This window comes from Mesocricetus auratus, unplaced genomic scaffold (assembly GCF_017639785.1).
Source record: "Mesocricetus auratus isolate SY011 unplaced genomic scaffold, BCM_Maur_2.0 Super-Scaffold_100006, whole genome shotgun sequence".
NCBI lineage: Eukaryota > Metazoa > Chordata > Mammalia > Rodentia > Cricetidae > Mesocricetus > Mesocricetus auratus.
In genome coordinates, this window is record NW_024429190.1 from 64565068 (window position 1) to 64637156 (window position 72089).

The 72089-nt window shown below is 37.9% G+C and overlaps 1 protein-coding gene across 1 annotated transcript; it reads right to left on the reverse strand.

The window, feature by feature from the left end:
- Positions 1–9698: 9698 nt before the first annotated feature.
- On the reverse strand, positions 9699–37840 carry LOC101843125 (UDP-glucuronosyltransferase 2B17-like). The gene is made up of 6 exons (XM_040747305.1): positions 37114–37840; positions 35511–35659; positions 34046–34177; positions 13880–13967; positions 13199–13418; positions 9699–10747 (listed from the first exon to the last, which is right to left on the reverse strand). The coding sequence occupies exons 1-6, from the start codon at positions 37838–37840 to the stop codon at positions 10468–10470; spliced, it is 1596 nt and encodes a 531-aa protein (XP_040603239.1). The 3' UTR covers positions 9699–10467.
- Between the last annotated feature and the right edge of the window lie 34249 nt (positions 37841–72089).

Genomic DNA, 72089 nt, shown 5'->3' on the forward strand with positions numbered 1-72089 from the left:
CAGAAAACAGATGTCAAACATACAGGCTGTTCTACAACAGGATGCTAGTGTCAAACATAGAGAGGAACCAAAAGCCCCACCCTAACCATGACTAACAGACAAACCAGTCTGGGTAGGTCAATGGCCTGTGATCTCTTAGAAGCTAGAGGCATTAGAAAATCTAGTTCAGAAACAGCTAAATGATGGACATATTGAAGATTCTACCAGTCTGTGGAATTCTCTTGCATTTGTTATCAAAAAGAATTCTGCTAAACAGAAGACGATTAATGATTTGTGAGCCATCAATAAAGTAATTCAGCCGATGGGCTCTCTACAGCCTGGAATGGTATTACCTTCTCTGATACCTAAGAATGGGCAATTATAGTAATTGATCTAAAATATTGCTTCTTCACTATACCTTCACAAGAAAAAGATAGGGAAAAATTTACCTTCACATTGCCTGACTATAACAATTATCAACCAGTTAGGGGTTTGCAAAGGCAGGTTTTGCCGCAGTGAATGTTAAATAGTCCTACTTTATGGCAGTATTTTATTTAAAAAATCACTGGAAAAATTCTCAAACAATTTCCCAAGTCCCTAATTTATCAATATATTCATGACATACTTCTGGCTGATTGAAAGGAAGGAGAATTGGAAAAGATGTTTGAGGCACTGAAGGAAATTTTACCTCACTGGGAATTACAGATGCCCCCCACAACATATTTCCTAGTATTCACACATCATTGAAACTCATAGGTGATATTGTGTGATGTTTAGTAAAGGAATGAATGGTCAATAACTATGCAGGAGGCATATGTGGGATGTCTAGGCTCACAAAGGAAGTAGTAGGAGATAATCCTGATGCAGAGGAAATGCCAGGAGACACAGAGAGGAAACAGGAGATACGAGATGGAAGAAAGGTAACAACAAGTGATATAACATAGATTAATATAAATATATTAAGTTCTAAGAGTTACTAGAGACAAGCCTAAGGTAAAGGCCAAGCTTTCATAATAAACTAGTGTCCGTATTGTTATTTCAGGCTGGCAGTTAACAGAAAAGCTTACTGCATGGGAATGAAGCTCAAATTTATCACTTAGCAAGTATTATCCTTCACAAGAGAAGAAAATATTACTATCTTAATAACCCCTATTATGCTCTGCATAGCAAATGATGCTAGGTTCTTTCCCTCAATGTTTATGCTCTTGGGCAAATATTTCTCTCATCCTTCATTAGAGAAGCCCCTCTTTGCAATGAACAATTATAATTGCAGAGAAGAATGAGTGCTCAGTGTGCTGAGAATGAGTGGTAGCTGAATGCTCAGTTCCAGACAGGGCATTTACACAACCACATATGTTGGTGAAGAAATATCACAGAAGAGGAAATACAAGTATTGTGACCCTATACATAGGGAGGAAGGTTATGAAATTGCTTCACAGCCTGTGTAGTCATTATTTCCCAGTAGCTGCAAATGCCTGAATTAAGCCCATGCAAGATTTGGTATGTGAACAAAATTTTTTTGAATTAATTTTTATTTGAATTTTAAAAAGTCTTATTTTGATATGTAAAAATGTTTAAAGAGACAAAGTTAAAGCAACAGTCTTCCTGCCTCAATTATCCTAATCTAGGAAGTGCCTGGAAGCTTGACTACTAAGTTACTTTAGATCCTTCCAAATAGTCAATACTTTTATTTTAATTGAATGCTTATGTTCTTCTCACTAACTTGAAACTGTAACATATCACTTCCAAGCAAAGAGATTACTCCTTTTCTTGGTGCCATAGCTTGTGACTTTGAAGATCTGCCACTTCTAGCAGTTCCAGCAATGTTTAAAAGACCAAAGTACAGAAAGTCTCCTGATACTTGAAGCAATCATTTTACTAGCTTGTATAAAATCAAAACCAAGATACAAAGTGCCACCAAATCATGTCATATAAAAAACATCAAAACTTCAAAGGGAGACAAGTGGGAGTAAAACAAGGAATGATCAGGTCCAAGCAAGATTTACACTTAGCAAGTCAAATAACAAATTCTGTATTACCATGTCTTGCAATCTGGCTTGTGATGTAGTCATATGGGCTCTGAAGAGACCGGGTAGCCTCTCCACCTCTATCCAGGCACCTGCAACATAGGAATTCTCTATAATAGCACTGGTATATATTTATTTTTAATTTTAAAAATTAAAATATTATCCCCTTTCTTTTCTTCCCTCCAACTGTTTCTACTTTCCTTCCTTGCTTTCTTTCAACACATTCTGTTAATTCCATATATATATATATATACATATATATGTGTGTGTGTGTGTGTGTGTGTGTGTGAATTCCATTTTACTTGGAATTGGATAACCAATGTAGGGACTGTTCCTTAGGAAAGATTATTCCTCCTACTCTGAGTATTTCTTAGTTGTCTGTGGTTCTTTCTCTAGGGTTAGGGCCTTATGCAATTTCTCCTTTTAGTGTTAGCATGTCTGTTGGTCTACTCTTTGTTCAGATCATGTTTAGGCAGCCTTGTTGATGAGACTTCATGCATGCTTGAGCTTCCTTGACATTTCTAGAAGACACACTATACAGAAAACTTCCTGTTTCTCTGACAGGTATTATGCAGTAGTTATGCCAGTAGGAGTTTGTCACCAGACGATCATGTGTCATCAATATTTTGACTGGTGTAGTTTTCTGCATGGACTCTGTTGCAAATAGAGAGGTGTTAAAAAGAGGTCAGCACTACTCTTATCTGTGGGTAAAAGAATAAATATGTAGAATGCAGCTAGGAATTATGCTGATTTAGTAAAGGTCATTGTAAGGTCTCCTCAAATATCAATGATGTCATCAGCTCCAGATAATTAGCTAGGTTTCCAGTATCAGGCATGATTTCCCTCTTGATGAGTGCATCTTAAACTCAATTAGAGAGCTTTTGGTTACCACCAGTATAGGGGTGCTATTATTGCACTCAGGACCATTGTGCCATGTTAGCTATTGTTATAGTTCATAGACATCTTCCCTCTCCCTTGCCTAATATATACTGCTACCAGGATGGTTAGTCTTCAGGGAGGAGACTGTGAGGTCAGACTTAGTTCAGCTCCTGTGCATCCTTTGTCTGAAGTACATGGTGTCTTCCGCAATAGGAACTTATCTTCTACCTCTGGGGAGCAACGAAAATCAATAACAATAAACTTTCGTGTTTTGGGAGTCTCATGGACAACCCACATCAGCAACTCAAAGGGTGACTTTTCATACATTTATCAGATTTTTTTCCAGTATATGACTATTGTAGGAGACTTTTCAACCCTAGTAGGAAAATTTCATTTAAACAAGAAAGTTTATTTATATTTATATACATTGACTTATATGAATTATGTATAACTTTAGGTAAAGAGATCCTAACAGTTTTTACACTCTTCTCTGTCTATCCTTCAGATAAGACACAAAGAATGATTTTAATCTTTCTGAATTTGATAATGTTTGTTTTGTGTCTCAGTTTGTCGCCTTTTTGGGAGAAACTTGCAAGAGTTTCTTATGTTTTTAAGATAAGGAGTCTGTGGAGAATATGGGGGAGAAGTTTAGGGTTCCGTTGCTATTTTGTCATAATGTTGTTATGGCAATAATATTAATTAAGAAGCTGTAGGCTGTTACATTGATTCATACTTTTTTGTCGCTAGAAAATTATGTTAGTGGGAGTAGTATTAATGAGGGTATAATGATTTATATCATTGTAATAAATTGAGTTTTTGTACGTAATCTGTTCTGTATATGGAGGATACTTTAACTAGTAGGGCAAGTCTCACTGCTGCTTCACATGATGCAAACACTAAGATAACAATAGGAATAGGGTATATAATTATTGAGTGAGATTGTAATGAAGTGATGGTGAGTATAATAAATAAGGCTAATATTATGCCTTCTAGGCATAGAAGCGTAGACATTAGGTGTGAATGAAATATGAGTGTTCCTGTTAATGAAAATATGAATGCTATTATGATATTAAATACAGTAGTTGTCATGTTGGTGATTATAATGTATGTCATAATCTAATGAGTCAAAATCATTAATTTTAGTGAAACTAATCACCAATTATTCCGTTCATTCTAGGCCTTTCTGTTTTCACTCGTAAGCTAAGCCTAGTGCTAGGATAGATAGAAATAATAATGAGATAGTTAAGGTTATTTTGAAGCTTATAGATTGTATAGCTCCAGACGGAGAAGAAGAACAATTTCTAGGTCGAATAGGAGGAATGTATTTGCCACAGGGAAGAATTTTATGGAGAAAGATAGGTGGCTGAGCTTATGGGGTCAAAGCCGCATTCATAGGGGTTTGCTTTTTCTGTATAGATATTAAGTTAAAGGAGTCAAAAGGCGACTAAAATTAAAATTAATGAAAGTGTAATGTTAATTGAAACTGCTAGGATTAGGTTAATTACTTTCTTCCAGATTATAATTGGATCTAGCTTATTGGAAGTCAGCCATACTAAGTATACTAAGAAAGTATGATCCTCATCAATAAATGGAGACATAGAGGAATAGTCATACTACATCTACGAAGTGTCAATATCAGGCTTTGACTAAGGAGTTGGATTTGACAATTGCATGTTGAATATGGGTGATGTGGGTCTGGTGTGGAGCCTGGAGAATGAGAGCATGGCAAGCAGGGTTGTCTAGACAAGTCCAGGGTACTAGATGTGGAACCCAGGTCAGATGTGTAGTGCATCAAGGATGGATCTGGTAGACTTCTACAACTAGATTCTGGCACAAGATGTGCATGACCTGGCGGAGTAGAGACACTGGATATGGTAGATAATGAACCTTTATGTAATTTGTACTATACTCTGTACATATAGGTTTTATCAGTGGATGTCCCATGGTCCTGGTATCTTCAATGGCCGAGTATCTTCATTATAACTTAGGCTTCCCCCTTAACAGTATCATGTAAGAAGTCTATTAGGACATTCTATCAAAGGCTCACATCCTGTCTGAGGCCAGTAAGTCCAGCAGACGCCTTCATGATCATCCTGATATTGTATCTTTTATACAATATCAAGTTGTGGTCTGTAAAACCACAACTATGTGATTAATGCTGCCAAATTTTGAGTCAAGATAAGTATGTGCCCCAGTCACCTTGGAAAATGGTTGTATCTGGAGATACAAATGTATTTCACCAGCCACTGAATCCCATGGCTAAGCACTGAGCTGAACTGAGAGAGGGAGGACTGATAACTTAAGGGATTAAGACTGTGCTTGTTTAAACCCCAGAAACAGCTGACTTGAACAAGGGGTAGGTCTTGAATCCCAGACTGATGCCTTGGAATCCAGCATGGGACTGATCAAGACCCCCTGAATGTTCGTGTCAGTGAAGAGGCCTAGGTAATCTATTAAGCCTTGGGTAGTAAGTAGATCAGTATTTATCCCGGATACACAAATGGACTTTGGACTCCCATCCAACAATGAGAGATACACTCTCACTCTGAACTCTTGGGTGAGGGTCTAGGCCCTGCCCTGGATGAAATGAAAGACTATGGACACCCACATGGAGTGCCTCACCCTCCCTGGGGAAATGAGGGGATATTGGGGGGGTTGGTGGGAGGGCATGGGAATGGGGGGAGAGAAACAGAGAGGGACCTGGAATTGACATGTGAAGCAACCTTGTTTCTAATTTAAATTTTAAAATTATATATATATATATATAAACAAACAAACAAAAAACACAAATGTATTTCAGTAAATACATTTTTGGGCTTTTGTTTCTGAGAGGGTATACTTTGTGCAGTAGTTTTGTTTTGGGCCCTTTCTTTTCTACTTACTTTGAACATTCATGAGATAGAGCTTTCAATGGGTGAATTAAGACCAAAAGTACTTTTCAAGTTCGAATACTACAAGGCAGATGGTTTCTCTCTAATGGTGCTAACCTCTGCAGCAACGACAGCTACTTTTTCAGTATCCTTCTTGTTGACAAATTAAAACTTTTTTGTGGGGACACCAGACCTTGAGCAGAAACCCACTTCCCCTTCGGCCTGGGAGCAGGCATCTATGTAATGTTTACTGAAAACAATTCAGTGCTTTAAAGCTTGATAGGGCTCAGATAAGGGCTGGCTCACTGAAATACCATGCCTTCCACACCTCCTATGGCTAGATGCCTCTTCCTGCCCCCTGTGGTGTCTCCCCGATTCTGGGGCCAGAGATTAAACCACCAGCCAGGAGGGTGAGAAGTGGAAAGAATGGTATGTAAATGGATGGCAAAAGTCCTTAAAAAGGGAAGCCCTTTTTCTTGGGGAGATTTCTCCAGAGATTTGGCCAGAGACTTCTCCTGAGATTTCGCCTGAGAGCTCTCTCCTAAGCTGACTTGGGAAATATAAAGTTTTCTTAAAGCAACCGACCGGTCTCTGTGTCATCTATCCCGACCACCTCGCTACATTCTTGGATGCAGGCCGCACAGCAGGTGCGACACTTTTTCATACTCCTTTCCTTGACAGTTTTCCCATTTTTCATAACTATCTGCTGTATTTCAGTGCAGACCTGAACTAAAGCAGTGAGTGACAGCCATAAGACATCCTGAGTGTAAGTTGTTTTAAAGTTTCTCTTGGCAGAGATCCACTGCTAAGCACTGAGCTGAACTCCTGGAATCTAGAGGGAAGAGTGATGAGCAAAGGGGTCAAGTGCATGCTGGGGAAATCCACAGAAACTTCTGCAAACAAACATAGGAATGAACCAGGCGCCCTAAATGTAGGTGTCTGTTCCGGGCCTGAGGAGTCTATGAGACCACTGGCAATGGAAGCCGTACTTATCTCTAGGGCTGGAAATTTGGGAGCCCATTCCCTATGGAGGGATACTCTCTCAGCCTAGAGACATGGAGGACAACCTAGGATCTGCCTCAAATGATATGATATACATTTATGATTCTCCATGGGAGGGCTCATCCTCCTTGTATAATAGATTGGGGGATGAGATGGTGGGTTGGTGGTGGGAATGGGAGGACAGGAGGGAGAGAACTGGGATTGCTATGTAAAATAATATTGTTTTCAATTTAAAAAACAGAGGAAAAAATTCTCCTGAGAAATAAATCAGCACCCTACTTTTTAACTTGTCTTCAATCAACTTCTCAGGGCATGGGCAGAATTCAGCCAGATTCTTTGCCAAAATACAACTTAAAAGGCACATAATCCAATTATCCAGTGATTCCTCCTTCCTTTATAAATTCTTAATGAGTCAAACCTCAGTTGTTGACATTTTCCATCCATTCTGTTCTTCCTCATTTGTTCTGCAATACCCCAATAGCTCATTAAGCTCTAATTATAGCATTCTGATCTAACCCATCCATATTCATTCAGATGTATCACAGCAGTAGCTTTACTTCTTTTTACCATTTTTTGTTATTATATACTTTTCTTGGTGCTGTGACATTCTCATTCACAGTTCACTGAGAATTTCATTTGATTCCTACAAATTAAATGACATTGTCTCTTCTGAATGAGTTGTGTATGATTTTTGTGAATGCATGCTTATAGACCTGTGCCCTATTAAACAAAATCTATATACAAAGAAAATGAAATTTTGAAGATATAATTTTCCCAGTTTTAGTCATTATTTAATCTTTTGTTTACATTTTTCATTTTTTATACAGTCAAAGTACAATTACAAATATACCCAAAGAAATATCCTTTCTTGGCTGTTTTTATACCATATTTAAATCTATTAACAAAACAATACAACTTCTTCTTATTAAGGAAGATGATGGGTATTAATACTAGGTAGCCAACAGGAGGTTGGATTATTGTGTTGTTAATGATATTGGAAAACTCATGGAAAAATTGGCCATATCTTTTAATCAATACTTTGCTATTGCCATGTTCCTGTAATGCATAATATGTCATGTTAACTATATGACATAACTATAAGCATAGAATGACTGTAGAGGCCAACAGTATGAGACATGACCATAGCTATTATCCACTACAGCTAATTCAAATCTCTGTATATAATTCACCAATCCAATTCCCAAGTAATGAGAATATGGCCACCAGATATGGAAGGCCTACATATTAGATATTTTCTTATCTTGGAGTCACTTCTATCTTTTGATCTTTGGTGAATATGCCCCAAATTTTGGTTTAGCTGATTTTATGTAAATTGTGTAAAATAAAACCATCTCCAGTGTCAATTATTTTTATGGTACACCAGTCAAAATTGATCAGATGTTGGACTCAAAAGATGCCCCATAGAAGTATAGGACAAGACCAGCAATTTTAGATATTTTATTTGTTGTAAATAAAGAAAGACATATAAAGAGAACACTATATATATTTTAAATAGGCACTCTTTCAAAATTAAATTCCTTATGTTAATAATGTATAAATGCTCACTGAAGTATGTAGATTGTCTCTGAACTCAAAGGGGGAAGCAGCCTTGACCATTTATTTAGACTAGTGATAGAGATGAAACCATATAAACCCACAGAAATCACAAAACTTACATATACATAACTTCATGTTAAAAAATAAACCAGTTCTGGCATAGGTCAAGACGGTGGAAACTGAATCATAGTAGGCAAATAAGCGAGTGAGTATATCTAATTCCAGAATGGGAACACAATTGGTACTTCCATATAGCTAGTTTAAATTTAGGTGTCAGGGAATACAGATTGTCAAGACCTTGTTAGAGGTCACTAAGTACAGGGAGGTTCTTCATGAGAATTGAATAGTCAACAGTGCACCTATAAGCACCAAAGGAAAGGAATCCATTGAGTTTATACTTTGTGATTTACAGGTGTCTGCAGCAAGAGAGAGAACAGAGAACTAGGAGGGAGGGAAAGCAGGAGGGAAGGGAGAATGGGGAGACGGAGAGAGGGGGGAAGAATTGGAATAGTGAGAGAGAGGGAGGGGTGAGGGTGTAGGAGAAGGAGAAGGAGAGGGAGAGAGAAGGGTATCTGAAATAATGGAAACTGGTGTTAAATTTTCAGCTCGTTTGAGTCAATTACCAGGCAGAGAATTTGCATATACATAAGAGCATAGACTAGAAGCAATGGATTCTTCATATTCTAAGGCCAACTTCTTATAATCATGCAGTCAGACATTAATTCTACTTGACTTCTAAGAACGGTGAGCTCTAATCAGAAACACAAAGCAATAAATAGCAGAGTTATGCTGCAAGTTTTAAATCTTTTTTTGTTTTTTAAAATTTTTATTTTGATTTTAAATAGCTTGTTTTACAAGTCAATCCCCATTCCCTCTCCGTCCCCTCCTCCCTCACTCCCCCATCCCCCTCAGCCTCCCACCCTATTGCCAATTCCTTCCACATAGGGGAGATCTAGAGTCTGTCATTTCACTAAGGGTAGGGTCCAGGCACTCCCCTAAGAGTCCAGGCTGAGAGAGCATCCCTCTTGGGCTATGGACACACGATGTCTGTTTGTATTCCAGGGATAAACACTGATCCACTGCTGAGGGCCCCATAGGTTGCCCAGGCCTTCTCACTGACACTCACATTCAGGGGTCCGGATCAGACCCATGCTTGCCTCCCAGCTGTCGGTCTGGGGTCCAAGCTGTTCAGATCAGCTGTTTCTGCTGGTTTTGTCAGCCCATTCTTTGCCAATTTGCTCATCACTCCTCTCTCTCTCTGTCACTAGGTTCCTTGGGTTCAGTTCAGTGCTTAATTGTGGGTGTTTGTCTCTGCTTCCATCAGTTACTGGATGAAGGCTCCCAGATGGTTATAGACATCAAGTTCATTCTCAGTTCCCTGTATTGTTTTGGAGGCTGTCGGTCCAACCCGGCCTCGAACTCATAGAGATCTGCTTGCCTCTGCCTCCCGAGTGCTGGGGTTAAACGTGTGCGCCACCACCGCCCGGCCAGGTATTAAATCTTATCGCACCTCTAGGGTGGTATTCTAAAGGTTAGTATCTATTAACATGATTCAACAAAATTCATCAGTTAGCTCTAGACACATTGGTCTAATAGCTTGTTTACTTTCAAAATCTGTTAAAATGCAATGTCCAATGTTAAATCAAAATACTTTTATCAATTATAACATACTTAACTTGATTAAATGGCCACAGATTGTGGTTTTATGACACACTATCTTATGGTCTCCCAAAATATGATCTGTACTTTGGTACTGTAATAGAATTTATGACTGGCTTTGCCTGCCCTGACCCAGATCCAGGACCCCCCTTTGTTTGAGTTTTAAGGTAAGGATTTATTTCATACCATAGCTCTCTGTACACTTTTGAGGAAATATAGGTCAGCAGTTAAAGGAAGGAATCAGGAAACAGGACTGAGACAGTTACAGGGAAGAAACTCTGTTAACTAGATTGTTCCTTACAGCTAGTTTATCCTTTTTCTTTTTATTATGTCTTTCATTTTTGAGACTGTAATATAATTTTATTATTCCTCCTTGCCTTTCCTCCATCCAAAGAATATATTCTTTGATCAATTAATCAATGAATGTTTAGAAGATGGTTTGTAAATTAGAATAATGCTGAAATTTAGTTTATGTAGTACATTCTCAAAGAGCTCTACTCGTTCTTCATCTTCTTTCCCATCTTTAGCAACTTTTGATAAATGAATAAGCTGGATTTTACAGCAAGGAAAGTTATGACTGCTACACAGGCCAGTAGGAATCCAATCACATCCAGAGAGTAGTACTGGTACCAAGTGAGGTTGTATGCAAGAGGCCTCAGATGCTTGGCCCCTTTGTGACGCATGACAAACTCAATCCAGAAGATGGCTCTGTCCAGAGGCTTCATGGGCTGGTCATTGTGAATGGTTGATAACCACATAGCATTCTCTTTATAGCTGAAAAAGTAAAATGGACATCAGCTTATATAATGAATGAAAATGTACATGTGTAATATTTTGGTATGGATAGTGAAGAAAATTACACAAACATAGAAGGAAATTGAATTATATTTAACGTTTATGTCTAGCAAGATTTCAGAGGTATATCTGAGCTCCTTGAACATGCAAGACTAAGCATCTAAAAAGAAAATGGGAAGATAAAATATTCCTGAAGTAGAGTATGGGGACAGTTAAACCTTAAATACAAAATTTCAAAATGAGATATTGAGTATATGAAATTACAGTTACCCATGAGCAATTATTGTTAAAAATTGTTTTCAAAGCATATACTAGTGTCACAATGTAAAGTAGAAGGCAAATCCCTCTCAAGTATCCATGGTGGTGCATATCTGTGTAAAGGTGATGAAGATTGCAATGAGATTTCTATGGAGTGCTATCTACGAGTAGTGGTTATAATTACAAATGTGTCCTTTTTCTTATTAATTAGCTATAATATCTGTTTCCCATTGCTTTTATGTATTTCCACATATGTTTGTACCTACTCAGTGAAATACATAGGAAGTGTAGCTTTCTTCTCTATTTCTGCACTGGAAATTTTATTATCTATTCTTATTGAAAATTAGATTCACAATAAAATTTTGCTATTATTTTTAAATATATATGTGTGCATAAACACGTGTGTGTCGTGTGTGTGTGTGTATGTGTGTGTGTGTGTGTATTATGAGATCTGCTGGAGTTAAGAGTTACAGATGTTGGTAACCACCTGGAGTATGTGTTGGGAACAGAACATTTGTCCTCTGCTAGAGTAAACTTTATGTTACCCACTCAGTCATATTTCAAGCTTAATTCTTGCTACGACTGTTGATATTCATTTTTGTTATCATTTTAACTGTAGAAGTAAGAGCTATAAAAATTACACACTGAAGTATTGTAGGTGTATTTGATTCTAATTGTGAAATAATTATCAATGAATGTAACATAGAAGTAACATAGAGACACGAGTTATCAACCCTAATGTCAGTTCGATGCAGCAGAAATAGAAATAGTTGTAATGGTAACTTACTTTATTACTATTTACAAAGCAAAATGATAGAAATTAATATTTCTTCTCATTAAATAATCCTCATTTCTTAGTATGAATATTACATTTAATTAAAATTTAGCATGCAACTAATCTGATAGGGAAATAGGAGAAAAGGCTCCTTAGGGAAGGGAGAGGAGAGTTAATGCCAAAGGATGGAAAATAATAAAGTAACAATAAGGATGTCAGAAAAAGCCACAAAAAATGTATTGTTAGTAACTTAGCCAAATTACCCATAACACATGAAATTCCACATATTAATATACATATATGATTAATGATCTTTTCTCATTTGAATGGATGGTGTGCCATCTAAGAGATAAAGATCACTTAAAATAAAACCCAGACATGAGAAACACTCTATTAAGATGTTGGCCATATCTGTCAAAGAGAATCCCAAAATGTATAGCCTATTGATGCTGCTTATTTTCTAGAGATGGAAGGTAACTTTCTATTGCTGAAAGAGCATGCATTTCAGAAGCAGAGCCCAGGGACCTTTGCGCTGGAACTGATTTGAAAGCCCCTTAACTGAAAACTAGCTTTCATGGTACATCAGAGAAGAGAAGATTGAAAGACTTTAAAAGCCAGAGATGGCCAAGATATCTGTGGTGAAGTAACATCTTTGATAAGCATTAGTTATAAAGTGTCAGCAATATGGATATCTAATCAAGATATTAATAATGGTGCTGCCAATAGTCATTCTCAACAACATAGGTCCTTAAACAAGATCTGAAAAAGGATGACCCCAATAGGCATGCTAACATAGGAAGAGGTCAATCTCACACTGGTCCCAACTCTACACAAAATTATTATAGGCACTAAAGTAATGCTCAGAATGGAGGAGAAATAGTCTTTTCCAGGAAAGAACTTCCACTTGGATTTTTTTAAAACAAAGAAAAATAATGATGGGCATATTAATTTGCTTCACTCTACTATGTTTTCCCTATTTGAATTTATCCTAAAACAGATTGCATATTTAAACATTTAGTCGTACACTTACTTTTATGTTAATACCTATACTATTTCAGTGCAGAAAGTTACAACTTCCATAAAAGTTACATATCTCGCCAGGCATTGGTGGCTCATGCCTTTAATCCCAGCACTCAGGAGGCAGAGGCAGGTGGATCTCTATGAGTTCAAGGCCGGGCTGTACCGACAGCCTCCAAAACAATACAGAGAAACCCTGTCTCAAAAAAACCAAAAAAAAAAAGAAAGAAAAAGTTACGTACCTCTTTTATAACGTTCCTGTTTCTCTTTTCTAATGCTTTCCTATAGCTTCTAGGTGTAATACATTTGTTACCACAATAAATAAATAAATAAATAAATAAATAAACAATGAATACACATTTCTAAGAGTTTATACTCACGAAGGATTATCTATAACTGCCTCCAGTGCATTGAGCAAGTCTAATCTTGTCATTGTTCTGAAATTTAATGCAACAGCTGCTCCTTTGGCCACCATGTGGGCAATGTTATCATGTTGTTCTCCAAACAAAGGAATCCCAATCATAGGGATTCCAAAATGAATTGCTTCATAGATGCCATTAGCTCCACCATGAGTTACAAAGGCTTTGGTTTTTGGATGACCTAGAATAAGATGAATTCAGATTAATATTAATTGGCAGACCCTTTTTTATCTATGAGGAATTTAAAGAATGTTTTTCTATATCAAGATTATTTTGTTAATAATTAGATTTATTAATTTAGTTTACATCATGGCTGCAGTTTGCCATACATTCTTATCACAAGAAAAGCTACATGAAGTTTCTTGTATGCTTAACCTCATTATTAATGTTTTCCTATCTCAGAACAAGAAGAAGCTGAATGTACAGACAGATATCTTGCAAATTTACTTGTGACTTGAGACTTAAACTATCAAATACTGATTTCCAGTTGAACACATGGAGTACATGGTAGGTATGAGAAAATTAGTGTTAAAAAAGATCAAGTGTATGTCAGAAATTGTTATCTTAAATACACAATACATTTACTAGTGCAACATAAAGACTTGGAGTCAACTGGGATAGGTTTGCTTTACAGAATCTTACCAAGAAGGTCATTCTGAGGGAGCCATTTGTAGATTCTGGTATTGGGTCCCAAGGTATCTGGTGTTTTGCCTTCAAATCTCCAAAGAACCTGTTAAAGGTTAGATACTATTGATTCATGGATCACAATTTAGCATTATAAAGTTTGAAAAGGTTATATTTAGGAATTTAAATGTGTATGCATATCTGTATGTAACAACACTAATGAAAAAATACATGCTATGTATATGAAAAGCAGCATTGATTTGAGGGTACTTGGGGGGAGGAATGAAAGAAAAGAGTGGTACATTACTAATAATTTATATTTTATATATCTTGATAACTCTATTAGTCTAGTTTTAATAGTATACTTAAATGCCTTATAGTTATTATTCACTCATTCCATAGTATTTTCAAAGAACTTCAAGTTTTTCTTTATTTATTCATAACAAATATTCCTGATGAACAATTCTCTGTGGTCTGGAGTTCTTTGAAACAATGCCATAATGTTGGTATTGTTGGGAATACGGAGTCATTCATGTGACCCATTCCAGGAGTAACATTGCATTGTGTAGTTTTGGAGCATGGTCCAGGAAGGGAGTCACATGAGGAGAATTCTGAGTGTTCGAAAGAATATTCTATGAAAACAGGACAAGAGTATTGTGACCTAAATTTCTTCAAAAAAGAAGATTTTTCTTGGAATGTATTTTCATATTCCTTCCAAGTGTAGCTGATAGGGGTATGTCTACTCCAGGTTAAATACTACTGTTTGCTACTGTTGTCCAGATAATGTTTACATTTTCCTTTGTGAGCCTCTGTAGTGGTTGGAAACAAAATGGTCTCATAAGCAAGTGGCACTATTAGGTCGTGTGGCCATGTTGGAGGAAGTGTGCTTCTATGGGGGTGGTCTTTGAGGTCTCCTATGTTCAAGCTTCCCTCTGCGTGCCTTTTAGAAGACTTCCTGTTTCCTGCAACTCTCAGCTTCCACATCACATTTGCCTGCATGGTGCTGCTTTCGTCTTCATGATGGTATTGGACTTAAAAACCAAATGTGTAAGTGAGCCACCACAATTAAATGTCTTTTTTATAGAAGTTGCCATGATCAAGGTCTCTCTCTCACAGAGCAATTAAAACCTAACTCAGAAAGATTCAATGTAAGAAACACGTTTTTTGTTTGTTTGTCACAAATGGCTTGTCCTTGTGATTGTATAAGGCTTCAATTCATGTGTTTTTTACTCGTATGCCCCTTTCTAAACCTCTGGAACTTTGACAAGGGGCTTCTGCACAGAGAGCTGAAGTTGGCTACACAATATGAGAGTGGAAAGCCTCAAAGAAGGAGATGATTGAGAATAATGGGGCAGAAACCAGGGAAGACTTTGACTTATGTCAAGGCTTTTGCATCCTTTTTCTTTTTATAAAAAAGGGGGACAAGTATTAAAATAACAACTGTTAGACTGTATACAAATGGCTTGTGATCATAATCCCTAGTTTACAGAAGAAAACACTTTAGATGAATTATGGGACAGAGTCTGAATGAATATTGAAAAGGCATATAAATAAGGGGAGGATATCCGCATCCAAATTTGGGTCACTTGGGCATTGATTTAGAATATTATAAAATATTTAAGGAAGATTATAAAATTATTAATCATGAGGAAGACATGACTAATTCCTTGCAGGAATATAAACTAGATGATTACATCTTCAAATGCATAAAATAGGCAAAAGAAGAGAACGAGAGAACTTTTCCAGTGCAGATAAAATCAAAAGTAAAATCAGCACTGTGGGCAATTATGCTTGTGATAGGTTCCCCACGTCCCTCATTGAAAATTTCTTTAAATATGCTTCCTTTATTGCCTAAAGAGAATACTGAAGAATGGTGGGACAAATCTGATAATCAATCTAAACTTGTGGTCTTTCTAATTATTGATGAAGATTTAGGAGAGCCTATGAAAAAGCTGATTGTACAACTTAGACAAACTAAGACATGGCAGGGAAAAGGAATTCATTGACCAATTCCTCCCTGAAATGAGCATACTATTTCCATTGAAATTTAAATAAAATCAAAATATTTATCAGGGACTAGAATGGATATAATGAAAGATTTTAATAAGATTTGTGGTTCTGCTGATCCCTGTAGTTATTAATATCTTTTTCCTAGAACAATAATGTGCCATAATTTCCATATGATTGTCATATAATTGTTAAAATGGTTCTTAGTTCTTTCCAGTTCCTTAAGTGGCAGCTGTGTCTTGTTGATAAAGTTCATAAAAAGTTCTACAGCTAGGACTGAGGGATAATATTAGAAATGTCACATACAAAATGCTGACAAGGACTGGTAGATGGTTATCACAGATTATCAGCTGCACAATATGCTTGCCACAGCTCTCCCACACATTAGGGATGTAGTTGTATATCACTGCTTGAATGCAAATTGATACAGAAATATGGAGTATGATTTTGGGTCTAATTATATAAAAATATACAAAATTCCCCTGAACCTTATGCTAATTTCGCAGGGAGACTCAAAGATGCTATTGAATAATAAGTAAACGGGGAACAAATTCATGAGTTCTTAAACCAGTTAGAGTTTGATAATGCCAGTCAAGTTTTCTGTGGATTAATCAAGTCTCAAAACAAGATATAAAATGTTGTGGACTTTCCAAAGTTTTGTAGAAATGTGGAGATCTATAAATATAAAGCAAAAGTAGCTGCTACAGAAATCTAAGCTGTACAAAAAAAGATGTTAGCAAAGTGGCCACTTGAAGAAACAATATAAATTGTCCTTGAAATGAGTGAATGCTAAGAATCAATGAGCTCCTGGCTTATGATCTATATGTAAGAAAAGAAAACATTGAGTTAAGAAATTCTGGTCTACAAGATGATGAAACCCACAAAGACAGCTGACTGGATAAGAGGGAGCTCTTGAATCCCAGACTGATTCCTGAGAGGCCAATAGTAAACTGATCCAGACTCCTTGAATGTAGTCTCAGTGAGGAGGCCACAGGAATTACTGGGGCCTTGGGTAGTAGATCAGTGTTTACCATGGTTTATGGATGATCTTTGGGAGCCCATTCCAAATAGAGGGATGCTCTCTCATCCTGGACACATGGCTAAAGGCCTAGGTCCTGCCCTGGATGAAATGACAGACTTTAGAGATGCCCCCAAGGAGGGACTCACCCTCCCTGGGGAATGATGTGGGGATTGGTTGTGGGAGCTGGGAGGCTGGTAGAGGGACAAGGGAGGAGGGGTGAGAGAGGGAGCTGGGATTGACATGTAAAGCATTCATGTTTCTAATTTAAATAAAAACATTACAAAAAAGAAATTCCGGTCTAAATATGATAAGGATTGCAATACATTGCCTAACACCAAAAACAGTGCCAGTCAACAAATGATGGGATCCATAAAGGCACCACAAAATTAGAGTGTTTACAAATAAAACAATAGCATTTATGCCAGCTTTAGATTGTAATCAATCTGTGTTGAGGGATTCTTTCCTGGGTCCCATAGCTTCTTTAGCCCCCAAAATAACACATAGAGACTCTATCAGTTACAATGCCATTGGCCAATGTCCAGGGCTTCTCATTGACTAGTTTTGTCTTAACTATTAACCCATGACTAGTAATATATATTTCTATAAGGACTTATATTTTTTGAGGACGGCATCCTGACACGTCCTCTCTTCCCCGGATCACATGGTGACTGTCTTGCCTCCATTTCCCAGAATCTTCCTTCTCCCCTAGTCCCACCGATCTTGCTTCCCCATTGACCAACAGTGTTTTATTCATTAGCCAGTAAGAGAGAGATTTACACAGAAGGAATTCCCCCCATCAAATCTATTCTTTTGTTACAAGCTGTTACTCAAGGAAGTACTGCTATTAATAATACTTGCTCTAAAGTATTGCCATTTCCTGTCTTCAAGATCCTTTCAAGTTAGATAAATGATATTGGGGACCCATACTGCCTCAAACAGGTAGACTTCCATTGGCTTGCTGTAGTTTATACAGAAAAGGAATCATACAGGAGTCATTGATGATTAATATATGGGAGCAATTTCAGTCCCAATCACAGTGCCAACTAATTGAACATTTAAAGTGAGAGAAAAAGATTGTAGTTATTATTATTGTCTATGTAGTCCCTTCATAAAAATATGGTTAATAAGGGAGTCTTCAGTAGTACAAATAAGACTCTCACCTTAAGACCCTTACTAAAAGAAAATAATAAACCATTAGTGGATTTAAAAATAAGAAGAAAAGGTGAAAGATTTATACGATCTGAAGAGAAACCAGAAGCAACTCCACTCTTAGGCATATATCCAAAAGATACCCATTCATACAACAAAGAAATCTGTTCTACTATGTTCATAGCAGCATTATTTGTAATAGCCAGAACTTGGAAGCAACCTAGATGTCCCTCAACTGAAGAGTGGATAGAGAAAATTTGGTACATTTACGCAATGGAGTACTATTCAGCAGAAAAAAAAAACAATGGAATCCTGAGATTCACAGGCAAATAGATGACACTAGAAGAAACCATCCTGAGTGAGGTAACCCAGTCACAAAAAGAGAAACATGGCATGTACTCTCTCATATATGGATTTTAGACATAGATCTGGGGAGTGCCAGCCTACAATCCCATGGCCAGAGAATCTGGGAAACAGACCCTTCATTCAGTGGCTGATGGAAGAAGAGGCAGACTCCCATAGCTAAGCACTGAGCTGAACTCAAAAAAGCCAGTAACAGAGAGGGAGGACTGATGACCAAAGAGATTAAGACTGGGCTGGTTTAACCCCCAGAAACAGCTGACCTGACAAAGGTTAACTCTTGAATCCCAGGCATCAGCCTGGGAATCCAGCATGGGACTGATCAAGACCCCCTGAATGTGAGTGTCAGTGAGGAGTCCTAGGTAATCTATTGAGCCTTGGGCAGCAGATCAGTACCCATCCCGAGTATACACACAGACTTTGGACTCCCATCCAACAATGTGAGGTGCACTCTCACCCTGAACTCTTGGGGAAGGGTCTAGGCCCTGCCCTATATGAAATGACAGACTATGGACACCCCCATGGAGGGCCTCACCCTCCCTGGGGAAATGAGAAAATAATGGGGGGTTGGGGGAAGGGCACGGGAGGAGGGGAGGGACAGGGAGAGGGACCTGGAACTGACTTGTGAAGCAACCTTGTTTCTTATCTAAATTTAAACTGAAAAATAAAAAAATTTAAAAAACTAAATACAAAAATAAGAAGAAAAGTATTTGTAGGATCAATCGGTTATGGAACTGATATTTCTATTATAACAATGGAAGAATGGCCACCTGAATGGTCTGTTATCGGGGGTAAATTCAACCCTGGCAGGGTTTGGAAATATGAGCTCTATCAAGATGAAACAGAATGCTACAGAATTTCAATGTGTTAGCCAAGAAGACATAATGGAAGTCCTCCAGCCTTATGTTACTCATGTTACTATAAATATTTGGGAAAGAGACTTTCAAGTACAACCTCATGCAGAAATCTATATTCTTACCTCTAATACTACCCATTCTTCACAATTACAGTTGCTAATGGTAAGATGGGATTATCAAAATGAAAATGATTAGAAAAAGAATTACAAACAATTATGAAACCTATATCCCCATGTTGACAAGAACATGAGCATGGTTTGGGATTTTCAGAGGAGCCAAAAATTCCCTAACAATTCAGAAACCCTGCTTGGATATCTCAATAGTCTATTTCAAAAGAAAGGTATGGACTCTTCACAAGGTTGTTTGAAAACAGTGGGGGAATGGGCACATAGAGCCCTCTTTTTCTCCCGGGAATCCTCCTGGTTTCATCATTAAAAATGAATCTGGCAAATGGAGATGGTACTTGATTTATGAAACGTTATTGCCACCAAGTGGCCAATAGGAGCTTTACAACCTTGTTAAATATTGGCCTTTAATAGTTTTGCATTTATAAAACATTGCTTTTATTCCATACATATTTTTCCAGATAACAAGCTAATTTTTAGTTTTTCTGTTCCTTCATCCAATCATAAAGAATTGCAGCTCTGATATCAGTAGCCTGTTTATCCTCAAGGCATGGCAAAACCCCTATTATGTATCTGTAAAATCCAGGAAGAGCATGTGAGGACTTATATGTGTTAAGTTTCAAACCTAGGACAAATGACTAAGGTGCCTATTCAACTCTTCAAAGCCAGGTTTTCCTTGTGTCCATCAGTTCCTACCGGTTACTGGGCTCTCCTGACTCACAAACTCTGCACCCTCTCTTGCACTCTCCAGCCCAGGGCACTGGGCTGCCCTTCCTGATATAATACAAGCATTTTTGCTACCCATTCTTTTTTGTTATTTCACCTCCTGGCTGCTTCACCTGGTTCTCCTGTCTCCTGTCTCCCTTCTCCTCTGCTGTTCTCACAAGATGTAGCTCAGTCTGTCATGACCTCTATGGACTCTCCCAGATGTCCTTGTCTCTGCCTTTGGCTATCTTCTCTCATATATGTATAATAAACTTTCTCCTTCACCATGCATAAGAGCAACTATGTATTTACCTTTCCTTTTATTTCCTGTTTGCATTCAATATTATTCATTATATAGATGATATCCTATTAGTCACCCCCAAAGAGAAAGAGTTACAATCCATGTATGACACAATTCAGGATGTGTTACATAAACATGGGCTTATTATTACACACGACAAAGTACAATGGCCAGACCCTGTGTAATATCTGGGGCAACTAGTTACTAGAACAAGTACTAATTGCAAAACTGCCTCACCATGCAAATGTCCATTAGACAATTTTAAAACACTCAATGACTTCCAAAAATTATTAGAGACTATTAATTACCTGCACACAACTTTGGAAAAACCTAATTATTCCCTTACTAATCTATTTAAATCTCTGATAAGAGAGACAGTATTGGATAGCCCTTAATTTATCTTGAGATGCAAAGAAAGAAAACAGCTATTTGAATAGAAACTAAAAAAGGTGTCTGTGTATTGGGAAGGTCCTTTTCTGACTTTAAACTTATTTATTGTCAGTGCTACATTGTCTCCTATGGTTATGTAGCACTTTAGGGAGAGATTTTACATATCTGTATAGCTAACCACTCCCATGTGGATGTGGTCATTGATACATAGAATGTACAGGAGGCAAATAGAGCTAGGGGGAGGGGACTCCCTCTCTTTGGGTTTTGATTTTTACCTGGAGAGTAGTGTGCAGACCTTTGGTTTTCAGCTTTCTTGGCTTTTCAAGTAAGCAATTTCTCTTTCAATAAAATATTATAGGACATCCATATTTTATGTAGTTTAATATTTCTCCCAGTCCTCAGCCTCCTTCCCTGGACAGGTGGAGGCCGCCTATGTATGTGGGTAACCTAAGGCACTGTGTGTCTCGGTGCCCCCGGAGGCTGTCCTAAGTCACCAGGGTTTTCCGAGTCAGTCGTGTTCTCCTACTTGGCACAGTTTTCTTCTGCTCAACCAGGTTCCAACCCTTTTGTTCATCTGGCACCAAAGATCTCGGGCATACCCGGATACCCTGAGTGCATTTCCAGAGCCCTCCCAAGCAACAGGATATCAGCACTTCCATCATACCAGACTGATGCGCCTTTGTCCCCAGGAAGCATGCATAACGGACACCCTCAACAGCTGCTAAACACTTCGACTTCCCCTGATGGCAAGCCATGCCACTATCAGTGGCTGCTGAAAGGCACATCCCAATTACAATGCGACATTTTTTCCTTCCTGCTCATAAGGTTCCACAGCACTCCAGCACTGCAGGTTCCCACAATCTGTGAGGGGCTCTTTCCCTTCCATTTAATATAACCCTCCTCACTAACTTTGGCAAGAACTACCTAGCAGTTTTCAGATCCGAAGGGGGATAATACACAGCACCTGCAGAGGAGCTGTGTTTGGCAGAACACCTGCGCCACCTGCTCTCCAAGCATAGTCATTGCAAGTAAATGTTCTTTTCTCAACTGGAGATCATTGGAGGTAAATTTTGCATTCTGGTAGTTAAGTTTGTGATAAGATTACCTACTCTATACCATGGCAGAAAATCTTACGATGCAGAATATTAGAGATCTCATTGCTTATTACATGAATGACATCATGAGAGAGGATTATATCATGTCTCAAATATATTTAGGTCTAATGCTAACAATTAGCTTCATAATCCACATAATATCCTGGAAAAGAGGGCTTGATCATAGGGCAGAAAGCAGGGAAGTTGTGCAAACTATTGGTAAATTAGAGACCAAAATTCAAAATCTTCAGGTCAATGGGTTAATATCTAGCAAAGTAGAACTGAAACATAACAACTTACACGACATAATTGATTCCCTGCCCACTGCCCTTAATGCCAAAATAGAATTGATTCAGCAGGACATTATCAGGCTTGCAGAAACAACTCATTTTATGTCTTGTGACTCCACTAATAAAACTCAAAAACTGGAAAATCAGATTGTCAAACTTACTGACACAATTCATTCCACATCTGAAAATAATGAATAACTGGCTGATAGGACAATATCCTAGAAGACAACTTACACACCATTCAGGTCTCTAGAAATAATAGTATTACATGCTTGAAATTATACGTAACTGAAGAACCAAGGAAAGTGCAAACTCTACTAGATCCTTAGAAAAATTATTGACTAAGGAAATTCAATCACTCAGAACAATAGTGGTCATTAAACTGCATTTCTTAGATGACTTATAATCTGATACATCAGATTCAGCAGTTCTAGGACAAAGTCATGACAGAGCTTTACCTACACCTCAAAGACACCAGGAAGATCTTTCTAAGGTTGTTATGCCATGTCCTATGACTTTCCCAGTATCTATAACTGAAAAAAATGAAGAGGAATCCTAATGGTTCCATTGCTTACTAATGGGAACCCATACAAATGAAAGAACTCAAAAGAATCAAGCAAGCATTGTCTCTTTCAGAGTCCAATCCCCATATATCAGAGAACTGTTAAACACTTGGGCAATCACCAATATTGGAGTCTTTTGATTTCAGCAGTGCTAGAAAATTTGTCTAAAATACAATGGAGAGCTATATGGAGGTAGGAAGCAAAGGGCATGAAGCTTCAAGGCCTAAAGAAAGGTAATGAAGCCCCCTGAGACAAAATTCTTTGTGAAGGTGCTTATGCAGGACTACAGACTCAGGCTGAATATGATGATCACATCGTCTTTATGCCATCCAGCAGCTCTAAATGCTTTGAATAAAATTCATGAACCAGGATAAAAAATTGAACCATATACCAAAGTGATAAAGGGTAATAGAGAAAGACGCCCTGAATTTTTACAAAGATTTTTCAGAGCAATAGAATTACAGGTAACTGATTCAGATTCTAGGTGACTCCTTATAGAATCTCTAGCTTATGAGAATGCAAATCCACAATGCAAACAGTTACTTTGGCCATTAAAAATCAGATTAGCATCATTGGACAACTGGGTCTTGTATACAGCTAATACTGAGTATAATGATCAAAATACAGAAACCCTGGGTAGGAAAGGCAATTTCTAAAAGCCTAATGAGGCACCAAGATGCCAAATGCCTTAACCACGAGGAGATACAAACTTGGGTTGGAGTAGCAATCTCCAGCAGTTGAAAAAGACATTGTAATGCCAGATGTTTTAATTGTAGTAGAATTGAATATCTGAGTAGGAATTGTAGGCAAAGCATTCCTAGAAATAATGCTCCTCCTAGGAAGGATTCAAACAGAAGTCCTCAGCCTTCTGGATTATGAAGGAAATGTGGCAAAGGCTGATACTGGACCAATGAATGCAGGTTGACCACAGACAGACAAGGTAACCCTTTACAATCAAAAAACTCCTCAAGGAACCTCACAAAGGCCCCCATGTTGAAAGTAGTCTGGTGTTTCCCAGCCACTGTGGAGGACAGTTTCTCCCAGGGAAATTAGAAGATCCACTGCTTATTGTAAAGAATAATAGCATTCTGGATGATAGATTATCTAGTGAGGGGGCATCAATTGTAACTGGAGGTAACAATAAAATGAATATTTTGGCAAACTTCTATACAGGATCACAGACCCAAATTACCAATTAAAATGAATAATAAGGTATTTATTAGAAGTTTACACACTGATGCTGGTGTCATCAACATAATTCAAGATGGCCCTTAGAAGAAGTAAATATTTAATTATTAGGGATTAGAACCCTATATCAAGTAAAACAGAGAAAGAGATGGATTGATATATAGGTCACAAAGGACAAAGAGGAAGACTGAGGCCATATGTCATAAATATTGCTATAAATCTCTGGAGTCATGACTTATTGCAACAATGGCATACTGAGATTAATATTTCTCCTGTGTCAGATATGAATCATAAGCAAGCTCTTAGTGGTAGAAAAATATTGTAAGGTACTACAGTAAACATGCCAAACATACAGGCTGTACAGAAACACATCTACAGAGGAACCAAAAGCACTGCCCTTAAAATGGCTAACAGATGAATCTGTCTGGGTAGGGCAATGACCTATGGACCTCTGAGAAGTTAGAGGATTTAGAATAGCTGGCTCAGAAACAGCTAAATGATGGACATATTGAAGAATATACAAGTCCATGGAATTCTCCTATATTTGTTATCAAAAAGAAGTCTGGTAAATGGAGGATGCTTATTTATCAGAGAGCCATCAATAAAGTACTTCAGCCTATTGGCTCTCTATAGCCTGCAACACCACTGCCTTCTCTAATAACTAAAGGACAGTTTATTATAGTAATGGATCTAAAAGACTGCTTCTTCTCTATACCTTTACAAGAAAAAGATAGGTAAAAATTTGCCTTCACAGAGCCAACCTATAACAATTCTCAACCAGTTGGGATAGTTCAATAGAAGGATTTGACATAGGAACTTTTAAATAGGCCTACTTTATTGCAGTATTTTGTGCCAAAATCTTTGGAAATAATTCACAAACAATTTCCACAATACATAATTTACCATTATATGGATGACATACTGCTGGCTGATTCAAAAACAAGAACATTGCAAAAGATGTTTGAGGCAGTAAAGGAAATTTTACCTCACTGAAAATTAGAAGTTGGCACAGAAAAATTGCAAAGAGGAGATTCCATTAATTATTTATATTATAAAATAGATCTACAGAAAATTATAACAAAAAATACAGATCAGAAGAGACATTTCCCAGAAACTTAATGATCTTCAAAAACTAATACAAGGAATTTCTCACCTACAGATAATTATTGGAGTAGAAGGGCATGCTATAACACACTGATAAAACAAGAATTATGAGTCTTTAATGAAAGAAATTAAAGAAGACACCAGGAAATGGAAAGATGTCCCATGCTCTTGGATAATTTGGATCAAAATAGTAATAATGGCAATCTTACTGAAAGTAATATACAGATTTAACAAAATCCCCATTAAAATTACAGCACAATTCTTCACAGACCTTTAAAGAACAATTCTCAACTTTACATGAAAAAAAAGACCCAGGATATCGAAAACAACCATGTTCAACACAGCAACATCTGGAGGCATCACCATCCCTTACTTCAAGCTCTATTACAGAGCTATAGTCCTGAATACAGCTTGGTATAGGCACAAAAATAGACAGATAGACCAATGGAATTGAATTGAACACCTTGACATTAACCCATACAAGTATGAACACCTGATCTTTGACAAAGAAGCTAAAACTTTACAATGGAAAACAGAAAGCATATTCTACAAATGGTGTTGGGATAACTGGAGGATAACATGCAGATAGATCCATGTCTATCACTATGCATAAAACTTAAGTCCAAATGAAATGAAGACCTCAGCATAAATCCAGCCACACTGATCCTCTTAAAAGAGAAAGTGGGAGGCACCCTTGAATGAAATGATACAGAAGACTGCTTCCTGAACATAACACAAGTAGCACAGACATTCAGGTTGACATTTAATAAATGGGACCTCCTGAAACTGAAAAGCTTCTGTAAGGCAAAGGACACAGGCAGCAAGACAAAAAAGGCAACCCAGAGATTGGGAAAAATATTCACTAACCCCACATCTGACAGAGGGCTGATCTCCAAAATTTATAAGGAACTCAAGAAGCAAGTCTTCAAAACACCATAGGGTCCAATCAAAATGTTGGGTACATAACTAAATAGAGAATTGTCAGTAGAGGACTCTAAAATGGATGAGAGACAATTAAGAAATTGCTCAACATCCCTAGCCATCAGGGAAATGCAAATCAAAGCAACTCTGAGATACCATGGCTAAAATCAACAACTCCAATAACAGTTTATTCTGGAGCGTATGTGAGGAAAGGGGAACACTCCTGCACTGCTGGTGGGAGTGCCGACTTGTACAGCCACTTTGGAAATCAGTATGGAGATTCCTCAGGAAAATGGGAATCAGTCTACCACAAGACCCAGCAATTTCACTCATGGGTATATTCCCCAAAATGCACATTCATACAAGTATGTCTATTCCACTATGTTCATAGCAGCATTGTTTGTAATAGCCAGAACCTGGAAGCAACCTAGATGCTCCTCAACTTAAGAGTGGATAGAGAAAATGTGGTACATTTACACAATGGAGTACTATCAGTGGGAAAAAATGTAATCTTGAAAGTTGCAGTCAAATGGACAGCACTAGAAGAAACTATCCTGAGTCTGGTAACCCAGTCACAAAAAGAGAAACATGGTATGTACTCACTCAATTCTGGATTTTAGACATGAACCAGGGGAATGCCAGCATACAATCCATTTGCCAGAGAGTCTGGGAAACAGAACTTTCATCTAGTGACTGATGAAAGCAGAGGCAAATACTCACAGATAAATACTGGACTGAACTCCCCGAATCCAGTATCAGAAAGGGAGAACTGATTGGCAAAGAGTTAAGACTGGGCTGGTTTAATCCAGAGAAACAGTTGACCTGAACAAGTGAGAGCTCTTGGACCTGAGATTGATGGCTGCATGGAAAGCATGGGACTGACCCAGACCCCTTGGATGTGGGTGTCAATGAGGAGGCCTAGGTAATTCATGGGGCCTTCGGTTGTATTTATCCCTGGTGTACAAATAGACTTTGTGGGTCCATCCCACAATGAGGGATGCTCTCTCAGTCTGGACTCCTGAAGGAGGGCCTAGACCCTACTCTGGATGACATGACAGACTCTGGAGATCTGTCACAGAGGGCCTCACCCTTCCTGGGGATTAGAGTGGAGATCGGGGGGAAACTGTGGGGGGATGGCAAGGAGGGGAAGGAGAGGGAGCTGGGGTTGACATGTGAAACAAGCTTGTTTCTAACTTAAAGAAAAGGAAGAAAGTAATTTCAATCACTAACACAAACATCTGTATCTAGTAGGACAGAGTCTCAGATGTAGTCCCGAAGACAATTTCATAACTATATTAAGAAAAATAGTTTAAGTTTTATAATTTTAATGTCAAGAAGACACTATCTTAGCCTTATATATTACATAATTATATACAATGTAAAAAACACCTGAAAATGACCCTAAAATGAGATAAGGAATTAAACAGCCCATGAATATTATCATCTGACACTGAAAAAGAATTAGAATGGTTAGAAAAGCAAATATTAGAAACACATGTGGACTGAGTGGATCCAAGACTAGACTGCATTCTGGTTATTTTGTCATCTAGAGCATACTCCTTTGGAATATTAATGCAGAGAGAAGACACCATACTAATATGTGTATTTCTTCAACATGAACAGAATAAAAAACTGAAGACATATATAGAAAAGGTCTCTGATTTGATATTAAAAGGTAAGTTAAGGCTTTGTCAACTGACTGTAAGGGACCTTGTAGAGACTATTGTCCTTTAACAAATGAGGGAATTTCCTCCCTATGGAAGGATAATGAATATTGGCAAGGTGCTTACAGTAACTTTTTGGAAATGATAAGTGACAATTATCCTAAAACAGACAGAGTCAAATTCATGAAGAAAACAATTTGTGTTCTTCCACATATTATAAGAAAAACACCAGTCTCTGGAGTTCTTACATTCTACATTGATGCAAACAAGACATGTAAGGTAGGTTATAAATCAGGAAATCTAAGTAAAGTATTTAAAAGCCCTTACAACTCTGTACAAATGGCAAAGTTGTACACCATTCTCATGGTACTTAAAGACTTTACAGAGCCTCTTGTTATAGTGACAGATTGTCAGTATGTAGAGAGAGTCATCTTACACATTGAGACTGAAGAATTTATTCCTGATGATACAGAATTAACCTCATTGTTTCTACAATTACAGGAAACATGTAGCAGAAGGAGTGTATCTAGTTGCTTGCTATTGTTATACAGACAATGTTTAAAGTGACCTTTCTGTGACTCTGTGGAAAGGCATGTTTTTGCCACACACACAGCTTGTCTTTACGATGGCATATAGCGTGAATACATGTGATCATTGTTCATGACCTTTGTTACCCCTCGCAGTGTACTTTATCTGATTCTTTGAATAAAGCTGGCTATTGAATGAAACTTCAGCCTGCCTCACTTACCAGCTCCATTCTCTCAAGTCCCAATGCTTCCAGAGATGTGACAGTGTAGGTTTTAAAACACAATAGTAAACCTTCTTTGTCAACTTTACCCCAAAAGACATATGTTCTTTGTAGATCAATGCTGTGGACAAACAAACTCAGAACAGGCCAGCAATATCTGCCTACTGGAATTACATCTTCAGTCCCTGGTGACTATGACTACAATGAGTGAAACTGACATTTCCTTTTTTTCATTTGTTTGGGAGTTGCATATAATGTACTCTAATCATATTCACTCCCTACCTCAATCTTTCCTAAAGTACCCCCATCCTTCACCACTCATCTGGATGCCCTTTAGAAAAGAATCTTGAAGACCAATTTATGGACTCCAAATATTCTTGGATGTGTGTTCTGCCAGGAGAAACTGATTAACATAGAAGGGGGTACAGTCTTCCCCTCTCACAAGCTAGTAATTGTCAGTAGTTCCTTGGCTTTGGGTAGGATTGTGTACCCACCTCCCATCTCCCTGCTTAGATTTTCTGTGGTTTTGGTTGCATATGTTTTGTTCATGCTATTTTTTATTTACATGAATTCAAAGCTATGCAACCATTGTCTTTTCATGAGACAATAACTTTTGTTTTAGAAGTCTAATAATGTTAATGAAGATATATAGATCTTTAGTCACTAAGAGCAGGCAAAATTACATGCAGAATTTTGAACGTTAATCACATTATAATAGTTGTGAGACTGGAAATTTCTTCCTCCAGCTCTATCTAGTTCTCTTTCTCCTTCCTTGGGTGTTCTGTATGTGTTAGAGGATATCTGAGCCAAATTACGTGTGAGAATGCATGTTTAAGCATTCCAGAGTGAATGTGTAGAATGGTGAGAACTACAGGTATTTATTGTGGTGCCTCTCCAGTTGGAGACTGAGTTTCATATTTGTTTGTTTGATTTGTTTTGCTGCTGGCCAACAGGATTTTCCTATTTCTGCCTTCTATATCTGATGAGAGTGCTGGCATTACAGACACATACAACAACATGCCTGACTTTATGTGGGTTCAGGGGATTCAAACTACACTGAAAATGTTTACTATACTGTGTCATTTCTGTAGCTCAGAAATTCAGTGAATGTGGCAAATAGATGTTCACAAGTAGCAAAACACTCCTTTTTATGAGGTTTGTCAGGCAGTTTAAAAAGTATTACAATATCTGGGGGCTGAATTGGAACTGATTTGATGAATACATTAATCACTGCAAGGATTATTTGCAATCTATTGTAAATAATTTGAAAGTGGTTTTTGAAAAATTTCCCCAGATGACATTAGATCTGGGGAAAATATCCTACTGATTGGTATATAGTTCCAATGACAAACTGCATACATTTTACTGCAGAGGTCAGAATGATCTGAGACAGACAATATAGTTCCAAGTCCAGGCCTATGGTAGGTGCTATTATTAGAATTCTCAAACATATCTCAATAAGTGGACCATTATCCACAAGGCTAGCATGGATTTACTCAATGACTGACAAAATTAGCTACAGGATCAGTAAATTAAAGGAGGTGATTAAACAGAGACTGTTCCACTACAAAAGTATTCTAATCTAATTCTTAGAAAATTACATTGTATTGAGTTGATCTTGTAGCCTGCCACTTTGCTGAAGGTGTTAATCAGCTGTAAGAGTTCCCTGGTAGACTTCTTTGGGTCATTGATGTAAACTATCATATCATCTGCAAACAGTGAAAGTTTGACCTCTTCCATCCCAATTTGTACCCCCTTGATCCCCCTTTGTTGTCATATAGGAATAGCTAGAACTTCAAGTACCATGTTGAACATGTATGGTGAGAGTGGACAGTTTTGTTTTGTTCCTGATTTTAGAGGAATTGCGTTGAGTTTCTGTCCATTTAGTTTAATGTTGGCTGTTGGTTAACTGTATATAGCTTTTATTATGTTTAAGTATGTCCCTGTTATCCCAGATCTCTCCAAGACCTTTATCATGAAGGGGTATTGGATTTTGTCAAAGGCTTTTTCAGCATCTAGTGAGATGATCATGGGATTTTTGTTTTTCAGTTTATTTATATGGTAGATTACCTTGATGGATTTTCATATGTTGAACCATCCCTGTATCCCTGGGATGAAACCTACTTGATCGTGGTGAATGATTGTTTTGATGTGTTCTTGGATCCGATTTGCCAGTATTTTATTGAGTATTTTTGCATCAATGTTCATGAGGGATATTGGTCTGAAGTTCTCTTTCTTAGTTGTATCTTTGTGTGGCTTGGGGATCAAGGTTATTGAAGCCTCATAGAAAGAGTTTGACAAAGACCCTTCTGATTCTATTGTGTGGAATACTTTGAGAAGAATTGGTATAAGCTGTTCTTTGAATTTCTGGTAGAATTCTTCACTGAGGCCATCTGGAACTGAAAATCAGTAGCCCTACTATATACAGATGATATAAGGGCTGAAAAAGAAATCAGAGAAACATCACCCTTTACAATTGCCACAAACAACATAAAATACCTTGGGATAACGCTAACCAAACAAGTGAAAGACCTGTATCGCAAGAACATTGAATCTTTAAAGAAAGAAATTAAAGAAGCCCTCAGAAAATGGAAAGATTTCCCATGCTCTCGGATAGGTAGGATCAATGTAGTAAAATCCTGCCAAAAGCAATCTACAGATTCAGTGCAATCCCCATTAAAATCTCAGCACAATTCTTCACAAACCTTGAAAGAACAATAATCAATTTTGTATGGAAAAACAAAAGACACAGGATAGCCAAAACAACCCTGTTCAACAAGGCAACGTCCGGAGGCATCACCATCCCTGACCTCAAGTTCTATTATAGACCTATAGTCCTGAAAACAGATTGGTATTGGCACAAAAATAGACAGGTAGACCAATGGAATCGAATTGAAAACCCGGATATTAACCCACACACGTACGAACATCTGATCTTTGACAAACAAGCTAAAAAATACAATGGAATAAAGAAAGCATCTTCAACAAATGGTGCTGGCATAACTGGAGGCTGGCATGTAGAAGAATGCGGATCATCCATGTTTATCGCCATGCACAAAACCCAGCCACATTGAAAGTGGGTGGTACCCTTGAATGAATTGGTACAGGAGACAGCTTCCTGAACATAACGCCACTATCACAGACAGTGAGATCAACAATTAATAAATGGGACCTTTGCCTTCTGTAAGGCAAAGGACACAGTCAACAAAACAATAACTCAGCCCACAGAATGGGAAAACATATTCACTAGCCCCACATCTGACAGAGGGTTGATCTCCAAAATTTACAAAGAACTCAAGGAGCAAGTCTCCAAAACATCAAAGGACCCAATTAAAAAGTGGGCTGCAGAACTAAATAGAGAGTTTCAATAGAGGAGTCTAAAATGGCTGAGAGACACTTGAGAAAGTGCTCAACATCCTTAGCCATCCGGGAAATGCAAATCAAAACAACTCTGAGATACCATCTCACTCCTGTCAGAATGGCTAAAATCAAAAACACCAACGACAATTTATGCTGGAGAGGGGGACACTCCTCCATTGCTGGTGGGAGTGCCAACTGATTCAGCCACTTTAGAAATCAGTATGGCGATTCCTCAGAAAAATGGGAATAAACCTACCACAAGACGCAGCAACTCCACTCTTAGGCATATATCCAAAAGATGCCCATTCATACACCAAAGATGTCTGTTCCACTATGTTCATAGCAGCATTATTTGTAATAGCCAGAACTTGGACGCAACCTAGATGTCCCTCAACAGAAGAGTGGATAGAGAAAATGTGGTACATTTACAAAATGGAATACTATTCAGCAGAAAAAAAACAATGGAATCCTGCCTGAGATCCGCAGGCAAATGGATGACACTAGAAGAAACCATCCTGAGTGAGGTAACCCAGTCACAAAAAGAGAAACATGGCATGTACTCTCTCATATATGGATTTTAGACATAGATCTGGGGAGTGCCAGCCTACAATCCCATGGCCAGAGAGTCTGGGAAACAGAAACTTCATTTAGTGGCTGATCGAAGAAGAGGCAGACTCCCTTGGTTAAGTACTGAGCTGAACTCAAGAAATCCAGTAACAGAGAGGGAGGACTGATGACCAAAGAGATTAAGACTGGGCTGGTTTAACCCCCAGAAACAGCTGACCTGACAGAGGTTAACTCTTGAATCCCAGGCATCAGCCTGGGAATCCAGCATGGGACTGATCAAGACCCCCTGAATGTGAGTGTCAGTGAGGAGTCCTAGGTAATCTATTGAGCCTTGGGGAGCAGATCAGTACCCATCCCAAGTATACACACGGACTTTGGTCTCCCATCCAACAATGTGAGTTGCACTCTCACCCTGAACTCTTGGGGAAGGGTCTAGGCCCTGCCCTATATGAAATGACAGACTATGGACACCCCCATGGAGGGCCTCACCCTCCCTGGGAAAATGAGGGGATAGTGGGGGGGGGTTGGGGGGAGGGCACGGGCGGAGGGGAGGGAAAGGAAGAGGGCCCTGGAACTGACTTGTGAAGCAACCTTGTTTCTTATCTAAATTTAAACTGAAAAATAAATAAAAAATAAGTAATAAAAAAAGAAAATTACTTTGTAGTATGCCGATGAAGTTAGTCACCAGAAAAATTAGGTTTAGTCACTTTATTTTTTGGCTTTTATGAGACAGGGTTTTTCTGTATTGTTTTCGAGGCTGTCGGTCCAGGCCAGCCTTGAACTCACAGAGATCCGCCTGCCTCTGCCTCCTGAGTGCTGGGATTAAAGGTGTGTGCCACCCAGCAGGTTTAGTCACTTTTAACTTTAGGTTCCTTTGGACTCTTTCTTATATTCACATTTCTTCCTTGAGTGGTAGGACTTTCACTCTGACTGGTTCCAAGCAAGCCCTGTGTTTCCTCATTTAGGAGGTACATACATCACTGTTAGGGAAGCAACCATCTCTGTATTTTCTTTATACATTTCTTATACAATTATTGCCAAGGCAGAACAGAACTTTTAATTTTCTTTCTCTTAATCAGCCAAAAGTGTACTTTGATTGAGAGTGGTGTACATTGGACTCACTTCCTTAAAATGGCCCTCTCTTTCAGACTGTACAGGCCTACTCCAAAATTATGATGCAGAATCATGCTACATTTCAGACTTTTTCAATACCTGCTTACTATTATTCTTCTAGAAATATTAAATATCCCTCCTGAAAAAATCTAATTTATGCAGTTACATTAAATAATCAACAAATTTTTAAAAAGTGTCTATATACTCTTTTTTTCTTTTTTCTTTTCATGTTTTGTTTTTTTGAGACAGGGTTTCTCTGTATTGTTTTGGAGGCTGTCCTGGAACTTGCTCTGTAGACAAGGCTGTCCTCAAAATCACAGAGATCTACCTGCTTCTGCCTCCTAAATGCTGGGATTAAAGGCGTTCACCACCAAGGCCCGGCCATGTATATATACTCTTGATAGCACTGTCATCATCATGCCAGCATTTCAGAATGTGTGCACAGTAATCACAGTGCTTATATCCAAGTCATTCTCAGTCAAAAACACCTTCTGTAGTATTGTATGAATATGTTGTGAATATATTTCTAAATTTTCTAAAACTAATTTGAGCTTACTTAAAACTTTACCTGCCACACAGTCATTTCTAAAATCAGAACTTTCAAGCGCTTTCACAGAATTAGTGTACAGTCACCTCCCATGGAGCACTTTATCTCACCTTTTGTGGAATCTGGGCAAGGGCCCATGCAACTGTGTTGGCCTTTGCTTCTGTCATGTTGCTGACCATTGACCCCAGAGAAAACACCACAACACCATGCTCTCCAGAACTCTGGACAAAGTCTTCCATTTCCTGAGAAAAGAATTTGCTTCATGACAAATACCAATTGTTGAAAAATCACTTATTATACCTTTATGAAAAAACTAGGAAACTATAAATTAAAGTGTTCCCAGGAATTATTAGAACAGTGGTATTTAAACATAGAAAAAACAAAAATGTCCATGCCAAAGACTTTGAAATTCACAGGCATCACTATCGAGGGGCTCACACATTGTGTAACAAACATTCTAAATATTTCCCTCCAGCAAAATTAAAACTCAGGAATGCAAGCATATTATATGAAATACTCATAAAATTGTTGCTTCGTTTGCACATTTTCATCCTACAGAAAAAAATGATATTTTCCTTGCTATTTTATTTTTCTCTTGTTATGACTCATTTAACATTACTAACTAGTGTTTGATGAAATAATATCTATGATGTAGTATGTCCATATGTAGTAGTTAACACAAACTTCCTACTCTAATTCATAAAATGCTTTGGTTCTTTGTGAAATAATCATAACTGCATGGCAAACATACATCATACAGTAATTTTCTGATTTTGTGTTTAAACAGGGCATTTTCAGAGATGACCTCCATAATTTACTGGTTGGAGATAAATTATATCAGTATTGGTTCTCTGGATATCAAACAATTACTTAATTTTTTCTCTTGATGATTGAAAGTTTCTGAAATAATGAGTTCACCTGGCTTAATTTCTTTGTGTTTTGTGCATGTGTTTATATGTTTACATGCATGTGTGCACGTGTTTGTGTATGTGTGTGTGAACATGTGCATGTGTGCTTATGAGTGTGTGTGTGTGTGTGTGTGTATGTGTGTGTGTGTGTGTTTGTATTGTGGTCCTTGTGAGGTCCCTGCCTTTGTGTTAGCACATGGATGCCAAGAATTTAAAATCTGATGCCTTCCTCCATCAATCTTTAACATAGTTTTTGAGACTCTCCACTGAACATAAATCTCAATATTTTTAACAGATTAGTGGCCAGCAACCCCTCAGTATCAACCCTTTTCTGCATCATCGGTACTAATATCATAGTACTGTGTTGGGACAATCTATTTTTTTTACATGGGTGTTGGGATTCAAACTTACATCCACATAGCAGTTCAGTAAGGACTTTACCCAGTGGCTAATTAGCCAAGTACTATAACTGACTTAATTTAACTCACTGATATGAATATTTCCCAGGTCTATCCCATTCATTCCTGAGTTTATTGATCCCCTAGTTAGCCGGATGCTGAATCCCACTTCCACTATATCTCTATCATTAGTAGAAAATGTAATGAAAGATGTAGAACCACTTTTACCAGAGATTAAATGTAAAAGAGATCTGAAAAAATGTATTTACCTTAGGCAAGGGTTTAGCAGGTTTGCAGTGGAGTCCTCCTACATAGTCAACATTTGGTAAGGTTGGGCGAGGAAACTCCAAATCCCAGTAGGAGCGAATGAGCCACATTTCTGCTTTGCCTATTGTCTCAGCTAAAGTAGTGTGCCTTCCTATATGGAGAAAACGAGCAAATGAGAAATTGAAAAGTTGAAATGAGTGCCATCTGACTATGAAATAAGTATTTTCTTAAAATGATGGAAGAATTTGTTTGATGTGGAACATACACATTTAAAACCAATGTTCTTTTATATGTAACATAATTTACATGTCCAAACGAATTGTGGTTCAAATAATATACATAAATGTTAGCTTGGGTTCATTTTTTAAAGTAGATGATAAGAATTACCTGATGTTTTCTCTGTTATTTGAGAAAATAGTTATTATAATGACCTCTAAACCATTATATGAATGAACACACATTTTATACCTCTTCAGATCCACAAAAGGAACAGTGCAACTATAAATACACATTCCAGTTTCAAAAGTAACACCATGCTGTGTAGCCTGGCCAGACTTGCCCTGGATCATTGTGGTGTGTAGCTAATCCTTTTTCCATGTTTACCAAAGGAGATATATGGCTTATGAATGGCTGAAATTCTGGTTAGTACTTCTATTTTTGTTTCATATCAAGAAATTTCATAGCACTTATCCTATAAAAGTAATCACAGCATTTTCATAAATTATGATATTAGAAATTTTTGGCCAGTCTTAACCATGGTATATTTTTAAGTTAAAAAAATACAACTTCAAAAGGAATAGACTGAGTGCATGTGTACCCATGCTTCTGTAGTGTTTAAAGAGTGGATGCTAGGAAAGTTCACAATAAAGGAATGAGGTGTTAGTAGCAACCACAGTTCCATGTTTAAGACTGTGAATTAACATAGTATCTTTCAAACGTAAGAGAAGAATTTAGGAAACACTTTATGATTTATCTTTTTGTATATGTGTGTGTCTGTGTGAGTATATGATAAATTTATTCAAGTGCCCACAGGGACCATAAAAGGGCAGCAGGCCCTTGAAGCTGAAGATACAGGCAAATTTGAGGCATTGTACCTAGAGGGTGTTACTAACAGAACTCTGGCACTCCACATGAACAGAAAAGAGTCTTAATATTTTGGCCTTGTTTTCACATACCACATTTTAATTTTAAGTAAAGAAGGTGGCATATGCAAGAGAAAATAATTTCTTCAATGTTAAATAAATATTAGAATTGTAAAATATACCATCATTTAATCTACATTAACCAAGATTTGATTAATGAGCTAGTGATTTATTAAAATATATGAAAATAACAGTAAAATGAGAAAAGAATCACTTTCAAAAAGTCTTCTTGAATCTCTGTGCAACTATATATCTCAGCAGAATGTCCTGTAACAGAACTGTTCTGCTTCTAGTTGGTTAATAGTATGAGATTTACAGGGTTTGTGAGTTTGGAAGCTAATATCATATTACATTAGTACACCTATAAAAGACAACTCTCACTTTGTATTTCATGGATGTAAGTATAGATTTAAGTACTTGTGAAATTTTGGTCACTGAGCTGCAGATAAGAAACATAACTTACCCAAAGTTTCACTGTAAAATTGATCCCATTTCTTCTCATTTAGTGACTGGAACCAAAAGTCAAAATAAAGCATACATATCATATTTCTTACCCTCTCCATGAATGTCATTTGACCTCCTAATCCTGACAAAATTATAGGTACATAAGAGGGAGGGACTATAAATCCTCCACTGTTCTTTTCTACTTTGAAGCCAGGAGTAAAGCGAAGAGTGTAAAGAAAAGGGATTTGGAGCAGTTCAGCTATCAGCTCCCCACAGGGAGCAATGGCATCCGAGACAAGGACATCAAACTTGGATTTCTGTAGTTTTGTCATCAGCTGTTTGTTTGAAACTGTTTCTTTACAAAGGCTTAGGTAACTAATAGAATACTCCTCAAACAAATTGTCTAGTAAAGGCCAGTATGATAAACATGTATCTCTTGGTAACTCATAAATCCATATATTCACAACCTTTAGGAAAACTAAATCTAGATCATCTTTACGGAGAGATGTAGGAAAACTCTCAAACTTCAGGTCAGGTGACTTTTCGGGATCAAGAAAGATGGAGGCTGAAGGTCTCAGTACAGTCACTTCATGACCCCTCTCTGTAAGTTCATCCAGTATTATGTTTAGATTCAGCCAGTGACTGTATTCCGTTGGCCATACCAACACCTTCCCACAATTCCCAGATCTGAAGTAGCAAGTCATCTGCAATAGGAGCAGCAGAAGAGACATCCACTGTGCAGGCATCCTGGAAAATCAAAGTCCTCTGTTCATAATATGTTCCCTTCTGTGATTGCTTATCTTTATATTGAACAAGGAAAAAGGCCATGAGTTAAAATATAACCTGATTTGGTCAAAGCAAATATACTAAATGACCACATTGAACTTATGAGATAAAAGGAAATAGTAAATTAATTATTAATTATTTCATATTTGCATTCAGGTGCATAATGTCACATGTTTTGTAATGAACCAAACTTAGGAGTCAATGACCTGTTTGCACAACTCTTCTCTTTCTAAGATATTTGAATAATAAAAAGAATAATGGTTAGCTAGAGGTTAGTCTGCAATTTCTTCTCAACACAGAAACTAACATGTAGTAATTTCACAGCTTATAAGTATTTTATAGTTATTATTTTCAAGATTCTTTTTGCAAGAACATTGATTAACATATTTACTTTCTAAAACAGCTTGACAGTGTGCCTCACTTACTTGACTGACAGAAGCCACGGGAAGCAGATATACAAAGAGCCTGCTCCTACACATCTCCCTAGGGAAACAGTTGAACAAACTGACCTGAATGATACCATCAGCTAAGGCAGTCTGTTGGTTCAACTAATCTGTCCACTGGTCTGTCATAAAACAGAGAAATAGCTGAATATCTTGTTATGGTAATCTTAGTCCCAAAGGCTCAGGGAAGTAGGTGAGTATATGCATCTATGTATCCTCCTCTCATGGAAACACCATGGCCACCATTTTTGAGGTCACCAATCTCTGTAAGATTGCTCATGAAGGACAGGCAATTTTTCTATATCTTCTTGTGTGCCCTGAAGTTCGGCCAAATCTATACATTGTCAAAACATTTTAAGAGGCATTTCCCAATAAATTATTTTATTTTAAAAGCCAGTTTATCATCACCTTGACCATTCCTTCACCAAAACCAAATTGTAGTATTATAGATGTATTTTCTCATGATTTGAAGAAGTAATATCCATCAGTGCTACTAAGGTCTATAGGGTTTTATATGATGGGAACATGTTGCATGGACACCCCACATCATGAATAACAGACACGTTAATTCTTCCTGGAAATTCCCTTTTAGACATACCCAAATATTTCATTCAGTTGTGCTTTTACAAAGTAGCATAGCAATGAGAAAACCCTCAATTCACAAAACTGAATAATAAAAATGAAGAAACACTAGATACTCAAACAAGAAGTAGAATTAGTGAAAGGACATTGTGATTTATTTAATTATAATTAATATGATTGTAGGTTAAGTATAAATAAGATATTAATTGGTCTAAGTAATAAAAACCTAGAGTTAAATGTAGAGGAAAATGCTGAGAGATCAGAAAGAAGGAGTAAACCACTGCCACACCTTACCTCCTTAGTGTCTCAGCAGACAAGCAAGTGAGTTCCTGTTTCTTCCTGCTTATACCCTCTTTCTGACCAGCCACCTCATTTCCTGTTGATCTCTACAGACCTACAGACCTTTATTGTTATCTAGTGACATGCTCCATTCTCTGACTATAAAGATGGGCTTATTTATACAAGCAAGGTATCACTACATATCTCCCTTTTGCTAAAATTTTTAATAAAGTTTATAACTAACATAAGAAATATATACATTAAATACAACAAGTGTATATAATATATACAGGCAGTAAGTACATTAACAATGTCTCATCCATTATCATTAGGCATTTCTGAGAAAATACTCCATAATCTAGTCTTACTTTCTATTCTAATTTGCAATATCAAATTATCCTTTAATGTCTTTCAAGCCTATTACACTTAGCACATCTTCTGTAAGTTTCTTACAGACACATCTTCTGAGTCTGGTAAACAAGGAAAACTATAACTATACTATCTAGTCTTAAACTCCCTCAAAGACCCGAGAAGGAGATAATATTGACTGAGTAAACAGGAAGTGTGTGCAAGTAACTCCTAAAAAATATGAGAAATGTCAGAAACAGCTGGATATCTGGACAGTCACCCAAGATTGCTCTGCAACATGGGGCATCCAATGTCAGCACATAGGCCTAGCATATCTGACAGGCGTTTCTGTGAACACGGATAATCTGACAGACTAGACCTTCATGTCTTGCCAAGTCACTCTTTTTGATATCCTGTGTGTCTAATTTGGACAGCATACTGTCAGTAGTTGAGATAAGACCACTTTCTCACCCTATGGCTTACTTTTGTCACAAACAAAGTAAACTCCAAGTGGAGTTTATTCCATGCCAATCATCTTCTCTGACATAGATTGGTGTTGCCAGGAGCAGACATGCAGACATGCCTCACTGTCGTAAAAAAATCCTATGTTATTAACACATGTTAAATGTCATATTTTGTAGATCTCTAAAGTGTTTAGACATGTTTTGTCTTTCTACATTATCTGTGTGACCTTGTAAGCACACCCAATGTGACTACAAGTTTGATTGTAACAGTTGACTAGTTACTAAACTACATTTCCTTATTATCTCAATAGTTGATAATAATAACTTTCAAGGACTAGAGATTTGTATAATATTGAAAAATAAACTATCTAGGTACAATACCTCGAACAATATTAGAATTGTATGTCCACTATGTTACATATAAAACTTGAAACTCACAAAGACAGGATAGATGATAGAGTATTATCTTTAAATTTTACTAAATGCTAAAGAAGTAAATATCATAACTATAACTCTTGCTTGTAAACTTTGATATATAATTTTACTATGATAAAATTAAAATCTTCCATTAATTGAAACAGAAAAGAGGAGACAGTGGGGAGGTCCTTCTTTATGGTATGAATATATGTTTCTCTTACTGGTTGATTAATAAAACACTGATTGTCCAGTAGCCTTGCAAAAAGATAGGTGGGGCTACCAAACAAGGAGAATTCTGGGCAGAGGGAAGCAAAGAATACTGCCAGAGAGATGCCATGTAAGCCACTGAAGGATTAACAGTTCTGAGCATTATTGGTAATCCAAGACTACACAGAAATACTTAGATTAGTAGAAGTGGGTTAATAATTAAGAGGGAAGTAGCCAGTAAGATGTCTGAGCCATAGGCCAAACAGTTTATAATTAATATGAGCGTCAGTGAGTTTATTTATGACTGAAGGTTGGAGGGACCAGAAAGGACAGAAACTCTTTGACTTAACAGGTCAAATTCCTTAATTAAAATATAAAGACTATTTAGCTCAAACAAACATATGAACATGAGGCTCTTCACTGAGTCTCAAACTGCTGCCTCTCCTTAGTGTGGCTGGAGAACAAATGCCTCTCTGAGACCTTGCTTCTGTCTTATGTACTTTCCTAATGCTGGGATTAAAGGTGCTAGCTATAATTCTCTTTTGGACTGATTTACTCTTGTGTAGACCTAGGTGGTCTTGGACTCACAGATATCTGTCTAACTTTTATTCCTGGGTTGTAGGATTAAAGGTGCATGCTACCACCTCCTAGCTTCTGACTTGTGCATCACCACTGCCTGATCTCTATAGCTTGAAACTGACATTGCTTTTATGACTCCTCTGTGAAGCTTTAGTAAATAATAAATAGCATATCACTAGTATTCTCCTTTTTGTGTAATACAAAAAGAAGGCAACAACCAACTAGAAAAGCTTCTCTAGTGATGCTGAAGGGAGGCTACAATCTGAGACTAGATGAGAGCTAATGGAGACTGTATCAGCCCATTCATCCTGAGGTAGATGTAAGAAGCTAGTGGTCATTTGATTTACTTTTTTGATTTTCATCTTGAACTGCAATAGTGGTCTCTGGATCATTGATTTTTCCTGTTACAATTTTCTTTAACATATCTTCAATGCCTGATATTCTCTCTGTCATTTTTTGTTTTGCAGGTCATGTTTTGAAAACCTTTACTCTACAAAATTCAAAAATTTAAAAGAAATGGACAATTTTCTGGATATGTGTCACTTACAAAAATTAAATCAAGAACAGATAAGAAAATTAAATAGACCTATAACACCTAAAGCAATAGAAGCAATCATCAAAAGTCTACCAACCAAAAAAAGCCCAGGGGCCCATGACCTCAGTGCAAAATTCTACCAGAAGTTCAAAGAAGAGCTTATGACAATTCTTCTCAAAGTACTCATGTAATAGTAGCAGAAGGGTCTTTGCCAAACTCTTTTTATGAGGCTTCAGTAACATTAATACACAAGCCACACAGAGACACAACTAAGAAAGAGAACCTCAGACCAATATCCCTCATGAACACTGAAGCAAAAATACTCAATACAATACTGGAAAATCAGATACAAGAACACACCAGAAAAATCATCCACCATGATAAAGTAGTTTTCATCCCATGGATGCAGGGATGGTTCAACATACAAAAATCCATCAATGTAATCCACCATAAAACAGAGAAACAAAAATTATATGATCATCTCACTAGATACTGAAAAAGCCTTTGAAAAATATCTATCACCCCTTCATGACAAAGGTCTTGGAGAGAGCTGGGATAACAGGAACATACCTAAACATAATAAAAGCTATATACAGCAAACCAACAGCCAATATCAAGCTGAATGGAGAGAAACTCAATGCAATTCCTCTAAAATCTCTCCATACCTCTTCATTATTATACTTGAAATTCTAGCTAGAGCAATAAGACAATAAAAGGAGATCAATGAGATAAACATCGGAAAGCAAGAGGAAAAAATTCACTATTTGAATATGATATGATAGTTCCTTGTAAATTTTGGAGATCAGCCATCTGTCAGATGTGTGGTTAGTCAATATATTTCCCATTTTGTGGGCTGTCTTCCTGCCTTGTTTTCTGTGTCCTTTGCCTTACAAAATCTTCTGTTTCAGGGGTCCCATTTATTAGCTGTCGATCTCAGTATCTGTGCTACTGGTGTTATGTTCAGGAAGCAGTCTCCTATACCAATTCTTTCAAGGGTACCTCCCACTTTCTCTTCTGAGAGTTTCTGTGTGGTGAAATTTATTTTGAGGTCTTTGATCCATTTGGATTTAAGTTTTGTGCATGGCAATTGACATGATCTATTTTTAGTCTTCTACATGCCAGCATCCAGTTATACACAGCACCATTTTTTGAAGATGATGTCTTTTTCCCAATGTGTAATTTTATCTCCACTGTCAAAAAGGATGTGTTAGTAGGTGTGTGTGTTAGTATCAGGGTTTTCAATTTGATTCCATTGGTCTACATGTCTATTTTTGTGCTAATATCAAACTATTTTCAGGACTACAGCTCTATAATAAATCATGAAGTCAGGGATGGTGATTCCCCTGAAGTTCCTTCATTGTACAAGGCTGTTTTGGCTAGTCTGGCTCTTTTGTTTTTTCCACATAAAGCTGAGTATCTGAGTATTGTTCTTTCAAGGTCTGTGAAGAATTGTGGCTGTATGTTGATGGGGATTGCATTGAATCTGTAGATTGCTTTTGGCAAGATTGCCACTTTTACTATGCTAATCCAACCAATCCAAGAGCATGGGAGATCTTTCCAATTTCTAGTATCCTCTTTAATTTCTTTCTTTAAAGACTCAAATTCTTGCTGGACATGTGTTTCATTTGTTTGGTTAGTGTTATCCCCAAATATCTTATGTTGTTTGGGGCTAGTGTAAACAGTGATGTTTCTCTGATATCTTTCTCAGCCTATTTATTGTCTGTATATAATAGGTCTAATGACTTTCTTGAGTTAACTTTTATCCTGCCACTTTGCTGAAGGTGTTCAACAGCTACAGGAGTTGCCTTGTATAGTTTTTCCAGTCACTTATGTAAACTATCATCTGCAAATAGTGAAAGTTTGATTTCTTCTTTTCCAATTTGAATCTTCTTGATCTCCTTTTCTTGTCTAATTCTCTAGCTAGTGCTTCAAGTACGATATTGAAGACATATGGAGACAGACAGAGAACAGCTTGTCTTGTTCCTGATTTTAGAGGAATTTTTTGAGTTTCTCTCCATTTAGTTCGATGTTAGCTGTTGGTTTACTGTATATTGCTTTTATTATGTACAGCTATGTTCCTGCTATCCCTGACCTCTCCAGGACCTTTATCATTTAAGGGTATTGGATTTTGCCAAAGGCTATTTATGCATCAGTTGAGAGGATCAAGTGTTTTTATTTTGCAGTTTGTTTATATGGCAAATTACACTGATTTTCATATGTTGAACCATCCCTGTATCCCTGGGATGAAGCCTACTTGATCATGGTAGATGATTTTTCTGATGTGTTCTTGGATTCAATTTGCTAGTATTTTATAGAGCAGTTTTGCATCAATGTTTATGAGGGATATTGGTCTGTAGTTCTATTTCTTAGTTGTGTCTTGTATTACTTAAGTATTAAGGAAATTGTAGCTTCATAAAAAAGAGTTTGGCAACAAACCGCCTGCTTCTATTGTGTGGAACACTTTGAGGAGTATTGGAATTAGCTCTTCTTTAAATTTCTGGTACAATTGTGTACTGAAGTCATCTGGACCTTGGCTTTCTTTGCCTGGAAGAATTTTGATGACTGCTTCTTTTTCATTATGGCAATTGGTGTGTTTAGATTGTTTATCTTCTCTTGATTTCATTTAAGTGATATCTGTCCAGAAATTTTCCTTCAAATTTTCAAATTTTGGGAAGTACAGGTTTTCAAAGTATGATCTGAAAATTCTCTGAATTTCCTCAATGTTCGTTGTTATGCCCACCTTTTCATTCCTGATTTTGTTGATTTGCATGTTCTCTTTCTGCCTTTCAGTTAGTTTGGACAGAGGTTTGTCTATCTTGTTGATTTTCTCGAAGAACCAATTCTTTGTTACACTGATTCTTTATATTTTTGTCTTTGTTTAAAATTTACTGAATTCAGCACTCAGTTTGATTATTTCCTGTGTCTACTCCTCCTGGATGAGTTTGTTCTAGAGCATTCAGTTGTGCTGTTAATTCCTTAGTGTGACTATTCTCCAGTTTTTTCATATGTACACTTATTGCTATTAACTTTCCTCCTCGTACTGCCTTCAAAATGTCTCATAAGTTTGGTTATATTGTATAATACATAGTTTATAAGTTCTTATCTTTACTAGGATGCAGCCTCATGTGTCCTCTCTTCCTGGGATCACATGTCCACTTGACTATATTTCCCAGAATCTTCCTTGACTCCTAGTCCCACCTACCTTCCTTCCCTATTGCCCAACAGTACTTCATTTATATATCCACAGTAGGACAGTATTGTTGCTAACTATTGCCATAATAGATTGTGATTCATTGTTTTGTCTACTTACCCCACTTTTTCTCAAACACTATAAGTTTCTCTTTACTGGAAGTAGGAAACACCCCAGGTAACAAAATATTTCTATAATGTTGAGTCAAACTTTGGACTTTGAAAAGTTGTTATGGATGGTCTTAGTAATTTAAATTAAAGAGTAGTACTTTGTTTTGTTAAATAATGGGATATAATTCTGTTTTTACTTTTAATTTTTAAATTTAGATTAAAACCAATCTTATTTTGCATACTAATCTCATTTCTCTCTCCCTATCACCTTCCTACTCCCTACACCATCTTCCCATCCCACACCTTCTACTCTTTAGAGAGCATGAGGCCTTCAATGGAGGATCATCAAAGTTGTCATATCAACAGTAGATACAATTCTATTTCTAGGAATATTTCTTTTATAGATTAAATTTAGTGACTGTCTTTAGTGAAAATAATAAGAATTATTACATTAAAACTAATCAAGAGTTGATTTGAACACGAGAAGCATTTTGATGAGGAGAAATGATAGCTTATCCACCAAATTAAATTCCACAAGTTGTGTGGAAGCCTTGTGAAGGCTGGAGCAAGATTCTGGTCTTATTTTTGCATGAAAAAATATTCATCTTCAAGAAGCTAAAAGATATTGGACATCTAGGTGCCTAAAGAAGAAAGGATAGCTATCCAGAAAGGATGACCAAGAAAAAAAAAGAATCTAACTTATGGTACCAATATCTAATACAAGGTAAAATTTGAGTAACTAAACACCTGCATCTACTTACTTCCCAGTATAGTGGTAGTTTTGATTCATTTAAAAATCAAAGCTGGCTTTGGAGTTAGACTGTGGCTCTTTACTTTAAGTCCAATCACACTGTTAAAAGAAAAATTCAGTGTTTCTATCTCATGTAAGACGAGCCAAATGTTGTGGAACAGAACATTCCTTGAGTCATATTGCCACAGCAGAGTAGAATTGCTAGTTTGGTTTTTCATCAATACCTTCTCTGACCTTAAAAGATATTTGTTCTCTTGCTTCTGGGAATAACCATTTATGTAATTTTAGTCCAAAGAAGGATAGATACACATAAAATCAAGGATTATTCTAGGAGAGTTGTTTGTGTGCCTGTTGTTGTATGCTGGCCTATAAAGAACTTTATTTTATAAGGAGAGTATCACTACAATTGAATGAGAGAGAGACAGAGACAGAGAGAGATGGAGACGAGGAGAGAGAGAGAGAGAGAGAGAGAGAGAGAGAGAGAGAGAGAGAGAGAGAGAGAGAGAGTCTATCTAGCTACAGGACTAATAAAGATTTAGGCGCTATCAAAGAGAACATTCGTTTCTTCACTAGACTCTGATATGGAAGGGAAAGTAGAAAATACAGAGAAGTTGAGGTAGAAATGTTGTTTCATGGCTTCTTAGAGTCAGTGGTGAACAAGCAAAATCCCCCCCCATATTAGTATGCCAATTGATATTTCCATGGTTTCAGGCTTACATATACAGGAAATTATGGGAGAGCCTGTTTTACCATATATTTCATGCCCTGTTATTCTGACTCTTACAGTCATGCTGCCCACTCTTTCATCATATTCCTTGAACAGTATTTATAGGAAGTGTAATATAGATGTATTTACTGGGGCAGGGATTTCTGATCTTTTGATATTTGCATTATGCCAAGTTGTGATTTTCTTTGATGACTCTCTGTTATAAAATGTGACAGTTACATTGTAGTAATTTGGATATGAATGGCCCTCATAAGGCCATACAATTGAAAACTTGATCATCAGGGAATTGTACTTTGGGGCTTCTGCATTTAACGTAGCTGTGGCCTTGTTGGAGGAAGTGTATTCCTGGGGGTGGGCTTTCAAGCCAGGTCCAGTTTCTCTCTCTTCCTATTATCTATGAATATAGATGCAAAACTCTCAGTTACCTCTTTAGCACCATGTCTGACTGCATGCCAACATGCTTTCTGCCACAATGACAATGATCTAACTTCTGAACTGTAAGATACACTAATTAAATTCTTTGCTTTATAGGAATTACTATGATCATAGTGACTGTTCACAATAGAACATTGACTAAAAATGCATTTACTTATGGTTATAAGGATAAGGTTTAGAATGTAGTAAGGAATTATGTTGATCTGGCAAAGTGGAAATTGTGGATTTTTCCACCTAAACTCAATAATGTCGCTAACCAGAAGCTGCTGGCTAGGTTTCCTGCACTAGTCATGATTTCCTTCCAGCAAAATATACCCATGTACTGGCTAGACTTTTGTCAACTTGACACACAAATTAGAGTTATTTGAAAGGAAGAACATCAACTGAGAAAATGCCTCCTTAAGTGTTGAGTGAAGCCTTTTCCTTGCCAGCTGCTTTGGTTTTTTTCCCCATCAGTCACCTGGCCTCTGCCACATTGTAGTACTCAATAACACACAAGACGCTGTATTAATTATGAAGCTGTTGGCCTGGCTTGTTTCTTACTGGCTAGCTCTGACTTAAGTAATTACTCCATAATTGTTAACCTAAGTATATCTCTTACTGGAGAAAATGATCCAGAATTCTTACCCCTATAGCAGCTACATGATGTCTCTCTGTGTTTCTCCTTCCCAGAGTCCTCCTGGATTCCTAGTCCCACCTGTCTTGCTTCCCTATTGGCCAACAGTGCTTTATTGACATATAAACAGGACTTCCGCATCACTCAAGATCCAGGTATAAGGCATTTTCTTAATAAATTTTTTTGATGGGAGAAAGACCAGCCCACTGTGAGTCATGCAATTCATGTGCTTGTGGTCCTGGTCCCTGTAAGACCAGGCTGAGCAAACCATGATGAACAAGCCAGTAAGCAGCACTCCTCCATAGCCTCTGTGTCAGCTCCTGTCTCCAGGTTCCTAGCATGTTTGAGTTCATGTCCTGATTTTCTTAAAAATGGACTGATGGGGAATGTCCTTTTGTTTGCTGTGACTATACATTTCTCTTATTAGCTGTGGAATAAAGCTGCTTCAGCCAGTGGCTCAACAGAATAAAATCAGGCAGGAAATCTGAACAGGGATAGAGGTAGCAGGCAGAGTCAATGAAACACCATGTAACTGCTGGGGAGTCAAGATGCCAGTACACCACTGGTAAGCCAAGGCCATAGAATTGGTTAAGAATTAAGACAGAGCTAGCCAGTAAGAAACCTAAGCCATTGACTAAACAACTGTAACTGATATTATGACCCACAGTAGTTATTTCATTAAGTGGCTGTGGGGTCCCCTGGGCAGAGAAAGAACCTGAGAAGTAGAACCCAGACTAGATGGAGAAAACGCTCCCATTGCAAAAGAACATGTAGCTGTGTCAAAATTTATCTGTCAGTTTAAAATATACTTACAATTTTGATGATATAAAATGAACATAGCATACAATTTATCTATTCAAAAGTTACAGTTCAGTGTTTCACAGTAAGCACACAGCATTATAAAATTTCATTTCAATTGTTCAAAACAAGCTTCATCATTTTGTAAATTCCTTTTTTAAAATTTATATAACAAAATACTTGTGGCATGTTACAATGCATGAGAAAATGCTATATTTTGCTCATGAGTCTGGTGGCTGGAAAGCACAGACCGCTTAGGGTTAATACTCAATGACAGTTATTCTCAGAGAAACTTCTGTTTGTAGTAGATAAAATCAAAACAGAGACCTACAACTGGACAAGGTTCATAGAATAAGCTACCATGGAATATCCAGTCCTAAATGAAGCACATATCCTGAAACTTTCCACCAACGGCTCAAGGATCATTGTGGAAGAAGAGATTGAAAGAGTATAAAGCAATGGGTGAGTACAAGGAAACAGTGTTTTATGGATACATCATGACAGCACATACAAACTCAGAGAATTTGTGATACCATGCACAAGACTTGTGACAAAACCAGACTGAATTTCAGCACCTAGATTGTATTGGGCATACAATTCCAACCCTAACCAAGAAGCTATTGGCAATTCTTAGCTACTGGGAGGGGAAGGGTCAGTTTTCTCTAAAAGTGTAGCCCCTGAGTATTCAACCAAACTCTAGCAGACAGCCACACATGTAAGAATAGGTGTGTAGTACATTGCCATAATAGGGGTGGGAACACAGAAAGTTGGATGGAAAGGACAGGGCTTGGTGTAGGAAAATTTGGGGATGGAGATTGAATATGATCAAAACATGTTTCAAAATTCTCAAAGAACTAATTAACAAAACAAAACAAAACAAATATACATGTTTCTATAGACATTTTCAAAGTAATTGTCTTTTAGTTTCCAATAACACATTCTTTAAGGAGAGGTAGTGAATATTTTTTAGACAAATTAGACTTGACATGTTGTTTCTGAAATGTGTTGTCTCAGAAAAAAAATCAGGTATCAAAGCTGAACAGGATTGCCTGATAATAAGCACTTCATTTCTTTCTTTTCAATTTGAATGAGCTTCCAGCACTATTTTAAATAGGCAACATTTTGTTATACTGGATGTCACAGGCACCGAATTGGCCATTAGGAAACCAAACACATCTAGAGTGGTGCTGAACCTAGCTGAGGCTCTGTGTTGTCACCTGAAGGTACTTAGCTCCTTTGTTTCTCATGACAAACTCCATCCAGAATCCAGAAAATCACTCCACCCTGGTTCTTTGCTTGATGTCCATGGTGGATTCTAGATAATATCATAGCATTCTATTTATATCTGAAAAGAAAAAAATTGGAATACTTACCCAGAAGGAAATTAATTTTGCAATATACCAAATCAATATAAAATATTAAAATTAACCAACAGGTGATGAAAAATAAATGCCATTGTAAATTAATGGTTGTATATTCTCCTCCAATAGTCATGAAGTCACTAGCTAAGTTATTAGCAAGGTTTTCAATTCCAGGCCTGGTTTCCCTCTTGATACCTGTATACCTGCAGACAAATGCAGTCTTCACTCCTCATCAATGATGTTTCTCTTTGCAACAGACAGGCCACTAAAAAAACCACAACCAGGGAAATTGCAGAGTTTTGGAGCCCAGTCCCAGTGAATACATCATCAAAATACTCCTGCAACTAAAGCTCAGGATGTCTTGTAGCAAAGGGAGCATAAAAGTTTTAAGAGGCAGAGAATCATGAGGTTGTTGTGAATACTGTGTTGCCCAGTGTTGTGAACTGAAGAAATATAAGAAACTGAATTAAAGGAATATAGGAAAGGATATATAAAGTTTATGGTTAACATTACACTAAATGGGCAAAATACAAGCACTACCACTGATATCAGACATAAAGATATGGATCACTCTCCCTGGGGTACAGAAAGGGGATGGGATAGGAGTTCAGAGAAGGACAGAGGAGAAGGGTAGGTAGGCAGAACCGGGAGTGACATTTAAAAGAAACTTGCTTTTAATTTAAATAAAAAAGGAAAAAAGACATGGATCAATTTGTCTCTGAGTATTTAACACAGTCCTTGAAATATTAGCTTGAGCAATAATATAAGAGAAAGAAATAAAATGGATACAACTAGAAAATAAAGACATTTTCTGTTATTTACATATTGTATGCTCCTATACATATGAGACCCTAGTAGTCTACCTGACAAGTCTTAGAACAAATAAACTATTTCACCAATGTTTTTTTATTATTTCAAACGTGCTTTAGATGTCAACCCCAGCTCCCTTTCCCTTTCCTTCTCCTTATTATCCCCACCAGCTCACCCAGGCCCCCACCCAATCCCACTTTATTCACCAGGGAGGGTGAGAGCATCCATGGGGGATCCCCAGAGTGTGCCATTTCATCCAAGGCAGAGACCAGGTCCTTTCTCAAGAGATCAGGCTGAGAGAGCTTCCCTCACTGTGAGAGGGGCAACCAAAATCCACCTGTACGCCTGGGACAAACACCAATCCACCACCAAATATTGTCCATGCCTTCTCATTGACACCCACATTGAGGGGGTCTGGATCAGTCCCATGCTGGTCTCCCAGCCATCAGACAGGTGTAAAAGAGTTCACCCTTGTTCAGGTCAGCTGTTTCTGTGGGTTTCACTAGCCCAGTCTTGACTCCTTTGTTCATCATTCCTCCCTCTCTTTCACTGGGTTGTAGGAGTTCAATTCTGTGTTTAGCTATGGGTGACTGCCTCTTCCTCCATTAGTCCCTGGATGACAGTTCTAGGATGGAATATAGGGAAGTCATCAAGCTCATTATCAGGTATGTGCATTTAAGGTGATGTCTCCACTATTGCTTAGTTTGCCATTTGTTGTCATCCATGTAGATCTCTGAAAATCCCACTAGTGCCAGGTCTCTCCCCAAACTTAGAATGTCTCCCTCTATTATGATACCTCTCATCTTGTTCTCCTCTATTCTTCCCCTGACTTAATGTTCCACCATCCTCTCCCCTGCTCCACTTTCTGGATCCCACCCCCTCCACCCATGCTCCCAGTCTGCTCAGGAGATGATGACTCATTCCTCTTATCTGGGATATTGTGCATATCTCTCTTAGGGTACTACCTGATTCCCATACTTTCTGAGAGTGGGAATGTAGGCTGGTACTCCCCTGAGCCTTGTCTAAAACCCATACATGAGTGAGTACATACCATATTTGTCTTTTTGTGACTGGGTTACCTCACTCAGGATGGTTTCATCTAGTGCCATCCATTGTCAACAAATTTCAAGATTCCATTGTTTTTGTTCCACTGAGTAGTACTCTATCCATTCTTTAGGTGAGGGGCATCTGGGTTGTTTCCAGGTTCTGACTATTACAAATGCTGCTATGAACATAGTGGAACAGATGTCCTTGTTGTATGAATGTGCATCTTTGGGTATATGCCTAGGAGTGGAATCACTGGATCTTATGGTAGATTTATTCCCATTCTCCTGAGGAATCTCCATACTAACTTTCAAAGTGGCTGTGTGAGTTGGCACTCACACCAGCAGTAGAGGAGTATTCCCCTTTCACCACATCCTCTCCAGCATAAATTGTCATTCGAGTTTTTGATTTTAGCCATTATGACAAGAGTGAGATGGTATCTCAGAGTTGTTTTGATTTGCATTTCCCTGATGGTTAAGTATGTTGAGCAATTTCTCAAGTGTCCATCAGCCATTTTAGAATTCTCTATTGAGAATTCTATATTTAGTTTTGTACCCCACTTTTTAATTGGATCCTTTGATGTTTTGGAGAGTCGCTTCTTGAATTCTTTGTACATTTTGGAGATCAGCCCTCTGTCAGATGTGGGCTTAGTGAATATCTTTTCCCATTCTGTGGGCTGTGTTTTTGTCTTGTTGACTGTGTCTTTTGGCTTACAGAAGCTTCTAAGTTTCATGAGGTCCCATTTATTAATCAATGTCTGTGCTACTGGTGTTATATTCAGGAAGTGGTCTCCTGTAGCAATTCATTCAAGGGTACCTCTCATTTTCTCTTCTAAAATGTTCAGTGTGGCTAGATTCATGCTGTGGTTTTGATCAATTTGTACTCAAGTTTTGTGCATGTTGATAGACATGGATCTATCTTCAGTCTTCTATGTACCAATATCCAGTTATGCCAGAACCATTTGTTGAAGATACTTTCTTTTTTCCATTGTATAATTTTTAGCTTCTTCTTGAAAAATCAAGTATTCGTATGTGTGTGGTTTAATATCAGGGTCTTCAATACAATTCCATTGGTCTACCTGTCCATTTTTATGTTTGCTGTTTGCAGGACTATAGCTTTATAATAGAGGTTGATGTCAGGGATGCTGATGCTTCCAGAAGTTCCTTTATTGTACAGGGTTGTTTTGGCTATCCTGGGTCTTTTGTTTTTCCATATAAAGTTGAGAATTTTTCTTTCAAATTCTGTGGAGAATTGTGCCGGGATTTTAAGGGGGATTGCATTGAATATGTAGATTGCTTTTGGCAGGATTGTCATTTTTACTACGTTGATCCTTCCTATCCAAGATCTCGGGAGATTTCTGTTTTCTAGTATCTTCTTTAATTTCTTTCTTTAAGGACTCATTGTTCTTGCTAAACAGGTCTTTCACTTGTTTGGTTAGCATTATCCCCAGATATTTAATGTTGTTTGGACCTATTGTAAAGGGTGATATTTCTCTGATTTCTTTTACCAGCCCATTTATCATCTGGATATAATAGGTCTACTGATGTTTTTTAGTTAATCTTGTATCCTGCCACTTTGCTGAAGGTGTTGATCACCTGTAGGAGTTCCCTGGTAGAGTTTTCATGTCACTTTTATAAACTATCATATCACCTGTAAATAGTGAAAGTTTGAATTCTTCCTGTCTAATTTGTATCCCCTTGATTTCCTTTTATTGTCTTATTGCTCTAGCTAGAACTACAAGTACAATATTGAAGAGATATGGAGACAGTACACAGCCTTGTCTTGTTCCTGCTTTTAGAGGAATTTCTTTGAGTTTCTCTCCATTTAGTTTGATGTTAGCTGTTGGTTTACTGTATATTGCTTTTGTTAAGATCAGGTATGTTGCTTTTATCGCTGATCTCTCCAGGACCTTTATCATGAAGGGATGTTGGATTTTGTCAAAGGCTTTTTAAGCATTGAATGAGATGATTATGGGTGCTTTTCCATTGCAGTTTGTTTATATGGGGAATTGCCTTGATAGATTTTCTTATGTTGAACCATCCCTGCATCCCTGGGATGAGGCCTACTTGATCATTGTGGATGATTATTCTGATGTGTTCTTGGATTGGATAGAATTTTATTTAGTATTTTTGCATCAATATTTATGAGGGGTATTGGTCTGTAGTTCTCTTTCTTAGTTGTGTCTTTGTGTGGCTCCGATACCTAGTTAATTGCTGCTCCATAAAAAGAATTTGGCAATGAATTTCCTGCTTCTATTTTGTGGAACACTGAGGATTATTGAAATTAGTTCTTTTTTGAATTTCTCGTAGAATTCTGCACTGAAGCCATCTGGGACTGGGCTTATTTTGGTTAGGAGACTTTTGATTACTGCTTCTATTTCATTAGGGGTTATAGGTCTGTTTAGATTCCTTATGTGTTGTTGATTTAATTTTGGCAAGTGATACCTATCCAGAAAATTTTCCATTTCCTTTAAATTTTTGTATTTTGTTGAGTACAGGTTTTGAAAGTATGACCTGATGATTCTCTTGATTTCCTCAGTGTCCATTGTTATGTCCCCTTTTTCATTTCTGTTAATTTTGTTAATTAGTATGGTCTCTCTCTGTCTTTTGGTTATTTTTGATAAAGGTTTGTCTATCTTGTTGATTTTCTTTAGAACCAATTCTTTGTTTTGTTGATTCTTTGCAATGTTTTCCTGCTTTCTACTTTGCTGATTTCAGTCCTCAATTTGATTATTTCTTGTAGTCTACTCCTCATGGGTGAGTTTGCTTCTTTTTATTCTAGAGATTTCAGCTATGCTGTTAATTCTTTTGTGTGACTAATCTCCAGTTTCTTCATGAGGGCACATATTGCTATGAACGTTCCTCTTAGCACTGCTGTCCCATATGTTTGATTATAGTGGGTCTTGATTCTCATGGAATTCCAGGAAGTCTTTGATTTCTTGTTTTATTTCCTTCTTGACCCAGGTATGATATAATTATGCATTGGTCAAATTCCATGAGTTGTAGGGTTTCTGCAATTTGTGTTGTTTTTGAATTCTAATTTTAAAGCATGGTGGTCCAATAAGATACAGGGGGTTATTCCAATTTTGTATCTGTAGAAGTTTGCTGTTTCCAATTATGCAGTTGATTTTAGAGAAGGTTCCATGTGGAGTTGAGAAGAAGGTATATCCTTTTGTGTTTGGGTGGAATGTTCTATAGATGTTTGTTAATCTCAATTGGGTCATAACTTCTGTTAGTTCTTTTGTTTCCTTGTTAAGTTTCTGTCTGGAAGTCATGTCTAGTGGAGAAAGCAGAGTCTTAAAGTTTCTTATTATTAGTGTGTGAGAATTTATGTGTGATTTGAGCTTTGGTAATATTTCTTTTATTAATGTGGGTGCCTTTGTATTGGGGCATAGATGTTCATAATTGAAACTTCATCTTGGTGGACTTTTCCTGTGATTAATATGAAATGTCCTTCTTGATCTCTTTGGATTGATTTTAGTTCAAAATCTACATTTTTAGATATTAGGATTGCTACACCAGTTTGTTTTTTTGAATCTGTTTGATTGGAAAATCTTCTCTCAACCCTTTACTCTGAGGTAACATCTGTCTTTGACATTGAGATGTGTTTCTTGTATCTAACAGAAGGATAGGTTCTGTCTGCAAATCCATTATGATAGCCTGTGTCTTTTTATAGGCAAGTTGAGACCATTGACATAGAGGGATATTAATGATCATTGATTGTTGATTCTTGTTTGTTTTGGATTTATCAGTGGTAGTGTTATTGTGTGTGGATTCCTCCCCTTCTTTTGGTGTTTGGTAAAGTGGGTTTATGTATTGCCTAGGTTTTTGTGAGTGTAGTTATCTTCATTGGTTTGAAGTTTTACTTCCAGTACTTTCTGTAGGACTGGATTTGTGGATATGTATTGTTTAAATCTGGTTTTGCCACAGAGTATCTAGTTTTCTCCATAAATGGTAATTGAAAGCTTTGCTGGGTACAGTAGTCTGGGCTGGCATCCTTGTTCTTTTAGCATTTGTAGGACTTCTATCCAGGACCTTCTGGCTTTCATAGTTTCCATGGAGAAATTGGGTGAATTCGGATATATATGCCTTTATATGCTATGTGGCCTTTTTCCTTAGTTGCCCTTAATATTTCTGTTTATTCTGTATGTTTGATGTTTTGATTATTATTTGTTGAGGGGACTTCTTTTTCTGGTCAAGTCTCTTTGGTGTTCTATAAGATTCTTGTAGTTTCATAGGCATATCCTTCTTTAGGTTAGGGAAATTTTCCTCTATGATTTTGTTGAATATGTTTTCTGTAACTTTGAGCTGTATTTCTTTTTTTTGTATTGAAAAGCATTTTCCATATTTTTATTTAACTTTTTATGCATGTCACTTTCAGTTCCCTCTCCCTCCCCTCCTCCTCCACTCCCCAATCCTCCCAACCCCTCACCCCCACTCCATCCCCCTCCTCACCCTAGGGAGGGCAAGGGCCTCCATGAGAGATTTCCAGAGTTCTTCATATCATGGGAATGACCCATGTTCTTCCCTGTGTGTCCAGGCTGAGAGAGCATCCCTCCACCTGGCATGGGCTCCCAGAGTCCCTCTTTATGCCAGGAATAAATACTGCTCCAGTCTCCAAAGTCCCACAGATTGCCAAGGCCTCCTCTCTGTCAACCAGGTTCGGTGGGAGGATGTCTGGATCAGCCCCATGCTGTCCCCCCAATCATCAGTCTGGGGTCCATGTGATGCCCCTTCATTAGGTCAGCTGCCCCTGTGGGCCTCGCCAGCCCGATCCCGCTTCCCTTGGTCATCACTCTTCTTTGCAAGTGGGTTCCAGGAGTTCAATTCGGTTCACTGCTGTGGGTATCTGCCCCCGTCTATATCAGCCACTGATGACCATGGAGGTAGGAATGAGGCATCTATTCCCAGGGAACTGTAGTTCCTTATTGTTTACCCAGGTTTTCTATTTCCAGCATCCCCTCATTTTGTGTTTTCTTTATTGTTTCCAGTTCAGTTTTCAAGGCTTGGACTATTTGAGTTGTTTCCTTCACTTGTTTGTTTGTCTTTTCTTGGCTCTCTTTAGATTCTTCAAGAAATTTGTTTATTTTTTGAATTTTTGGTTTGTTGTTTTTCTTCTATTTCTTTAATGATTTTTTTTGCTTCTTTTTTATGGTCTCTATCATCTTCATAAGGTAATTTAAATTTTTAAGTTCTGTCTCTTCTGCTTCATCTATGTTGTGCTTTTCAGGTCTTGGTGGTGTGGTATCTCTAGATTCTGATGGGGTCATATTTTTCTTTCTGTTGCCGGGTATGTTCTTACACTGTCAACTTCCCAGCCCTTCTTTGAGTGGGTGCAGTTAGGAATTTTCTGTTTCCACTGCTCTCCCTGAAGCTGAGGCTTGGCCCACAGGTCTGGGCCAGGTGTATGTTTCTGGGTGGAGCCCATGGTGGGTTCCTGAAGGAATCAGACTTTGCTAGCTAGGCAGGCACACTGAGAGGCTGGGCACACAGCTCTGATGCTGGGCGCCCGAACTGTTGCAAGTGTCTGAGGCTAGGCCAAAGGTCTGTGGAGAGCCAAGGGTGAGTTTGGCAGGACCAAGGTCTTTTCTGACTGGACAGGTCCACTGGATGCACAAGGCAGGCCCAGGTAGATAAGGGAGGGGATGATGGGAGGGTTTGGGTCACCCGGAGGACCCAAGCTCAACTTAGGCCAGGCACAGTGGTCAGAGGCCAGCACAGGTGTTTCTGCAATGTTTTGACACAAAACCAATATTAAGTGTCAGCAGCAGGCCAGGTAGAGGACTCAGTAGTGAAAGCACCTGACACTCAATCACGAGAACCAGTGTAAGCCCTATGAATGTGGTTGTTCACCTATGTTTTTCATTGTTGAGAAGATGTCAGGGACAAAGAATCTTCAGAAAACTGGGATTGCTAGACTAGTCTATGTTGGTGACCTCCAAGTTCAAATGAAAGACTGCCTCAATGAAATACATGGAGAATGATAGAGAAAGACTACCAATACCAACCTCAGACTCCACACAATGCACACACATGTGCAATACAAATTCCCAATACACTAATACACACATACACATACATGCATGTCACACACAAAAATTCATGCAAAAAGCCAGTAGGTATTCAGTATGTAAATAATTAGAATTCTGAGAAAGAAATTAGTTAAAAAGTTCTATGCAAAACAGCATTAAAACAAAACACTGCCACTACCAGAAAAATACACTCTAAAAATAAATTGAATCAAGGGATAAGGTGAAAGACTTCTATAGTAGAAATTTTACCACACTGAAGAAAAAAAGATTAACAGGATATTAGAAATTTACAAAGAACACAAGAAGCAAGTCTCCAAAATACCAAAGGATCCAAGTAAAAGGTGGGGTATAGATCTAAATAGAGAATTCTCAATAGTGGAGTCTAAAATGGCTGAAAGACACTTAAGAAAGTGCTCAACATCCTTAGCCATCAGGGAAATGCAAATCAAAACAACTTTGAAATATCATCTTACTCCTGTCAGAATGGCTAAAATTTAAAACACCAAAGACAATTTATGCTGGAGAGGATGTGGTGAAAGACAAACACTCCTCCATTGCTGGTGGGAGTGCCAACTAATACAGCCACTTTGGAAATCAGTATGGAGATTCCTCAGGAAAATGGGAATCAATCTACCACAAGACCCAGCAATTCCACTCTTAGGCATGTATTCCAAAGATGCACATTCATACAACAAGGGCATCTGCTCCACTATGTTCATAGCAGCATTATTTGGAATAGCCAGAACCTGGAAGCAACCTAGATGCCCCTCAACTGAAGAGTGGATAGAGAAAATGTGGTACATTTACCTAATGGAGTATTACTCAGCAGAAAAAAACAATGGAATCATGAAATTCACAGGTAAATGGATGGCACTGGAAGAAACCATCCTGAGTGAGGTAACCCAGTCACAAAAAGACAAACATGGTATGTACTCACTCATATATGAATTTTAGACATGGATCAGGATAGTGCCAGTCTGCACTTCCACTGACAGAGAGTCTGGGAAACAGGAAAGAATCTAAGAGAGATATGCATGGTACCCCAGAGAAGAGGATTCAGGCAAGATCTTCTGAACAGATGGGGAACATGGTGAGGGGCAGTGTGGGAGTGGGAACTGGGAAGAAGAGAGGGAGAGAAGAGGAAGAGAGAGTAGGTCTTGGGGGAACAGGAAGGTTTGTCGGGGGTAGAATAGGGAGAAGAGGGAATCATAGGTTAGAAGACAAATCAGGCACCAGTGTGGCCTCTAGTGATCTAAAGGGATGGCACCAATTGGCAAGCTAAGCAATAGTGGAGAGACCACCTCGAATGCCCATTCCTGATAATGAACTTGATGTCTATAACTATCCTGGAGCCTTCATTTAGTGACTGATGGAAGCAGAGGCACACACCCACATTAAACACTGAACTGAACCCAACGAACCCAGTGACCGAGAGAGAGGAGCGGTGAGCAAATTGGCAAAGAATGGGCTGGCAAAACCAGCAGAGACAGTTGATCTGAACAGGGGAGAGCTCTTGGACCCTAGACCAACAGCTGGGAGGCCAGCAAGGGACTGATCCAGAACCCCTGAATGTGAGAGTCAGTGATGAGGCCTTGGCAACCTATGGGACCCTAAGCAATGGATCAGTGTTTATCCATGGCATACAAAGAGACATTGAGTGTCCATAACACAAAGAGGGATGCTTTCTCAGCCTGGACTCTTAGGGGAGTGCCTGGACCCTGCCCTGAGTGAAATGACTGACTCTAGATATCCCCTATGTGGAAGGAAATGGCGATAGGGTAGGAGGCTCGGGAAAATGATGGGGGGAGGTGCAGGAGTAGGGGAGGGAGAGGGAACTGGGTTTGACATGTAAAACAAGCTCTTTAAAATGAAAATAATAATAAAAAAGAATCTCGGTCACATGCTCACCACACTGACAAATGGCATCTTCAAGTATAACTTCCAAGTTTAGTTCTTGTATCTTTGTCATGAGTCTCTGTGTCACTGTCCAGAATATTCAACTATTTTGCACAGTCTCTGGGCTCTTGTGACTAATGAGTCCCAAATCGACAGTTTTATTGCTTAAGTATCCACTAATTGACCCATTTTGTGTTGTGATCTTCACATTCCTGTTTCATCAAATATATAGAGAAAAATCTGAAATTTAAAGGAATCCAGTTAGTTGGGATCAGTAAGAACTGAGTTCATCTAACAATTTCAGTACAAGTTCATCAAGTTCATTCAGGTTGTGTCAATAGTGATCTGATGGCTGTATTCCACATCACATCAATACTCTTACACAATTTCCCGAGTTAACGTAAGATGTCACTGCCATCAGCAGAACTGAAGTAAGTTTGTAGACAGCTTGGTGCTATCTAAATCTTCTTTTACATTTTTGTTCCTATGAACTCATGCATACATGAAACCATAAATCAATAAAGAAGTTAATGTGTAATCCCTATACTTCAAAGTCAACAATAAATGAGTAGCATCTGATTGTGTGGAATGTAGTTGGTCAATCAGAACTTTGGTGACTTCAAGGTTACAAAATTTTGTTTTGTATCTTTTTCAGTTATAATAAGGCTGTCTTTCAATCAAGAGAACATAAAGACCTTTGGGTATATGCCCAGGAACAATACAGCTGGATTACATGTTAGTTTGCTTCTATTGTTTTTATTAAACCTCTAGACTGTTTTTCACAGTGTCTACTCTAATATGGTGTATAAGGCTGCTTTCCACACTCCTCACCAGCATATGCCATCATTTGTATTCCTGAGGTAACCATTCTGACTAGAGTGAGATGAAATGTCAACGTCGTTTTAATTTACATTTCTTTTCCTGTGACCAAGCATGCTGTTTACCATTGCTTACGTTCATTATTTGGTTCTGCAGACTCAAGTTAATATTATTGTCATTCCTTCCTCCATTATGTTTGTTTCCATTGTTGACATTAAAAAAATATCAGCTTGCAGTGTAGGAAGTGTTTCTCTGTCCTGCATCCCTGCTCCCAAGTGACTAGCAGCTACTTCTTAAATAAGTGACTCAGAGACTTAATATAAAATATAAATCTCCAGGTTTGTTACTAACTAGCTCTTAAATCTTAACCTATTTCTATTAACCTATGTGCTGCCCTGACTCTCATGGCTTTTACCTCTATTCCATTTTGTGTATCTGACTTGTTTTCCTTCTAACTGGTGACTCCTTCCTCATTCCAGAATTCTGTTGGTCTCAGGCTATCTCACCTAATTTTTTCCTGCCCAGGTACTGGCCAGTCATCTTTTTATTAACAATGACAACAATACATAATTATAGTAAAAGATTATTCTGCGTCATTTAGACCTTTTATCTAATTACAAAGGAATGTTTTAATTTTTACAAAGTAAAACCATACACAACAAAAAATAGTTATTAAGTAAGAATTACTTTTACAATATTCAGTCCATTTGTATTTGGCAAAATCAGAGAAAATGCTCCATTACCTATATGATCTTTGTGATTTCAAAGTTTTATACCTAATTTGTTTTATATCATAACTACAGAAAAATAAGTTTGATTGTTTAGTCTTTAACTCCATCAGAAACCACAGAAAAATGAAGTGGTACCTAATAACAGGGACATCAGTTTGCGTGGATTCAAAGTTCATCTGTAATGTCATGGCATCCAACTCTGGCATAGAGTCCTAGCATATCTGACACATTTTCTTGTGAAGAGGGGAATTTTGAAGTACTCTCTTACCTTGGCAAAATGGGCAGTCACATTTCTTGTATTCTGCTGGTCCAGTTTTGACAGTAACTGTCAGAAATTGAGGCAAGGGCAGTTTCTTTTCCCAGATGGCTAACTTTGACATAAAAACTCCATACAGAGTTTTTCAATGTCCATTATCTTATCTGAAGTAGATTGGTGCTGTGAGGAGTAGGTGTGTCTCACTATCATGAAAAACCTTAGGTTTTTAAACACACTAAATGACATTCTATAGATCTTTCAGGTGTATGAAGAAGATCATCTATCTACATACATCTGTTTATGGACTTGAAAAACATACTTAATATGACTATAAATTTGACCACTATAGATAACTATTAAGCTACTTTTTGAATTACACATTACATATTAAATGAACTGTATAAACACAATACCTTAACAAGAGTAGAAATACGCATACAGTATAAGAAAATAAACTTCTAATTTGTATCAATAAACCAAAATTCATATCAATGGAAACCATTTAAGAATAATAGTTGTTTTTTGGATTAAATTAGATTTAATAATTTACCCTTTTATTCTATCATTTCTATAGTCCCCCTTTTCCTCTTAAAATGAGATTCCTGAATCTAATCTCCTTTGTTCAGCCTTTTTTCCTGACCATTACCAATAGCAACTTATAACCAGATGCCTTGCAATGATAATAAACATTCATAACCAATATTTTGGGAATGTGGACATTATTTTCTCTAGATTGTTTTCTATTCACTGAGGGTACTGGTAATCTTTGGAAGACCCTGAAAAAATTTAGGATTATTGATCAAGTCCTGACTGGAGTGTTTTGTGAAGCTGGATCATCTCAGCCAGCAGCTTTGAAGCTGTTCTGCATGCAGAATTTTGAGGAGACTATAACAGAGGCATTTTTAGATGCTAGCTCACCTGGGCCATTTATTTTTTTTATTTTTTCACTCAATAAATCTTTTATTTGCTCCAGTCATTCTATTGTTTACATTTGGGTCCAAATCTCAACCACAATATATGTATTGAACCTATACTTTCCCAGTCTACAGACTACTGACAATCAAGAGATCCTGAGTACTTCGATTTGAGCTTGGCTTCCTGCTCCACCACCAATATCACTATTGATTCAGTTGTAAACATTCTCTCTTTCCTCCATGCTAGATCGATCTTCCTTCTATAGATATCTCAGACTTTGTTATAATTTCTACATCAGAGACACAAAATAACTGAGACACTTTGAGAAGCTATATGACAATATGATGCCCTCACCCAGAAATGTAACCAAACCCTTGTTTTACAAAGCCCATATGTCACATTACATTTCCTTAAAATATCCACAGACAGTCTCTGGTTCCACGGCAGCTTCTAAATATTGTTCCCTAACCAAGCATGGGGACTCCCTTCTAAATCTGGTTAGGTCTTTGGGCTGTTGCAATGACAAGGACAACTGAAAAACAAACTACATGGTTTTTAAGACTGGTTCATACAAGGCTACACAACTTCTGCCTGGTGCTCCAGCTAGGGTCATGTGTGTGCCCAGTTCTATGTTACCATCTTGTAAATCTGCTATATTAAAGTAACCATGCTGGAAAACTATATGGACACAAAGATACTTCAGAATGGACATTGTCCAGTCTGAATGCCAGACAGAAGAATAAGGAAGTGCTCATGTTTATGTGAACCCGGGCTGCTGTCTGACATGAGAAACACCAAGTCACCTCATAACAGGGACATAATAACACAAAGATTGTGGGTTCAAGGTACTGGGCTTATAGAAAATCACAGCTTATAGAACAGATCACCCCAACAGATTTCGGACCTGGACTTTAGCATGGTTCACAATTATAGTTTGTATTTTTTACTCTTCGCTCTTTGGGGGCCATCCATCCAGATCCCAAATAAATATGTGGAGACTTATTCTTTCTTAAGAATATGCAGCCTTTACTTGGCTTGTTTCTAGCCAGATTTTCCTAACTTAAATTATGCCATCTACCATTTGTCTCTGGGTTTTTACCTTTCTTTATTCTATATAACTTTCTTTCCTTCTCACTCCATGGCTGGATGTGTTGCTGGGTGGCTGGCCCCTAACATCCTCCTTTCCTCCTTTTTCTCTCTCCTTATTCCCCTTTGTTATCACTTATTCCCTGCCTATTTCTCTCTCCTGCCTAGATATTGACCATTTAGCTCTTTATTATACCAATAAATCAGGTGTTGTAGACAGGCAAAGTAACACAGCTTCATGGAATTAAACAAATGCAAAACAAAAGATTACAGAACATCTTTGCATCATTAAACGAATATTTCACAGCATAAAGGAATGAAACACATCTCCAACTAATATTCCACAACACACAAGCATTATTTAGATATGTATAAGTATCTCTGGAGAAAGGCCCTGTTTCACCCAGTAATGGAGACTTATTTTCCCTGAAACAATCTGGTCATAGATTTCTTTAACTGCCACTTTGACACAGCCTGCAGTCATATGAGAAAGGAGTCTCACTTGAGGGACTGTCTAGATTGAACTGACCTGTGGGCATGCCAGTGAGTGGTTTCTTGATTGTTAATTAATATAGGCAGGCCCCGCTCACAGTGGGTGGCTCTGTTCTTTGGGACGATGGTCCTGGGATGTATAAGAAGGCTAACAAAGCATGAGCTTGTAGTCAAGCAGCAGCATCGAGCACTATTGCTCCATGGTTTCTGCTCCAGTCTTCACTTGAGATCCTGCTCTTTCTTCCTACATAGATGAACTGTAACTTGTAAGCAGACTCTCCAGCCCTGAGCACAAAGAAACCCTTTCTCCCTTCCTTAATTTACTTTTGGTAAGTGTTTTTTATGACAGCAACAGAGAGGAAACTAGAACGAGTCTAGATACTCTTCAATCAGCCCTTAAAGCAGTGTTCCTTTGAATCCTTTATGATGTTTACTTCTGAGACTTAGCTCAGCTCTCTGGACTTATTTGAAGCAATTCAGTTTCTACCTCCACAAGTGAGCTCTCAGCTACTGACGCCATCTTTCTCGATTATTGTGAACTTTTTCTTTTCCAAAAGCTGAGTATTGATTACTGCAGGAGAGGAAACATCGATAACTCCTTCTTGAGGCCACTCTCCAGAGTAAGAAGTAAGGGTAAAAAGTCAAAAGCTTTTCTGTAGAGGGTCATGAGCAAACTGTAATGCAGTAGAAGGTAAAAGAAACAAAACTAATATAAAGTCAGAAGTTCACTAGAATTATAATTGTGTAAAATAAACAAAGGGTCATTTATTTTCATTGATGTCTGATCTACTTGTTCTGAAAATAGATAAAGTTTTCAAGGTAACCTACAATTTGCATCAATATAAATATATACTGTGAAACTTCTCCCTAGGTGAGTTATTGTTATGTGTTCGCACAGTAAAATATACATCATGAGCCTTGTTGTTGATTATTTCTTTGCACTTATGATTTCAGGGTGTCTTCCTCAATGAAACCTTATTTTCTTTAACCTTGAAAGAATCCACAGCCTCTCACTTTCTGAGGAAATAAAGTCATAACCATTTCTCTAAAGTAATATATCTTTGAACTTAAATTTTGAAGTAAAGACATTTTCAAAATACATATAATCTGGTAAGTTTTAGCAGCTGTTGCTCTTTCCTTACCAAAAGGTAATTAATTCTGGAGCCAACTATTTTTGAACCTACTGCAGACTTGGGTGGGTAAAATTTCATGTCTCATCACTTTCACAGTTTAATGATAACAGAACTAATAAAATGATAACTCAATGGGTCGTTAAAATACCTACATAAAACAAGATGGGTGATTGTGATGGATAAAATGCCACCCACTATATAAAACAGAAAGCTTTGTACCTAAGGATTGTAGATAGAAATTAAAATCAAAATAGAAAATCAAAGTAAGTAACTGATGTGTTCTTAGATTCAATTTGCCAGAATTATATTGAGCATTTTCGCATCAATATTCATGAGGGTGATTGGTCTGTAGTTCCCTATCTTAGTTGTGTCTTTGTGTGGTTTTGGTACTAAGGTGACTGTAAACTCATAAAAAAGTTTGGCAATGATCCTTCCGATTCTGTTGTGTGGCACAATTTGAAAAGAATTGTTATTAGCTCTTCCTTGAATTTCTTCCTAGAATTCTACACTGAAACCATCTGCTCCTGGGCTTTTTTAGTTGAAAAAATTTTGATGGCTGCTTCTATTTCTTTAGGAGTTATATGTCTATTTAAATTGTATATCTGTTCTTGATTTAATTTTGATAAGTTATATCTATCCATAAAATTTTCTACTTCCTCTAAATTTTCCAAGTTTGTGGAGTACAGGTTTTCAAGGTATGACCTGAGAATTTTCTGGATTTCTCCAATGTCTGTCATTATGGACCCCTTTTCATTTTTTATTTTGTTACTTTTCATGTTCTCTCTCTGCCTTTTGGTTAGGTTGGGTAAAGGTTTGTCTATCTTGTTGATTTTCACAAAGAACCATCTCTTTGTTTCATTGTTTTCTTTGTTTCTACTTTATTGACTTCAGCTCTCAATCTGATTATTTTGAGGTAAAATATACTCCTCCTTGGTGTGCTTGGATCTTTTCGTTCTAAAAAAAATCATTCACCATGATCAAGTATACATCATCCCAGGGATGCATGAATAGTTCAACATATGAAAATCCTTCAATGTAATTCACCATATAAACAATCTGAAAAGAAAGACCACATGATCATCTCACTAGTTACTGAAAAAGCCTTTGAAAAATTTGACAACCCTTCATGATAAAGGTCTTGGAGAGATCTGGGATAAAAGGAACATACCTAAACATAATAAAGGCAATACACAGCCAACCGACATCCAACATAAAAATAAATGGAGAGAAACTCAAGGCAATCCTTCTAAAGTCGGGAAAAAGACAAGGTTGTCCACTCTCTCCATATGTCTTCAGTATTGTACTTGAATTTCTTGCTAGAGCAATAAGACAACAAAAGGAGATCAAGGGGATACAAATTGGAAAGGAAGAAGTCAAACTTTCAATATTTGCAGATAATATGAGAGTCTATGTAAATGACCTGAAGAATTCTATCAGGGAACTCCTAGAGCTGATTAAAACCTTCAGCAAGGTAGCAGGATACATGATTAACTAAAAAGAAATCAGTACCCTACTATATATAGACAATAAATATACTGAGAAAGAAATCTGAGAAACATCACCCATTACATTAACCAAAAACAACATAATATCTTGTATGACAAGAACAGTGAGTCTTTAAAGAAAAAATTAAAGAAGATACCAGAAAATGGAAAGGTATTCCATACTTTTGTATAGGCAGGGTCAACATAGTAAAAGTGGCAATCTTACCAAAAGTGATCTACAGATTCAATGCAGTCCCTATCAAAATCCCAGCACAATTCTTCACAGACCATGAAAGAACATTAATCAACTTTATATGGAAAAACAAAAGACCCAGGATAGCCAAAACAACCCTTTACAATAAAGGCACTTGAAGAGGTATCATCATCCCCGACTTCAAGCTCTACTATAGAGTTTTAGTAATGAAAACAGCTTGGTAGTGGCACAGAAACAGACAGGTAGATCAATCTAATTGAACTGAAGACCCTGCTATTACCCTATACACCTATGAACACCTGATATTTGATAAAGAAGGTAAAACTCTACAAAGGAAAAAAAGAAAGCATCTGCAACAAATGGTGCTGGCATAACTGGATGCTGGCATGTAGAAGACTGCAGATAGATTCATAACTATCACCATGCACAAAACTTAAGTCCAAATGGATCAAAGACCTCAACCTACATCCAGCCACACTAAACCTCTTAGAAGAGAAAGTGGTAAGTACCCTTGAATGAAGCCTGCTTCCTGACATAACACCAGTAGTTCAGACTTCATATGGACAATTAATAAATGAGACCTCCTGAAACTAAGAAGCGTCTGTAAGGCAATGGACACAGTGAACACTACAAAACAGCAGCGTCCAGAATGGAAAAAGATATTCACTAACCCCACATCTGACAGAGGGTTGATGCTTGAAATTTACAAAGAACTCAAAAAGCAAGTTTCCAAAACCTCAAATGATCCAATTAAAAAGTGGGGCACAGAACTAAATATAGGATTCTCAATAGAGGAGTCTAAAATGACCGATAGATACTTAAGAAAGTTCTCAATATCCTTAGCCTTTAGGGACATGCAAATCAAAACAACTTTGAGATAGCCTCACACTCCTGTCTGAATGGCTAAAATCAGAAACACCAATGACAGTTTGTGCTGGAGAGGATGTGTAGAAAGGGGAACACTCCTCCACTGCTGGTGCGAGTGCAAACTCGTATGGCTACTTTGGAAATCAGTATGGAGATTCCTCAGGAAAATGGAATTCAGTATACTACAAGATCTCTTGGGCATATATCCAAAAGATGTGCATTAATACAATAAGGACATCTGTTCAACTATGTTCATAGCAGCATTATTTGTAATAGCCAGAACCTGGAAGCAACCTAGATGCCCCTCAACTGAAGAGTGGATAGAAAAATGTAGTACATTTACACAATGGAGTACTACTCAGCAGAAAAAAACAATGGAATCTTGATATTTGCAGGCAAATTGATGGAACTAGAAGAAACTGTCCTGAGTGAGGAAACCCAGTCACAAAAAGACAAAATGGTATGTATTAACTCATATATTGATCTTAGACATGGAGCAAGGGATTGCCAGCCTAAAATCCCACTGCCAGATAACATGGAGAACAGGGAGGACCATAAGACAGATATCCATAGTACCCTGGAGTAGGGGAATCAGAAGGGATTTCCTGAGGGGATGGGGAACATCGGGGGAGAGGAGGGGAAGGAAGAGGAAGCTGGGAGAAAGAGATGGGGAGAAAAGTGGAGAGAGGAGAACTTGGGGGAGCAGGAAGATTGAGTCAGGGGAAGAATAGAGGAGAGCAGGATGAGAGATACCATAATAGAGGTACCCACTGTAGGATTGAGAAGAGATCTGGGACTAAGGATATTTTCAGAGATCTACAAGAATGACACCAACTGGCAAACTATACAATAGTGGAAAGTCTACCTTATATGTCCTCCCTCAATAATGGGGTTGATGACTACCTTATATGTCATCCTAGAGCCTTTATCCAGTGACTGATGGAAGCAGAGGCAGACAGCCACAACTAAACACTGAATTGAACTCTGGAAATACAGCTGCAGAGAGGGAGGAGTGATGAGAAAGGAGTAAAGACCTGGCTGGTGAAACCCACAGAGGCAGCTGACCTGAACAAGGGGGGAGCCCATGGACACCAGACTGATGCCTAAGAGGCCAGCATAGGACTAATCCAGACCCCCTGAATGTGGGTGTCAGCGAGAAGACCTTAGCAATCTATGGGGCCTTGGGAAGTAGATCAGTATTTAGCTCTGGTGTACAAATGGACTTTGGGATCCCATTCTCAGCCTGGACTCATGGGGAATTGCCTCGGGCTTGCAGGGGATGATACAACAGACTTTGAAGATTCCCCATGGAGGGCCTTACCCTCCCTGGGGAGTGCAGTGGTAACTTGGCAGGGGGGTTTCAAGGGTTGGGAGGGCGTGGGGGGAGGAAGGAGAAGAGAGGAGGGGAGGGTGAGGGAGCTAGGATTGACATGTCAAGCAAGCTTGTTTCTAATTTGTATATAAAAATAAAATTTAAAAACGTAAATACAAACAAAAAGCAATGTAAGCATTACTTAAATGCTCAGAGAGGAAAACATCACTATGTAAATTAAAACAGAGATAATATGAAAAATGAATTCTTGCTGTCAAAAGTTTGTTACAGGAATTTGTCTATGTTTCTGTTCACTGTCCATTGGAGTGGAGTGTTGGTATGAGAGGCAGTTTTCACATTCAGCTGGCTAAAGTGGTTCATGCAGCTTTGGGGCAATTGTGGGACAAGAAAAAGAAAGGCCCTGGGAAGAGGAAAAGGTGGGGTCAGGGGGTTGCGAGTTTATTTGAGCTGGGAAGTGGTCCGTGCAGGTGTGCTGTGATTGCTTGCCATTGTCTCAGGCTTTTGTCTGTAATATTTACCTCTTAGTTTTATGTTGTGTAAACAGTAATTGAAATCTCTGTATCTGGTGCCCACCCAGGGCATTATTGAACTGTGCAAAGTTGGTGTGATTCCACCACACCACCGTCTGTGGCCAACACTGCAGTTGCAGCAGCGAGCATAGTCCCCCTTTTCTCAGGTCCTCCTTGCCTGCTTTCTTACCTTTGAGTGTTTTCCATTGCTGTCCTCCAAGGCCCAAACTTCCAGTTACTCTTAGTTCCCTCCCAGCACCATGGCAGAGTCTACTCTGGCTGCATTGGCCACCCCTGCCCCCTTCTCCCAGTGCTGTCCACTGGTCATCACTGCCCTGGCTGGAGCACATTCATCCTTAGCTTGATGAGTCAGAGCTGCTGGCTTCTTCTGTCTTTTCCCTTTCTTTTGCACATGGATTTCTCAGTATCAGCTCCCCTCTGGCCTAGGCCATGTCTGTCCCCTGGTGGTCAAACATGTCATTACATCTTATTACCTTTGCACAACCCCATCCTTTGAGCATTGGTGTTAGAGCTGGGAATTTTTAAGCGGCAAACTAGGCTATTAAATGAATAAAGTAATGATGTAATTAATTAAATATAAATAAATAAAGTAAAAGAAATGGTGCAGGAAAATCTTAAAATATTTACCAAGTTAAAAACTTGCCACAATACTGGAAATTAGGACCCTGTTTACTGTTATGAAGGATGTTATGCAACAAAGGTAAATGAGGAGGTGACCAGCTTAGCTGGGATCAACTTAATGTTTGTTATAATTATTGTCAGTTCAGGGATTCTTAATTTATTCTTAAAGGAGGTTTGATAACTGCCAATTATGAGAAAGTGACTGGTAAGATACAAACCTTAGAAAAACTTGGTATTCATAGATACAACTCTTAGAAATGGTTACTAATAATAAAATACAAGTCTTACAAGTACTTACTAATGAAAATAATAAAAATGTGACTGAGAAGATACACACCTTGAAAAAACTTAGTAATAAGAATATTCAGACATAGAGGAATTTAGAGCAGAATCCACCTTACCATTATGTTATGAAATTGAAGAGGAGTGGCCAAAGGTTATCTAATATCCATATGTGATTTCACACTTGAGTTTGAAACAGTATTTAGGAATTAAGCCTGTTTATCCTCAGTATATTTAATTGAATACTGTCCTTTGGCATCAATGAGGTCTGCTGCATATGACATTTAAAATGTTAAAGTTTTCTTTAATAATCCTAACAGTGATCTTTGATGTCCCCAAAAGATGATGAGGCCCCACAATGTGTGCCTCCTGCAAGACGGACTTTGATTCCCAGCACTCACATTGAGTTGTTCCTAACTGTCTGTAACTCTGGCTTCAGGGATCCTGATGTCTCTGGCTTCTGCAGACTCCTGTACTCATGCTCACTTACAAACCACAAATCCATAATTGAAAATAAAATAAACCTTAAGTGAAAAGAACATAGGAGATCATAGTAGGAAATATTAATTTTTCTATCTCACTGAACTTCAATTGTAGTAGCTCCCAACAGTCAGAGAAGGCCCTGGGATTGTCAGTAAACAGATTCAAAGGCTGGTTACCACCTCACATCAGGCCCATCTTCATCCCTCATTTACACCACCAACCCCTTGTTTATGATTATTTTCTCAGTCACAATCACCCATCATGTTTCATTTAAACTTTTGTGATTCACCATGTTTATGTCTATTTTCATTTTATCACACCATTACTCTTTCAAAGTGCATGTAGTTAGGATTGACTTTTGCTTTATACGTTTCTCTTTTTATACCTAAATTTTATAGTCAATTACTGTCTTTTTATGTCATTGATTCAATTAAATTCTTTGTCAGTTTCTATTGAGCTGTTTTTTCTTCCATGAAATGGACATTAGCACACATTGTCCACAAGAGGGCAGTGCAGCCCATGAAAAAAATGAAAAAGCATGCCTCTTTAGCTTAAAAGATGGCTAGTCACTGGGTTCCAGGGGGTGAGTTCAGTGTTAGCCATGAGTATCTGTCTCTGCTTCCATCAGTCACTGGATGAAGGCTCTAGCATGTCATATATGGAGGAGTAATGAGCAAAGGGGTCAAGAACATGCTGGTGAAGCCCACAAAGACAGCTGACAGGACAACAGGGAGCTCTTGAACCCCAGACTGATGGCTAAGAGACCAACAGGGTTCTGATCTAGACTCCATGAATGTAAATTCAGTGAAGAGGCCTCAGAAATCTCTGGGGCATTGGGTAGTATATTAGTGTTCACCATGAACTTTGGGAGCCCATTCCACGTGGAGGGATGTTCTCTCAGCCTGGACACATGGAGAAGGACCTAGTTCCTGCCCTCGATGAAATGACAGATTCTGGAAATCTCCCATAATGAGGGCCTCACCCTCCCTGGGGAATGATGTGGGAATTGGGCTGGTGGTGAGAAGGGGGCTGTTGGAGGGACAAGGGAAGGGGGAGAGCTAGGATTGACATTTGAAGCATGCATGTTTCTAATGTAAATAAAAACATAATGAAGAATGGCTAGTCAACAGGGTCTGTCTTTACAGCCCCGACTGACCTGCAATTCAGCGTGTAGTCCAGACTAGCCTCAAACAGAGAACTTCCTTCTGTCTCCAAAGTGCTAGTATTAAAGGTGTATGTGTGACTATCAGCCTAATTTCAAGATAAAAAAATGTAAAAAGTTTGCATATAACACAAGAGAAATAAGAGACTCAGGGTGCCTCAAACATCTTCTCAATTCC

Coding starts and splice junctions, on each gene's coding strand:
- LOC101843125 (XM_040747305.1), bottom strand. CDS start 37,840: ATGCCTGCACAGTGGATGTCTCTTCTGCTGCTCCTATTGCAGATGACT. Junction 35,660..37,113: donor ATTTTACAGTGAAACTTTGG/GTAAGTTATGTT, acceptor TTCTCCATATAG/GAAGGCACACTACTTTAGCT. Junction 13,419..13,879: donor CCCTCAGAATGACCTTCTTG/GTAAGATTCTGT, acceptor ATCTTATTCTAG/GTCATCCAAAAACCAAAGCC.